Consider the following 72,089-nt stretch of genomic DNA (forward strand, 5'->3'; position numbering starts at 1 on the left):
TAGAAGAAGAAGAGGAAAAAGAAGAGGAAGAAGAAAAAGAAGGAGAAGGAGAAGAAGTTCAAAGCTAGTTTAAGTTTCCTCCAGAAGAAAGTCTTCCTGCAGAAGAAAGTCAAAGCTAGTTCAAATTTCTTCAGTTAGGATCCTGAGCATAGTGGTAAGACAGCAGAGTAGGAAGCTCCCAGAATCAATCTCTCCATCAGAACAACACTTAAACATGCATAGACCATGTGAATCAACTATTTTGAAGCTCCAGAGTCCAGTAGAAGACTATGCATCATCCATGGAAGAGCAAGAGGAAGAAGCTGGTAAATTGCAGTAAATACCAGTGATTTGCACTCTCCATATAGCAACAATGATTGCCTATCTCCCAACCTTGAGGCAAGCAGTACTAAAGTACTGTTGTGATTGCTGGTGCCAGAGTGGGACATAAAGACTCAGTCTCCCAAGATTAAGCTCAAGGATATGAAGAATTTCATATCTGACAAGACTTTCTTTGAAAAACGAGGGAGGGATTATGACATTCCAGATAAGGAAAAGCTGAGGGAGTTCATTACCCCTAGATCTGCCCTACAAGCTCTGCTAAAGAGAGTTCTTCAGACTGAAAGGAAAGGATTCTAGACCATGGTCCAAAGTGGCATAGAGAAATAAAGATGTCAGTGGTAACCACAGAGGTAATAATGAATGCCAGTACTGTAGTATTTTTTTTTTTTGGTGTGTAACACCACTTCTTAAAGGTGCTAAAAATGCAAATGCAGAAAAAATAATGAGGAATCTATGGTTTTGGATGTACAATGTACAAATATATAATGTGTAACAAGTAATGAAAATGTGGTGTCACAGAAGTTTTAGGAAGGGTATGTGTATGCTATTGAAGTCAAGTTGGTTTCTAATCAAATATGATTGGTATAGGTTTAGGATGTTAAATTTTAATCCCAAAGTTAACACAAAGTAAAATATTAAAAATATATCCAGAAAAAATGAGAAAGGACTCAATACGGTGCAATAAAAAAGTTTTGGATCATAGAGAGCTTCAACTATGGCAGGGGAGAAGCACTGATGTGGGGTGTCATTAATGGGGATGCATGGATGGAGGGAGTTCTCCAGGGCATGCATATATGGGTAAATAGTTTTGTTTGGATGTTCATTGGGTATTGACTTAGGGAGTAGAGTTTCACATGACAACTGAGGGAGTGCTGAGTTCCCATTCCAGGAAATTCTGTCGCACTCTCCAATGGAGCAGCAGCAATCCCCCACGTACAAGGACAAAGACCAGTGAAGAAGGATGATCAAATTATGTGTCCTTGATACTGGTACTGAGGCTTATGAGACTGTGTGCTTGATATTTCAACTAGGCCTAGAGCTGCAGGGTGCCTAAGAATTACCTCCTGAGAGCCTCCATGTTGCTCAAATATGGCCTCTCTCTAAGCCAAACTCAGCATGTAAATGTCTTACCTTCCTTCCAGCATGGGACATGACTCCCAGGGATAAGTGTCACTGGTGCTGAGGGATTATTACCAAGCACCAGGTGGTGATGCAACTAGCAAAAGACCTTGAATAAAAGGGGGAAATGGTAAAGACAAATGAGTTTATATAAAGAGCCTTCAAAATGAGTTGGAAGGTCATCAGAAGTTTCATGATTATGCACATCTCAACAGGGTCTCAGAGACAGCCAAAGTAGATGCAACCCCAGGTATTGGTGCTCCTGAGGACTAAAGAGACACCCAGGACTTATGGTCATGACAGATGGCTCTGGAGCTCAGTGTCTTGCTGGTGGGCCCTACTTTGGAACTTGTGCTCCTGAGTGGGATGGAGTTGGACTCAGATGTGACCTCTCTATACATGCCTCATCTGTCACTTTTACTGAAGCTGTGGTTGGTGCTGGGGTTTGTGTATGCTCAGGAGACTTGAATCTCTGGACTGTCCATGTGCCAGCTGGGTCCTGAGCCTCAGCAGAGTTGCAATACTTGCTTTCTGGTTCATTGGACTTACCCAGGTCAGCTAAAAGGGAAGTGAGTTTGGTTAACCACCACACCAGGGGACTGAGAGAGTCTACAGCTGCAAGCAGAATTCCATCCACCAGCCATGTGAGATTTAAGCCCCCACTGAATTTACAGGTGGAGTGGACATTGCCATCCCATAGTATGTTGAAGGTAAAAGGATGAAAATAAATATATGCCATGCAGTTAGTAACCAAAAAAGAATTAATATCAGGAAAAATGGATTTAAAGTAAAAACCTGTTAGGAGTTATAAAGTATATAACTTTGTTGTTCATTTGAACAAGAAGGCAAATAAATATATATACACCTAACAGCAGAGTCCCAAAATAAATGACACAGATACTGAAAGATTTTAAGAGAGAAATAGACAGCACTATATTAAGTAGAACCCTCTAATATACCACTTTCAATAAGGATAGACCATCTAGATAGAATATTAATAAGGAAATAGAAGATTTGAACAATACTCTAAAACTACTAGGCCTGACAGACGTATACAGAACACTTCACCTAATGGTAGCAGAATACATATTCTTCTTTTGTGGATATGATTGATTCTCTGGAAGAGATCATATCTTAGGTCATAAAAGATACAAGTATAAGTAAATTTAAAATTTTTGAAATCAAATAATGCTATTCTCTGAACACAATAGAATGTAGCTTGAAATCAATAACAGAAGGAGAAATGCAAAATTCACAAATATGTAGAAATTAAGGAAATTAAACAACCAATGGGTTAAGGTGGAAATCATAAGGAAAATTGGGAATTATCTTGATGTAAGTAAAATGAAACACAACATGCCAAAACTTATGGGGTGCAGTAGAGGCAGTGTTGAGAGGGTAATTTACCCTCTATAGGCTTGCATAAAAAAAGAAGAATGATTTCAAATGAGAAGCCTATCCTCAAAACTGGGGGAACTAGAGAAAGAAGAGCAAGCTAAACCCAAAGTGAGCAGAAGGAAGGGAATAGCAAAGATTAAATGGAGGTAAATGAAATAGAGATTAGAAATAAAACAGAGAAAATCAACAAAACCTAAAGTTGGTCTTTGAAAATGTAAAAGAAATTGACAAACCTTTAGCTAGAATGATGGAGAAAAAAGAGAAAGGATAAAAATAACTAAAATGAGAAGTGAAAAGGGGGCAATTCTACTGATTCTGCTGAAATAAAATGACTATTAGAGAATACTATGAAAAACAGTACACCAACAAATTATATAGCCTAGATGAAATGGAAAAATTCCTAGAAACACACAAAAAAAATACACTGACTCTAGAAGAAATGGAAGAGCTCAACAAACTAATTACTAATAAAGAGATTGAATTAGTAATAAAAAACTTCCCAACAAAGAATATCACGGGACCAGTTGACTTCAGAGGTGAATTTTACCATACTCTTCAAGAAGAATTAACACCACTCCTGTTCAAACTCTTCCAAAAAATTGAAGAAGAGGAAACACTCCCTAATTAATTACATGAGGCCAAAATAACCCAAAGTAAGTCCAAAGCATGGTAAAAATACCACGTGAAAGGAATATTACAGACCAAATCTCTTATGAATATAGATGCAAAGATCCTTAATGTAATACTAGAAAACCAAATCCAACTGCACATTAAACAAATTATACACCATGATCAAGTATCTCAGGTACAGAAGGGTGGTTCAACATAAGAAAATCAACCAATAAAATACATGATTTACTGAAATGAAGGAAAGTCATTTCCCAATTGACAAATTTCAGCATGGTTTTTTGATCCTTAGAACACTAGGAATAGAAGAAATTGCCTCACCATTATAAGAGGCATTTATGAAAAACCCACAGCCAACATCCTATTTAATGGTGACAGACTGAAAAATTTTTCTCTAATATCAAGGATGCCAACTGTCACCACTCTTATTCAATATTGTACTGGAAGTTCTAGACAGAGAAATTAAGCAAGAAAAAGAAATAAAAGAAATGCAAATTGCAAAGGAAGAAACAAAACTTTCCCTATTTGTGGATGACATGATCCTATATAAAAAAAATCCTGAAAAATCCACAACTTAGTTACTAGAGGTAATAATGAATTCAATGAAGTATCAGGGTACAAGATCAACTAGTAATGAAAAACCAGAAAACTAAATCAAAGAACCCCTAAATAAATAGAAGGACTTTCCATGGGCATGAATTGGAAGTCTAAATCATTTGTAGATATCAATTTTTACCCAATGTGATTTACAGATTATACACAATCACAATCAAAATCACAACAGCCTTATTTTCAGAAATGGAAAAGCCAATTGTCAAATTTATATGGAAGCAGAAGGGGCCCAGAACCAAAGCCATCCTGAAAAAAAAGAATGAAGCTGGAGGACTCAAACTTCCTGATCTTAAAACTGAAGATCAGTAATCAAACCAAGCATTGTGCTGGCATAAGGGCAGATATCTAGACCAATGGAATCAAACTGAGAGCTCAGAAGTCGATGTTCACATTTATGGCCAACTGATTTTTGACAAGAGGGCAAAAAGTAGTCTCTGCAAGAAATGGTTTTGGTAAAATGAAATGTCTACTTGCAAAAAAAAAAAAAAAAAGGAGGGTGACTAATCTTACACTTATACAAAAATCAACTCAAAATAGATGAAAGAAAGGTCTAAATATAACAGTCAGAACTATAAAACAAGGGTAGCATCTTAGAACCCTGTGTTAAGCAATGATCTCTCAGACTTTACACAGAAAGCACAAGAAACAGAAGAAAAAAATAGATAAATGGTACCTCATCAAAACTAAAAACATTTGTACAACAAAGGATTTTATCATTGTGGGAAAATAGCTTGAATTTGAATGTGGGAACCTGGTTTGAAGTTGAACAGTTTCCATAATGCAGATAAAAAGTGTGGGTTTAGAACACTAGCCTTGACTAGATGGAACACTCTCTGGTCAGCAAAAAAATTGTTTGCATGAAGAGGAACTTGAACTTTGTATGGTCTGTTCCCTAGTATTGCAGGTGTTGCAGCTTTAATAATAAGCAGCCTTGAAAATAAACATAGATAACTACTGCTTTGTAATTTCTAATAAATATGATGTGGGGTCGAGTATCTCAGCTCCAGAAGCTGTTGAGTCCCCTGGTCCTATCTTTAATTCTCTTTTGTCTTTCTTTTTGTCCTTTTATTTCTTCAGTTCTGTGTTGCCTTCTCTTCGTGAAAACCTATTGCTGAGCTGGTCTCAGCATATCATGAAAGGAAATGGAAACCTACACATTGAGAAAATATTTGGAAACCACATACCTAATGAAGGCTTAATACCTAGAATATATAAAGAAATCCTTCAACAAAACAACAAAAAGACAAACAACACAGTTAAAAAACGGGCAGCTAAAGTTAACCAACAGCATAAAAGAACTCAAGGAAGAATACAGTTTCCCTTCAACTTTGGGAGGATGCAGTCTCTGAAGGTATCTGGCCTTTCTCAATTTTGTGGTCTACATGTCATGGCTGGCCCCCTTTTTGGGCCTGCCTACCACCATCTTCTTTATCCTTTTAATGGGACTAAGTATGTAAGGCCACCTCCTTCTAACCAGAAGGAAGTAGCTACAGAAGAATGACCATCACCCTTCAGCAATCCCTTAAGAATAAGGGTATAAACTCTCTAAGGAGGAATTTGAGGAGGGTTAGTATAGTGAAAGGAGGAAGGCAGCTGACCCAACAGACAACATGGCTTACAGACACATGGCTGACAGACCACATGGCATGAATCTCCACCAGGAAACCTCCTAAGAAGGCTGCCACAAAGACACTGCAAGATTCTGGTCATGAGGACCTCATTTGGAATGAGAGGGAAAGCCCCAGATATCCTCAAATGGTCTCACCATTGGCCCCCTGGGGAACTGGTTGCTGGGGCAACCAATCAGAACAGCAAACAGACTTTATAAAGCCCTAACGTGGGGTCCTGTGCAAGTGACATATCCTGCAGTATACCTGTAGTCCATATCTTGTCATGGACCATGTACTTTCCTTGTTTTCTTGTTTCCTAATAAACTCTTACTTTCTTTGCCTTAAAAAAATGAGCAAAAGACTTGAATAGACATTTCTCCAAGGAAGATATACAAATGGCCAGAAAGCACATGAAAAGATGCTCAACAACATTATTGATTAGCAAAACACACACAAAAAACTTGAGATACTATTTGATACCTGCAAGAATAACAAATTTTCTATTTAATTTTCTATTAAAAAATGGAAAATTTTAAGTGTTTGAGAGGATGTGGAAAAATAGGAATGCTCGCTCATTGCCTGTGACAATGAAAATTGGTGCAGCTGCTTTAGAAGATAGTTTGGCAATCCCTTGCAAGTTAAAAATAGAATTACTAAGACAACCAGCAAATGACAGAAGAGTAAGGAGCTCTAGAGTCAGCTCCTGCTACAGGGTAGTTAGTAAACAACCAGAGCTCTCTGGAGCTAGCTGAAGCACCTGTTCGGAGGCTCCAGGAGACCAGAAGAACATCCCGCAATATATTTGAAGGAATGGATGGTGACTCTCCATCTGGAAAGAACATTTGTAAGTAGTGTGCTCCATACCTCAGAGGCTGGTGCCCATCCTCCACTGGAGGCACAAGCTGCCTTAGGAGCTATTCTGTGGCTGGAATTGAAAGCTTTACTTCCCAAAACTGGGGGAGGAAGAGATGATTGAGCACCAACTTCAGCTACTGATGAGTAAATTCAGTGGGCTAAAGTATAATCCAAATAAAAGCTAAAGTTTGAGCCTGTCCAAGTCAGAAAGAGGCCAGTCACTGCCATTTTAACTCCACACCTGCCACAAGGGGAAGCGGGTTAGACTGAAAATCACAGTGCTGGTGGGGACTGGCATCTTTCCATCCAGATCAGATCATAGCTCTGGCCTAGACCCCAGTCCCACCTCTGGCAGGGAGCAGACTAGGGGGATCTGTGCCAGCCTCTCCAGGAAAATACTGGCCAAGCCACAGAGGCCAGTGATTATCCTACTCTGGTGGCACAAGCTGCTCCAGGAGCTATTCTCTGGCTGGAATTGGAAGCACCATTTCCCAAAAACGGGGAAGGAGGAGATGGTTGGCCACTGATTTTGGCTACTGATTGGTGGACTTGGCTGGCTGAGCTGAGGTTTGAATCTGTCTGAGTCAGAAAGAGGCCAGTGGCTGACATTTTGACTCTGCCCCCAGCATGAAGGGATGCCAGTTGACCAAAAATCACAGTGATGGTAGGAACTGGTTTATTTCACCCAGATTGGCCTGCAGCCCTAGTCTAGGCTTCAGCCCCAACTCTGGCAAAGAGGAGGCTGGTGGGCCCCTCACTAGCCTATCCAAGTAACTGCAGGTACTTTAGACTGGCACAGACTAAATAAATGGAAATCAACCAGGACAACTGCAGTCATCTTGGTCCCATGCTGCATAGATTGTTGCCCACACCTACAGCTCCTTCCCCACCCTAGGAAGGGGAGAAAGGGGCATGAAGCTTCATTAGTCTCTCTGGGCAACTACAGTCTAGACTGGCAAGATTTGGATTATTTCACACAGCTGTGATGCTGTCCCTACCCTGGCAAAGGAGAAGTTGGAAGAAGTTTCATTTGTTTGGGGCAACGTGGGCAGCTCGAGTCTCCACAGCTTATAGCATCAACTATATACTTGGCTCCTACTGCACAACCAGCAAAGGAGAAAGCACAGGGAGCCCTAAATTAAAGAGAAAAACTGTATCTGGAATAAATACATCTAATAAGCCAGATATCAAGACACCAACAAAAAATTACAATCCATGCCAAGGAAAAGGAAGACATGGCCCAGTTAAAGGAACAAGATAAGCCACCAGATAACATAAAGGAGTTCAGACAACTAATTATAGATGTTCAAACAAATCTCCTTAATAAATTCAATGAATGGCTAAAGAGATTAAGGATATTAAGAAGACATTGAATGAGCACTAAAAAGAATTATTTTTTAAAGATTTATGTATTTATTTATTTCTCTCCCCTTCCCCCCACCACCCAGTTGTCAGTTCTCTGTATCTATTTGCTGCGTCTTCTTCTTTGTCCACTTCTGTTGTTGTAAGTGGCATGGGAATCTGTGTTTCTTTTTGACAGTTCTTTGTGTGGGTGGTGCCATTCTTAGGCAAGCTGCACTGTCTTTCATGCTGGGTGGCTCTGCTTACAGGGTGCACTCCTTGTACTTGGTGTTCCCCTACACAGGGAACACCCCTGCGTGGCAGGGCACTCCTTGCACGCATCAGCACTGCACATGGGCCAGCTCCACATGGGTCAAGGAGGCCCAGGTTTTGAACTGTGGACCTCCCATGTGATAGGCGGATGCCCCAACCACTGGGCCAAATCTGCTTCCCAACAAAGAAGAATTTGAAAGCATGCATATGTGGGATGTTATTGACAGGGACATATGGTTGGCAGGGAGTTCTCCAGGGCATATATCCAGGGTACATAAAAATGTTTGGATATTTTCATAGTGATTACTGTTAAAAACAACAACTTAGGGAGTGCTGAGTTCCTAGCCAGGGGAGCTCTATCACATTCCCTAATGGAACAGCAACAATCCCCCAAGTGCAATGGCAAAGACCAAAAAAGAAGGATGGTCCAACAATGAGCCCTTGATACTTGATACTAATGACTATGCTTGTGAGCCTATGTGCCTGAAATAAGAACAAGGCCTAGAGCCATATGGTGTCTAAGAATTACCTCCTGAGAGCCTCTATGTTGCTCAAATGTGGCCAGCCTCAAAGCCAAACTCAGCATTTAAATGCATTGCCTTCCCCCCAGCATGGGACATGACTCCCAGGGATGAGCCTCCCTGGCACCGAGGGATTACTACCAAGAACCAGCTGATGATGTAACTAGAAAGTGACCTTGAATGAAAGGGTCAACTCAGACCAGCAGAATATCTCAGCCTACATATAATATCAGGAGTTAAATATGCTTTTTGACCTGAATAAAAAGGGGGAAATGGAAAGGACAAATGAGGTTATATGGCTATGAGTCTCCAAAAAAGAGCCAGGAGGTTATCAGAGGGGTCACGCTTACACACACCTCAGCAGAGTCCCAGAGACAGATAAAGTAGATGCAACCCCAGGTATTGCTTCTTCTGAGGTCTACAGAGACTCACAGGTTCTATGGTCATGGCAGATGGAGTTCAGTGCCATGTCAGTTGGCCCTACTTTGGAGTTTGTGTTTCTGTGTGATGGAGCTGGACTCAGATGTGATCTTTGTTCGCAAGCTTCTCCTGTTACTTTTACTGGACCTGTGGTTAGTGCTGAGGTTTAGTGTATACTCAGGGGACCTGAATCTCTGGACTGTCCATGTGATAGCCAGGCCCTGAGCCTTAACAGACTAGCAATTCCTACACTCTGGTTTATTGGACTTACCCCACTCAGCTAACATGGAGGTGAAGAAGGTCAACCACCACACCATGGAGCCAAGAGTGCCTTCAACTGAAAGCAGGAAAATTGCATCCAGCATCCATGTGGAATCTAAGCCCCCTCTTGATATAGATGCAGAGTGGACACAACCATTCCAGGGTCCACAGGATGGAGGAATAGAGTATGGCTTAGAGTGGACTTACTGATATTCTATTCATGGACTATTGTGATCAGTAATTGAAGAAAAATGTAGCATTGATTTGGAGAGAGTGGCCATGGTAGCTGCTGAGGGTAGGGAGTGGGAAGAAGAGACATGATGTAGGGGCATTTTCAGGACTTGAAGTTGTCCTGGGTGGTACTGCAGGGATGGTTACCAGATATTGTATGTCCTCCCATGGCCCAATGGGTGGACTGGGGGAGAGTGTAAATTATAATGTGGACCATTGACCATGTGATGCAGCAGTGCTCAGAGAGGTATTCACGAAGTGCAATGAATGTCCCATGATGATGGAGGAGGTTGTTGTTATGGGAGGACTGGGGTGAAGGGGGTGGGGGTATATGGGAACCTAATATTTTTTTAATGTAACTTTACAAAAATAAAGACAAAAAAATAAAATAACTTTGAAATGGAAAAAAAGAGAATACATAGAAAAATAGCAGTTCTTCTGAGAATGAAAGGTGCAATAAATGAAATTAAAGAAACATTGGAAACATATAATAGCAGATTTGAGGAGGCAGAAGACAGGATTGGTGAGCTTGAAGAAATGGCCTCTGAAATTGAATATACAAAAAAAGAGAGGAAGAAAAGAATGGAAAAAATTTGAATAAGGTCTCAGGAAACTAAATGACAGCAAAAGGCATGCAAACATACATGTCATGGGTGTCCCAGAAGGAGAAAAGAAGGGAAAGGGGCAGAAGGAATATGTAAAGAAATAATGGTAGAAAATTTCCCAGCCCTATTGTTGGACATAGATATCCATGTCCAAGAAGCACAATATAATCCCATCTGAAAAAAATCCATACAGTCCATACTACTAAGAAAATGTCAAATGTCAAAGACAAAGAGAGAATTCTGAGAACAGCAAGAGAAAAGCAATGCCTAAAATATAAGGAATACCCAATAAGATTAAGTGCTGATTTCTCACCAGAAACCATGGAGGCAAGAAGACGGTGATATGATATATTTAAGATACTACAAGAGAAAAATTTACAGCCAAGATTTTTATGTGCAGCAAGACTGTCTTTCAAAAATGAGGGTGAGGTCAGAATATTGACAGATAAACAGAGAATTTCTAAGCAAGAGACCAGATTTTCCAGAAATACTAAAGGGTGTGCTAAATCCTAAAAAGAAAAGACAGGAGAGAGAGGCCTGGAAGAGAAATGAAGATTTTATCATAAAAATAACTAAAAATGTCAAAAGAATGGTGAAAATAAAATATGACAGGCAAAGCTGAAATACTCAGGAATAAATAAAACCAACGATGTTAAGCACTTGTATTCAGAAAACTGCAACTCAGTGTTAAAAGAAATTTAAAAAGACCTAAATAATTGGAAGAACAGTCCGTGCTCGTGGATTGGAACACTAAATATCATTAAGATGTCAATTCTACTCAAGTTGATATACATTTTCAATGCAATCCCAATAAAAATTCTACCAGCATTTAAAAAAAAATTGAAAACACAATTATCAAATTTATTTGGAAGCGTAAGAGGTCCTGAATAGCCAGAAACATCTTAAAAAGGAAAAGTGAACCCTCATCCCAGACTTTAAATCATATTACCTAGCTATAGTATAGTGGTAAAAACAGCACGGTACTGACATAAAGACAGACTATAGACCAATGGAACCAAATTGATGGTTCAGAAACAGGCATTCATATGTATGGTCAAGTGATTTTTGACTAGCCTGTCAAATCCACACTACTCAGGCAGAACAGTTTATTCAACAAATAGTACTGAAAGAACTGGATATCCATAGTTGAAAGAGGGAAAGAGGACTCCTATCTCATACTTTATCCAAAAATTAACTCAAAATGGATCAAAAACCTAAAAATAAAATCAAGAACCATAAAACTTCTAGAAGAAATTGTGGAAAAATATCTTCAAGACCTGGTGGTAGGTGGTGGATTCTTAAAGGAGAGAAGAAGAGGACTGAGATGGACTACTGATGTTTAATGTATGTAGAAGTTTTAATTAGCTTCATTGTAAAAGTGTGGAAATAATAGAGTGGTTGGTAACACATAGTAAGTAACAGCTAGTTTATAAATGAGATGTGGCTGAGCATGGTAGTCTAGGTATGGAAAAGCCAATTGATAGAATGCTAGAGAAGAATCTAGGAAATGAATAGCACAGTAAACCAAGAGGTGGATAAGAATTGTGGTTGATGCAAGAGTGTCCTTTATGAGGTTGAGCAAACGTACACCACTACTGCAAGGTGGTGTGAAAGTGGTGGTGAAGCATGGGAAAAATACAACTGGAATGACCTATGGACTGTGGTTAGCAATACTATAATATTCTTGCATCTATGCCAAAGATGTACTGTGTTGATACTGAGGCAATATGGAAAATGTGAGCCAAATGTACACTATGGATGTGGTAACAATCAGATGATATTGCATTATTTGTAAAAAATGGTTCACCACAATGTGATGTGTTGACAGAAGGGTATTGTTTGGGAATTCTGCACATGTGCATGATTGTTTTATAAGTTTACAACTTCTGCCATAAAAAAATATATTTAAAAAATAATAGGGTGGGTTGGGGGAAAAAGACACCAAATATCAGATAAGGACTATAATTAGTAGTAGGATTTTGACAATATTCTTTCATAATCTGTAACAAACGTCTCATGACAATGCAAGGTGTTGGTGGAGAGTTGATGTTTGGGACCTTTGTATGATGTTATGCATGTTTGCTTTGTAAGTTCACAACTTTTACTGTATACTAATTGTTTATGTATATTCATATATAAATGATATAAAGATAATAATAATAATAGGGAAGACTGGGGAAAAACACTTTGGTTAGAGCGATATTTTAAAAATGTTCTTTAATCATTAGTTAAAAAAGTTTAACAAAAATGCAAGGAATTGGTGGTAGAATGAGTTACGAGAGTGCTTTATGATGTTATACATGCTTTATGATGTTATACATGTTTGTTTTATAAGTTCACAGCTATTAGTATACACTTATTGTTTATGTATGTTTATGTATGAGTGATGTATTTCAATAAATTTAAAAAATATTTTAAAAAAATAGAATTACTATAGGACTCAGCAATCCTACTTCCAGTTATACACCCAAAAGAATTGAAACCAGGGACTTGAACATACATTTTCACACCAATGTACATAGTGGCATTACTCACAATTGCCAAAAGATGAAAGCAATCCAAGTGTCCATGAACTTATGAAAAGAAAAACAAAACGTGGTATATATACACAATGGAATATTAATCAGCTGTAAAAAGGAATAAAGTTCTGATGAACATGTCCACAGGGATTAACTTGAAAAAAATCATGTTGAATGAAAAAAGCAAGTCACAAAATGACAAATATTGTATGATTTTACTGATATGAAATATTTAGACCAAGAAAATTCTTGGTGAGAATAGAGGTTACCAGGTGATGGGTAGTCAGTGGGCAATGGGGAGTTAATTCTTAAGTACAGAGTATCTATTTGAAATGATGGAGAAGTTTTGGTAATGGATAGTGGTGATGATAGCATAATAGTTTAAACATAATTAACAAATATATTTGGATTTGGTTAAAATGGAAAATTTTATGTTGTATTTTGCTACTAGAATGAAAACTCAAAAGCAAAATCCATGGACTGTATAGCACAAACAGTGAACCCTAAGGTAAACCATGGAGTATATTAATTTTTTTTAAAGATTTTTATTTTTTATTTATTTCTTTTCCCTCCCCCCCCCATCTGCTCTCTGTGTCCATTTGCTGTGTGTTCTTCTGTGTCCACTTGCATTCTTATCAGTGGCAATGGGAATCTGTGTCTCTTTTTGTTGTGTCATCTTGCTGTGTCAGCTCACCGTGTGTGCAGCGCCCCTCCTGGGAAGGCTGGACTTTTTTCGCATGGGGTAGCTCTCCTTGAGGGGTGCCCTCCTTGTGCGTGGGGCTCCCCTATGTGGGGGAGACACCCCGTGTGGTATGGCACTCCTTGTGTGCATTAGCACTGCATGTGGGCCAGCTCACCACATGGGTAAGGAGGCCCCGGGTGTGAACCCTGGACCTCCCATATGATAGGCAGATGCTTTATCAGTTTAGCCAAGTCCACTTCCCAAGTATATTAATTTTTAATACTGCAATTGTGAAAAATATGCTTTCATTATTATAAAAAATATACCACACTAATTCAAGGTGTTAATAATAGGGAGGTATTTGGGAACCCTGTGTTTTATGCATGATTTTTCTGTAGACTCAAAACTTCTCTAATACTACAATAATAAATAAATAAAACGCAATTCAGCAAATTATTAAAATTCCTTTAGTCATAGTCTTTCCTTTATAGTTATTCCTTTGGAAGTGAAATAACAACAAAATAAAATAAAAACAAATGATTAAAAGAAAAAAATAATTCTAAACTAAGAGTATTCTTAATGAATTTTTTCAGTTAAAAAGCTGAAGTGAATCATGTAGTTCACTATAGACTGCCAAAGCTGCATACCAGAAATGGGCTGGCTTTTACAATGGGGATTTTTAAAAATTGTAAGTTTATACTTCCTTGTCTGATAAAATGTGCAAATCAAGGCATCAGATGAAGCTCTCTCCCTGAAGACACTGCTACTGGTGATCCAGGACTCCTGTCACATGGCAAGGCAAAATAGTGGCATCTTCCAGTCTCTTCCTTCACCTCCAGACTCCATTGCTTCCAGCTGCTGCCTGCTCATTCTGTGGATTTCTCTCTCCCAGGTTCCATTGATTTCAGCCTCTTGATCTTGGGGTTTTCTCTCTCAGCTTCTGTGGGTTCCTCCCTAAGCTTCTGGTATTTCCTTCTGTGCCTGTAGCTCCCTTTGTCTGTAACCACCTATTTATTAAGGACTCCGGTGTGAGGATGAAGACCCACCTGCTCATGCCTTTCTGAAGGAATCTAATTCCTGTTCATACCCACAAGAATGGGTTAATTAAGAACATAATTTTCTGGGGTCCACAAAAACCTGAAACTAACACAGTGAAGAAACTTGCAATTCTTGTGGAGGGCTTTAGAACATGGTTCCAAGTCCCAGTGTGTGGCACAGTGGTATGTTAGAATCAGTTGTGATAAAGGAGGAGTGCTCAGAGAGCAGATAAGGAACTCTGCTTAACACTAAACCTTTTATCCATATTGCAGTTCAACCATCAAAATCTGGGGTATTTCTATCACATTTGTGCTCATATAAACATAGACCTCATTGGCTGAAGAAAAATGAAGAACTTTTCATCTATAACTTTTCACATATATATATGAATTTTGATTACCATGGTTTAGTTAAATAACACCAGTCCTCCAATAATATGGTCCAAATTTCAGTCACCATGGCTTATATTTACTATAATTGCATAAAGTACAAATTTTCTGTGCTAACTCCTCAGTCCACAAACCACACATTAATAACAGATGTGAGATGTGCTTCATGATCAGTGACTAATCATGTCACTTCTTTCAAAGTCAATTTGTGATTGGACACTGCACATTTGTTAATTTGTTCATTCACAAACAGCAAACTGAAGTTGTGCTGTCTCCACGAGATTTTAAAAAATGGATCATAAAAAGAGGGAAAAGTGCAGCTAAGCAATGAAAAGTAATAATGCTTAAAGTGGAATAGGATGTGATTAGATGATAGCTGACGATAGGAATGATGTCGCTGCTCTAGTGATTAAGCCAGATGAACTTGCCAGAGGAAACCTTAGCAACATATATGAGGAAAATGGTTGTTATGGAAAGAGTGAAGATATTTCAGAGAAAGCAATGCCAGCAAAAATTTCACATTATTTGGGGGTTCTTAAACTTTCTTGATCCACAGACTCCTTTGCCAGTCAGGTGAAAACCACAGACCCCTTACTAAGTTTATACTATACTGTATATTATTTAATAAATATACCACACCTGCACTTACATATATCGCCATAAGAATAGTGTTGTTTTCTTTAAATTTCAGTTCAAGCTCACAGACCCCTGGTTAAGAAACCTTGCATTATAGAAACTCTGGAGATATCTTAAGCCATTGAAAGAGCAAAGAAGCTGAGACCTAGAAAGGAGTATGACAATTTGCCCACATGCTTTCTCTGTATCTTTAGTTACACAATAAGGTCAACACTGTTCAAACCACTCTTGATAAGTTTTTCTTTTTTACAATAATATTAATATTGATTTTTGGTGTGTATGGTCATGTTTATGGTCCCGCAATACCATGAAAAGAGAGGACTGCCTATATCTTACTTTTCAGTTGCATAGTAATTTCACAGGCGGTCTTGTTTATTCTTTGGGGTAACAGTGAAGAGAGCATTAACACTCCCAATTAACAGAATAATGATACTCAGAGAAATGAAGAAATTTGCTTACATTTATACTTAATATTGGATGAGCTGAAGTTCTACAATTGCCCAGTGTTCTCTTTCTTGTATGGTGCAGAGAACAGCACTTTCAGGCAGAGAGAGTATTCTTAACAAAGGCACAAAAGTATGAGATAAACCATTACATTTATTGCACATAGCTAATTAAGGAGTGAAAGAAGGTATAAAGCGAGGCAAAAAGTTAGGGACACAGGAAAGAACCTATGTAAAGGGGCTTAGAGCGGGCTCTGTCTCTGGGTACATCGGATCCTAGGTTCCCACCTGGAAATGTACAATTGGATTACATGGAGGTGAAACCAGGACATCTGTATTTTTAAAATATATATACATTTTATTTTATTTTCAACTAGTTTGAGAATCACTGCTGTAGATGTGCAAGGTCTCCAAAATCTGTAATGAATGCTCTCCCAAGCACAGCAGATAGATTCATTGTTCCTCTTTCCTCTTAATAAAGGTGAATCCTTTTGTATTCTTATTCACTTTTTTTTATTAGAGAATGTGTGGGTTTACAGACAATCATGCATAAAACATAGGATTTGTGTGTACCACCCTATTATGAACACCTTGCATTGGTGTAGAATATTTGTTACAACTGATGAGAGTGCATTTGAAAATTTTGCTAATAACTATAGTAAATGGTTTAACTTGAGTTCACTATTTATGTAGTGCAGTTCCATGGATTTAAATGTTTTTTAATTCTGTTGTCATATACATGACCTAGCATTTCCCCTTTTAACCACACTCAGTTCTAGATTTCAGTGCTGTTAATTATATTCACACTGTTTTGCAACTATCATTCACTACCAGAATGTTTCCATTGTTCCAAATAGGAACCCTGTACATCTTAAGCTTTAACTTCCCTTTCCTATCTGTCTTAGTTTGCCAAAGGGCTGTTGATGCAAAATACCATATATGTGTTGTCTTTTATAATGGGAATTTTTTTAGGGTAGAAGCTTACAGTTCTGAGGCCATGAAATACCCAATAGAGGCACCACAAGAGATGCTTTCTCACCAAAGTCAGCTACTGTTGATACTGGTGTGTTGCCACATGGTAAGGTAAGAGGGCAGATGAGCTCTGCCAAGGTCTTTGCCTTCCCCTTCAGTATCTACCATCTCCTGGAGCTCATCTTTGGGCAACCAGGCCACATAGTGCTTGTCTCTTCCTGGGCCTCCACTCAGTCTCTCAGGGCTTCTCTGCCTTTCTGCGCCTTTAGGCAGAGTCCTCTCTCTCTTATGTCCAGATCAAAATGGCAGAGCTCCCTTTTTGTGCATCTCTTTCTGTGTCTTTGTTAATATCAGATCCAGCAAGAAGACAGAGACTCAACCTGAGTTACGACTTATTGACATAGTCCAATCAAAAGGATCTCTCATGCACAGGAATGGAGTAGTTGTTTAACCATTCATTGGTTGATGACATTTGGGTGGCTTCCATCTTTTGGCACTTGTGAATAATGCTGCTATGAACAGCAGTGAGAAAATGTCTGTTTGAGTCATTCTTTTGGGTATATACCTATAATTAGGATTGCTGGACCATATGGAATTTCTATACTTAACTTTCTGAGGAAATGCTGAACTGTTTTCCATAGCTGCTACACCACTTTACATTGTCACAGGCAATGAGTGAGTGCTCCTACTTTCCCCCATTGTCTCAAACATTTATACTTTTCCATTTTTTGATAATATTTATTCTAGTGGATATCAAATTGTATCTCATGTTTTCGATCTGCATTTCTCTGATCAATAATGATGTTGAGCATCTTTTCTTGCCATTTGTATATCTTCCTTGGAGAAATGTCTATTTATTTCTCAAGTCTTTTGCCCTTTTTTTTTTTGGGATGTACTGGGTATTGAACCCAGGACCTCATACATGGGAAGCAGGTGCTCAACCAATGAGCTATATCCACTTCCCTGGCCCATTTTTAAGTTGGGTTGCTTGTCTTTTTGTTGTTTTGTTGAAGGATTTCTTTATATATTACAGATATTAAACCGATATATGGTTTCCAAATGTTTTTTCAATGTGCAGTTTGTTATTTTCCTTTTATGAAAAAATCCTTTGATGTACAATTGTTCTTAATTTTGATGAGGTGCTATTTATTTTTTTCCTTTTGTTCCTTGTATCTAAGAAACAATTGTCTAACACAAGATCGTGAAGATTTTACCCAACTTTATTTTTTTTCAGTTTTATAGTTGTGGCTCTTTTATTTAGGCCCTTAAACTATTTAGAGTTGATTTTTGTATATGGTTTGAGGCAAAGGCCCTCTATTTTTTGTTTGTTTGTTTGTCTGTTTCTTGCAAATAAAGATCCCATTTTACCATAATCATTTGTTGAGGAGACTATTGTCCACCTTTGAGTGATCTTTGATCTCTTGTCAAAAATCTGATGGCCATAAATATGAAAGTTGATTCCTGAGCTCTCAATTTGATTCTGTTAGTCTGTAGGTCTCTCTTGTGGCATTACCATGTTGTTTTGATTACTGTGACTTTGTAATGAATTTTAAGTCTAGGAAGTGTGAGTCCTACTTCATTTTTCTTTTTCAAGATGCCTTTGGCTATTCGAAGCCCCTTCCATATAAATTTGATGATTGACTTTTCCATTTTTGAAAAGAAAGTTGTTGGAATTTTAAATGGGATTGCATTGAATCTATGTATCACTTTCGGTAGGACTGACATTCTAATACTACTTCATTTTCCAATCTATGAACAGTGAATGTCTGTCCATTAATTTAGGTCTTTATGTTAGTCAGCCAAAGGGGTGCTGATGCAAAATACCAGATATTGGTTGGTTTTCATAAAGGGTATTTATTTGGGGTAGGAGCTTACAGATACCAGGCCATAAGGCATAAGTTACTTCCCTCACCAAAGTTTATTTTCATGTGTCAGAGCAAGATGGCTGCCAACATCTGCCACGGTTCTGGCCTTCTATGTTTCTCACTTCCAGGATCTTGCTTTTCTCTAGGTTCAAGATTCCTTCCTTCCCAGGGCTTGCTTCTTCCTGGGCTCAGGGTTCCTCTCTTCCTGGAGCTGGCTTCTCTTTCCTCCATGAGTTTATTTCCTGGGGCTCTAGCTTAAGGCTTCAGCATCAAATTTCAACATCAAAACTCCAACTCAAAAACCTCAACCCTGTCCTTTGCCATGTCTTCTATCTGTTGAGTCCCCACCCCTGGGAACTCAATGCCCTAATGATATGGCCCAATCAAAGACCTAATCGCAACTTAATCTTGCCCAGGTACGGACCAGATTACAAACATAATCCAATATCTATTTTTGGAATTCATAACCCTATCAAACTACTACAGTCTTCTATGATTTATTTTAGAAATGTTTTATAGTTTTCTTTGTACAAGTCCTTTACATCCTTGTTTAGTTTTATTTCTTGGTATTTGATTCTTTTAATTGCTTTTGTAAAGGGATTTTTTTTCTTGATTTCTTCTGCCAATTGTTCATGTCTTGTATATGGAAACACTACTGATTTTTGGATGATGATCTTGTACTCTGTCAGTTTGCTGAATTCATCTATTACTTCTAGGGACTTTGATGTGGGTTTTTCAAGATTTTTTTGCATAAAGGATAATGTTACCTGGAAATAGGGAAAGTTTTACATCTTTCTAATATGATGCTTTTTATTTCTTTTTCTTGCCTAATAGCTCTATCTAGAACTTTCAGTACAGTTTTGAATAACAGGGGTGACGGGGCATCTTTATCTTCTTCCTGATGTTAGAGGAAAAGCTTTCAGTCATTCACCACTAACCATGATGTTAGTTGGGGGGTTTTATGTACCTTTGAGGAAATTTCCTTCTATTACTAGTTTTCTAAGTATTTATCAGGGCAGGTTGCTGGATTTTATCAAATTGCTGTTATGCATCAATTGAGATGATCGTGTGTTTTCTTCTGTAATTCTGTTAATGTGGTATATTACATTAATTTTCTTATATTGAACCACCCTTGCATACCAGGAATAAATATCACTTAATCATGTGTAATTGTTTTAATAGACTGCTGGATTTGGGTTGCTACTATTTTGTTGAGGATTTTTGCATATATAGTCATAATAGATACTGGTCAGTGTGACAGTTTGAAGTTCTTTTATAATCCCAATAAAAGAAGGATTATGTTTTTGAACTAATCCATTCCTGCGGGTCTGAGATTCTTTTGATTGGACCACATCAGTGAGGCAAGACTCAGGTTGAATGTCCACTCTCTTGCTAGGTCTGATATAAACAGAGGCAGAGAAAGACAGACACAGATGAAAGGAAGCTGCCATATTGATCCTGTCATATGAAAGAGAGGACTGAAAACAGAAGCCCTGAGAGTCTGAGAGAGGTCCTGGAGTCTAGAACCAGCAGAGCAAAGAGGTACAGAAAGAGGACCCTTAGGGGCTGGGCCCACAGAGCAGCTGAGCTCTGGGAGATAGCAGATTCTGGAGGGAAAGGCAGAGACCTAGGCAAAAATTGGCAGACATCTTGCTTTGCCGCGTGACCAGAGCCTGAGACGGCATCCCTGCTGATGCCTTGATTTGGACATTTCATGATCTCAGAGCTGTAAGATTTTACCCTAAATAAAATCCGCATCATAAAAGCCAACCCATTTCTGGAACTTTGCATAGGCAGCCCTTTGGCAAACTAAAACAGTCAATATAACTTGTGACTTGTGGTATCTTTATTGGACTTTGGTATGAGGGTGATTTTGCCTCTTAGAATGAATTAAGGAGTATTCCTTCCTCTTCAATTTATTGGAAGAATTTGAGCAGAATTATAATTGTCTTCCTGGAATGTTTGGTAAAATTTCCCTTTGAATCCATCTGGTCTTGGGCTTTTCTTGTTGGGAGGATTTGATTACCAATATATACTCTTAACTAGTTAATGGTTTATTGCAATTTTTTATTTCTTTTAGAATAAGTATAGGTACTTTGTGTGCTTCTAGTAACTTGTCCATTTCATCAAGATTATCTAATTTATTGGTGTACAGTTGTTGCTAGTATTTTATTTATCTCTGCTCTAATCTATTTTAACCATTTCCTTCTAATCTAGTAATTCCCTTCCTTCTTCTGACTCTGGTTGTAGTTTGCTTTTCTTTTTCCATTTCTTCCAGTTTTGTGGTTAGGTCTCTTATTTGAAGTCTTTCTTCTGTTTAGCATAAGCATTTATAGCTATACATTTTCCTTTCAGTATGGCCTTTGTTGCATCCCATATGTTTGGGTCTCTTGTATTTTCATTTTCATTCACCTCAATGTACTTTCTAATTTCCCTGTGATATTCCCTTTGACCCACTGGTTGTTGAATATTATGTTTTTAAAATTTCTATATATTTGTGAATTTTCCACTTCTCCCTCTATTATTGATTCCTAGCTTCATTCCATTATGGTCTGAGAAAATACATTTTATGGTTTCAGTATTTTTAATTTATTGAGACTTGTTTTTTTTACCTAACATATGGTCTATCCTGGAGAATGATCCATTTGTACTCCAAAAGAATGTGAATCCTGTTGTTGGGTGAGATGCTATATATATGTTTGTTAGGTCTATTTGGTATTTCCTTATTGATCTTCTGACTGGACATTCTATTATATATTGAAAATGGTGTGTTAAATTCTTCTATTAATTTCTCTCTTCAAATCTTTCAGTACTTCCTTCATATATTTTGAGGATCTGCTGTTAGGTCCATATATATTTATAAGTTACATCTTCTTATTGAATTGACCCCTTTATCAGTGTATAATGACCATCTTTGTTGCTCCTGTTTTTTGCTTAAAGTCTATTTTATCTGATTTTAGTATAGGTATCCCATCTTTCATTTGGGTACTACTTGCATGGTATATATATTTTTTCATCCTTTCACTTCCAACCTATTTCTATGTTTGCACTTAAGACATGTCTTTTGCAGACTTCATATAGTTCTTTCATATATTTTTATCCATTTTAAGAATCTCTGACTTTTGATTAGAGAGTTTAATCCAATTACATTTAAAGTAACTACTGATAAACCAGTACATTCTTCTGCCATTTGCTGTTTAGCTTATATAAATATTGTGCTTTTTTTGCCTCTCAATTCTTCTATTAATGCTTATATTTAAATTTATTTGGATTTTGGTTTTGTACTATATTGAGTGATTTCTCTTTTCTATCAGGATTTATTTTTCATATATTTTCCTTTTGGTTACTATGGAGTTTTAATGTAATATCCTAAATATATAGCAATCATATTTGTTTTGATACTAATTTAACTTCAATAGCATACACAAATAATTATCTTATACACCTCTGTCCTCCCACCTTTTATTGTACTTGTTACCACTTACATCTTTGTATATTTTATGTCCAAAACCATAGATTTATCATTACATTTTATGCATGTGGATTTTAGCACCTGTAGAAAGCAAGAAATAGATTTGCATACCAAACAATACACTGTAATAATACTGGCATTTGTATTTACTCAAAAGGTTACCTTTACCACAGGTCTTTATTTCTTTACGCCACTTTGAAACACTGTCTGGTGCCTGTTTAGTAGTTGTTCTGGTGGAACAACTGAATCCTGGAGCACCCTACTCTGCAATCTCCCACAATCCCATCATTCTTATTCATTTTTCCATTGCAGAAACTGGATACAGTTGTGTGGCTCCACATTGGATTCCTTTATGAGAGGAGTCTCTTGATTCAGTTCTACTAATTTCACTGTGTCAGGCACTATGAATTTATCATAATGATGAAGAAAAAAGTGACTTGCCTTTTAGAAGCTCATCATCTAGTAATCTAAAATTTTTCTTTCTATATCTCATCATAATAGTATTCCGTGGTTTATATAAATGACCTTAAATAATGTGTGGATATTAAAGCTGGGTAACACTTTTAACATTACTCAGTAAAAACCCTAACCTACCACTATGGATGGGGAATTAGGGGCACTACTACATACTGGCCAGGTCAGGTCTTCTGACTACTGGCTTAGGGTGATTTTCTGCTACCATATGTTTCTTTTCACCCAAAGTAAGTTCTACAAGGTCCTGCTTTGATGTACAATTCTTCTTGACTGTAGGCATTCTCTTTTCTGTTTCCTGGAATCCTTTCTCCCTCGTTTACACATGTGAATTTCTACTAACCCTCTAGGTCTAAATTTAGAGACATTTTCTCTGCTAAATCCTTCCTGACTAGCAAAAGTGTGGATAGATGTACATCTTATCTTCCCCCTCAAATATGTATACTTCATCTATCATAACATTAACAATTTAGTTATTAAAGCTCCCAGGAGGTTGGTAGCATGCCTATTTTGTTCTCTTTGTATTTCTAGTGTCTAACACAGTGCCTGGGCATGTAATATGTACCTGAATTATATTTGGGTGACTTAGGAATAAATAAAAGAATGGATGGTATATTCTCTATATTTCCTTGTATAAGATGTTCATTAATTTATATTTACTCCAATACAACAACAATGGTCTTGAATTTAGAGACACGTATCAGTTCCAAGTTACTGCATCAATAAAATAATCTCTGGTGATTTTATGATAATATTTGACATTGAAAATTACATTAAAATTGATGTTGGTGTTTGTACAGATATTTTTCAACATTAATCATATATATGACGGGAAATATTGCTACAAGTTATAAAATTAAGTAGTTGAGGTGTAATACAACCAAAGTTAGCAATAGTTTACTTTCATTTTTGTTTGGGGGAGAAGATGTAAACACTGGGTAGCTGAATCTATCTCCAACTTACCAATTACCTTCTAGAATCATGAAATACCAATTTGCAAGTGACCTTTAAAAATTGTCTATACAACTTCCAAACTGTGTAAGAATTTCTGTACTTATATCTATGGAAAGTGGTTCTCTAGCTTTTATTTTAATCTTCAGAACTAACTCATCACCTCAAAATCATTAGAAAACTCCAAGTATTAATAATATTGACATTAATAACTCCCTTTCCTGAGGTTCTACTCTGTGTTGAGCACTGTGATTCATGATGATTGTACATCATTTTATTTAGCTCTTCACAGCAAATGCATGAAGTAGGTGTTGCTCGTTTTTTACTGAAGAGTAATACTCAATGCCCAGAGAAAGAAAAAGAAAGAAGTTCAAGGTGCACAGCTGGCAGTCAAGAGTGATGAGATTTACATTCTTGTCTCAATGACTGCAAAATACAAAGCATTTCTCATAGGATATTATATAGTCTCTGAAAGATGTTATTTCCTTTATTTAACTGAAATTTTTACTTCCCTAAATTCATTTTGGTTTTGTCTTTTTTGGGCATCCTAGAAAATTCTCTTCCCTCTTTCTTAACTCAATCTTTCGTAAATTTGAAACAGTCATTATAGACCCTTCAATTTCTCTTACTAAGCTTGGACAGCCATAGATTCTTCAATTATCCTTTACAAACCTTTGCTGTTTTTCTGGCCTTTGAGCACAGGCATTCTAATGTATCAATATCCCACTTGAAATTTGATGCCATAGTTTGTTCAGATATAGTCTAACAAGTGAAGAGCAGACAGGGATGGTTAGTTTGACTCTCTTTTTTTCTAGTTACCATTCCTCAATGAATACAATCTAAATTGCATTGGGTTTTAACAGCTAAGACTATGACTCAAAGTGAGTCTCTACTTTTCATATTTACAAATGACTCTTGGAACCCTTCTGGAAAGGAATCCTTTTCCACAATGTCAGCAGCTAAATTTACTCTGGATGCAAAGTTTGAAACAAAAGGAACTTCCTACTTTTTGTCTTCATCTCTCTTTTATGACACAGAGAAATATGTCTTTTGTAAAGTATCTTATCTACGATCACTAAACTGAGAAAAATCTAAATAGTCTTGTGTTTGCAAATAACAAGTGTACAACATTTCAGAATAAAGCAAGAAGTTTTAAAAAATGAAAGAGCAGTTGCTAATGAGTCAAACTGTCCTATGAGAACTATAACAGGGCTCTCTCAGTAAACATTAGAAGTAGCATTTTCCAATTAAATATTTATTCAACAACATTAGAATGACAGTTGTGTGGTTATTGTGATGTGTTATCTTTCAAAGCAAATGATTACTGTTGAGAAGGAATATATACATTATTAAAATTGATCCTCTCTTTGTAGGTACTTTGATTTTTTATACAGGTGACGATAAATTTTTCTTCCAATCTATCCATCCTCTCTCTCTCTCTAAATATATATATAAAGACCAATCCTGGGATAAAATAACACTTTAACAACAATTTTTCTCTTGAAAAACTAGGTAACCTGTATGATATCAAATGACTGAGTTAACACTGTGGTGCAAATGAGCAAATTGATTAGATTTTATTTTTTTAATTTATTTTTTATTTTTTGTCTTTATTTTTTTATGTTACATTAAAAAAATATGAGATCCCCATATAGCTCCCACCCTCCTCACCCCACTCCTCTCACATCAACAACCTCTTTCATCATTGTGGTACATTCATTGCATTTGGTGAATACATTTTGGAGCACTGCTGCACCACATGGATAGAGGTTTACATAGTAGTTTACACTTCCACCCATTCCACCCAGTGGGTCATGGCAGGACATACAATATCCAGAAACTGTCTCTGCAGTACCACCCAGGACAACTCCAAGTCCTGAAAATGCCCCCACATCATATCTCTTCTTCCCTCTCCCTACCCTCAGCAGCTACCATGGCCACTTTCTCCACATCAATGCTACATTTTCTTCTATTACTAACCACAATAGTTCCAGAATAGAATATCAGTAAGTCCACTCTAATCTATACTCTATTCCTCCATCCTGTGGACCCTGGGATGGTTATGTCCACTCTACCTCTATATCGAGAGGGGGTTTAGATTCCACATGGATGATGGATGCAATTCTGCTTGCAGTTCCTAGGCACTCTTGGCTCCTTGGTGCAGCAGTTGACCTTCTTCACCTCCCTGTTCGTTGGCTGGAGTAAGTCCAATAAACCAGATGGTAGGAGTTGCAGGTCTTTTGAGGCTCAGGATCTGGCCATCACATGGACAGTCCAGAGATTCAGGTCCCCTGAGCAAACATCGAAACCCAGTAAAAGTAACAGGAGAGGCTTGTGAACAAAGATCAAATCTGAGTTCAACTCCATCACACTCAGGAACACAAACTCCAAAGTAGGGCCAATGACATGGCACTGAACTCCATCTGCCATGACTATAGAACCTGTGGGTCTCTGTAGCCCTCGGAAGAACCAATACCTGGGCTTGTATCTACTTTGGCTGTCTCTGGGACCCTGTTGAGATGTGCATAAAAGCGACCCCTCTGATGAACCCTGGCACTTTTTTGGAGACTCATAGCCATATAAACTCACTTGTCCTTTTCATTTTCCCCTTTTATTCAAGGTCAAAAAGCCTTTTCGACACCTGATACTACAGGTAGGCTGAGATATTCTGCTGGTCTGAGTTGACCCTTTTATTCAAGGTCGTTTTCTAGTTACATCATCAGCTGGTACTTGGTAGTAATCCCTTAGCACCAGGGAGGCTCATCCCTGGGAGTCATGTCCCACACTGGGGGGAAGGTAATGCATTTACATGCTGAGTTTGGCTTTGAGACTGGCCACATTTGAGCAACATGGAGGCTCTCAGGAGTAATTCTTAGGCACCCTGCAGTTCTAGGCCTAGTTCTTATTTCAGGGGCACAGGCTTGCAAGCATAGTCATTAGTATCAAGGGCTCATTGTTGGACCATCCTTCTTTATTGGTCTTAGCCATTGCACTTGGGGGATTGTCCCCATTGGAGAATGTGATAGAGCTCCCCTGGCTAGGAACTTAGCACTCCCTCAGTTGTTGTTTTTAACTGTAACCACTGTGAAAATACCCAAACATTTTTATGTACTCTGTATACATACCCTGGAGAACTCACTTCCAATCATGTGCCCCCTATCAATAACATCCCACACCAGTATTCCTCCCCTGCCATAGTTGGACCTGTCTGTGATCCAAAACTTCTTTGAAAATGAAACCTAATATATTGCCAGGTTCCATTAATAGTAAAATAGAATATAGTGATGGATTTAAAGGTTAGATATAGAATACATACTAACTTAGCAAAATTAAAGTAAAAATAAATTGGGGTATCAAAAAATTGAAAAATTAAAAAGTTTTGTTTTTGATGTTTTGCCTTTTCTCACTGCTGTAAGTGTTGGCCTGTATGTACAGTGGCAAGGCAATTTCTTCCAATTCTTCTTCAGTGTCTACATCCTTTCTTTTTCTTTTTTTTCTTTTTTCTTATTATTAAGTTTGTCTTCACAAAAGTTTTAGATCACAGTAATTCATCTATATAATATACTGTACTCCCACATATTCAGCATCAAACACTTTGTCCCTTCCCCAGCAATGATCTTTTTACATACTCATATTACAGTTGCTGCAACTGATGTACAGATATTGAGACAATAGTTTTCAAACATGGTTACACTTGGGTTTACATTATGGTTAGGGCAGTTGAGCATGTCAAGCCCTCAACATTGTTGCAAGTATCTCTGAATATGGTCCTTCAAGTAAGGAAGATTGATTGTCACTGTGGGCCCTGAGGGGAAGGGAAAAGAGGTATTGAACAGATGAAATCAGTGTAACTGTGGGACAATGGAAGTGTTCCACAAGATAATGCAAAGATGGATAATGGACATGTTAAATTTTAACAGATTTTAAAATACAGTTCTTATCCTTAAATGTATAATCACTTATTCACAGATTCAGTATGGTCGTATTTTATACAAATTTGAAATAATGTGACATAACATAGTCTGAATTCCTTTTGAAACTTGCATCAACCCTTTCAGGCCATCTGGATGCCAGACAGAATCTTGTTACCTTGAGTTGAAAGGTTACTAGATCTGCAAGGAATGAGATGTTTCATTCTGCCTGTCTTTAAGAACACTCTCACAAATGTTTAATTCATATACTAGCCTTCTAAGGTCAGGATTATTTTCCCTATTTAGAGGATCTGGAAACCAAGGCAAAATAGTTCAGTAATTTATCCTAGGCCACAGGAGGGATCAGTATCTGAGCTAGGATTACAGTTCAGAAAACCTCAGATTCTAAGACCTATGCTCAGACTGCACTTATTTCAAGCCGACTTGACCTACTTAAAATAAGTCCTCCCTCTCTCACTGCTACTCCCAGAGCCCTTGATTGAGTATTTGAACTGCTGGTAGCAAATGTGAGAGTAGTCTCTAAACACAGAGAAAATAAACCAGACATTGACTAGTCACAGTTTATGATTTATAACAGTTTAACAGGCAGTTTCTCCTCAAAAATTGTTTTTAATATAGGCATTTTGAAAAAGTAGTTTATTTTTCATGCAGGAATACTAAAACAATTTAGTTAGCCTTCATTATCATTATCATTATCTGACTCTGTATCAAAACTTTAAAGTTAGGAATAGGAAGCATCCACAAAAGAAGCTGTCTAATAATGGCAGATGTTATCATAGAGGAACGCAAAGGAATATTCTTCAGCAATACATTTGGGCAGTGGGGGGTGCCTGGCATTCCATTCAGGATCCTTCCCAACAAAGGTTACTGCCTTTGGCTTCCAGAGTTGTTTCGGACATACATTTCACAAATGACACAAAGAAAATCAATATATCAATATATGTTTGTTATTGTTATTTACATTATTAAAATTATAACTTAATTTTATTAAATTAATAATACCTACCTGAGTAGGTATTAAAGACAAAGGGAATTTCAGGAAAAAAAGGTAGAGGACTGGACTTGGAGGCAGAATATCTGGGTTTTCCTCTGCTTTCACCAGCTTTGTGATCATGAGGAAATCACTCAACATCTCTGAAGGTACAAGGACAGACCACACAGATCTTGTTCATTAAAGAGATCAGTGTGGTGGGCTAGATTTATCATTAGCTTGATACAATGTAATTCTTGTTTTTGTTATGAACCAATTTCTCAGAGAGCATAAAGGATGGAACATTTGAATTGAGTCTTGATTTTCACTGAATGCAATGTGGAAAGAGTGTCAGTAAGATAAACCATTGTAGGCTTGTGGTGCAGAACTTGTCAGCCTCTGTGAGAAAGGGTAAGTCCTGATAACTGGACAAAACAATTTGGGGTGAACAGACAACTGGCAGAAAGTTATAGGAGACAAAGATGCAAAGAAAGAAGGGGTCAGGCTAAAAAGTCTGGACCATCTTGTGAGATGAAGGGAGATGTTCATGAATACAGCCATTCATTCACTCATCTCATTCATTCATTCTTTCAAATTTATATTTCAGGTACCATGATGGTTATTTAGCTGGGATGCAGAGGTCGGACATACAGTACTGCTTAGATGGACTCCGTAGTGTGGTGACAAAAATGTTTGAAAGACAGACAAGCAAACTCACAATTACAGAGTAGTGGTGACTACCATGAGATCTTACTGAGCAGGAACACAGGAGCGGAGTAAGTTTCTCATCTTGTCTTGGAGGGTTACCAAAGACTTCCTTGAAGAGGGGGTGCCTCAATTGATTCCTGGTGGAGGAGAAAGGAAAAGAAGACTAGGGAAGGAATTTTCAGGCATAAAGAGCAGCATGTACAGAGATAGGAGGCACGGAAACAAGATTCTCTCATTAGTGTGTTCATAAGCTTTGTGGAAATGCCACTTATTTTTCCAACTTACCACAGGGTCATGGAAAATGTAAGACATCACAGTAATATGATGCATGGCAATGGGTGTAAGTAAAAACACATTCAAATAGAGCAATAAATAGCAAAGAGTACTGTGTGTTATAGAAAGCCACTGTCAGAATTCAGAAAGCATGTTATTTTGTCTAGGACATTTTGTTGCTCAGGTTGGGACAGTTGAACATTAATTTATTAAATTAAGTTCTAATGGTGTTTGCCTCTTTTGATTGCTTTATTGGTCAGGAAATAATTTATTATTCTCACCAAATTAGTTGTAAATTAAGAAACTAAAAGATAAGGGGTTGAAGAAAGGGTTTAAGGGTGCAGATATTGAAGCGTAGGGGAGATTATTAGGAAGGGAGTAGGGTTTGGGCTGGCTACTGAATGATAAGCAGGCACATGCTTCCTATAAAAATGCACAGTCCATATTAACATGACTCCATTAAAAAAATAAAGACACTCCAAAAAGCAGTCGGTCATGTTTCTAAAACTGACAATTAATTCTGAAATATGTATTTTGATTTTAAATACCTATTCTTTGTAATATTATCTTCTACTCTTCAATATTCTCTATTTCCCTCCAAATTTGTTTTTCTAAATAACTTCACACTTTTCCCTTATAGCTCTATAATTGCTTTGAAGAAAACATATATTATTTACAAAGCAAGTGACATTACATTGGAGAGCTTTTACGTCCGTAAATCACTTGTATTGATAGTGAAAAAAAAGCATTGTTTTAACTAATAAAGTGATAGAAAATGGTGTCTGTTTATCATCAGGTCTTAATTTAAGAAATTAAATGTTCAAATGTCTAGAGCCATTATCTGAGAAAAACATATAAGAATATAAATATGAAATATAAATATATGTAATACAAATTCCGTATTGAAATATTAACGTTAAAAAAGCTATTTCAATGCCAGATGATGGAATTCATACATGCACATTTATGCACACCCAATTTTTTTTATTTCTTTGCTTTATAAATCAACATAAAAATTATTTTGGCTAATATATTTCTTTTAGAAACCTCTTAAGATGAAACAAACAAAACAAAACCTTCAGTTATTACCTCAATTGTAGTAATATTTTAGGAAGTTTAGAATAATTTATGCTTTTCTCAATAAGTACATTGTTAATTTAATAATAAAAACATACTTACTATAGTAGTATATTTCTGAATTTGTAAAATGGAAGACAACAGAAGCTTATCTAAAGTAAGTGTCCTGACTGTGATTCTGTGATTCAGTGACAGGGTTACTTCTCTAGACAAGACTTTCAGAACCTACAAGCACAAATAAATAGAGTGAGTATACACAAGAAGCAGAAAGGAAATGCTGTTGTAATTCATTGGTGAATGCCTTTATTAGGGTCTTCACAACATAATTAAATCCATCTAAATGTTCTGGCAATAATAGGAAAATCCCCCCAAATCTAGGATTGTGTTACTTGATTTGAGAAAAGGGAAATGTGGTCAAATGGTCAATTATGAATGTTAGGACAAATGGGAACAAGAAGTGAAAAAAAAAAACCAAACCTTTAAAATTCCCAGGAATTAGGAGCCTTTTAGAAACACTTTTTCTTTTGGAAATCCAAGAGACATATCTAGCACATATTAAGCAGTTAGAACTGTTAAGTAAATCCCTGTATGGCTATGTTGTAACGTAAAAACAATATAATCACTCTGGAGATAAAACATATGATAGTTCAGCAAATTAAGGATAGAGGAGACCCACAAAATGTGGCAGTGCATACCAATCAGAAACCAATAACAAATATTTCCTTAGGATTAATGCGTTTATTTATGTGGAGGATATAGAGAACACAGAAGGCACATCCCCTGCCCTTAGGGAGCTTATTACATACTTTGGGAGATAAAATGTACAATAGTAAACTCAACAAAATAATGTGAGTCAGTAGAGGAGGAAGAGCATGATATCATCATTTAAATTACAACTGCTGAAGAAAGGACTCTACCTGTTGTAGCAGAGAAAAGTTGGGTGATCACAGTATTGAAGGCCAGGAAGTGAGAATCTGAGAAGGAAGATTTATTAACAGCTGGCTGGGCTGAATGGACTTCTGTCCTAATAAAAATCGAGCCCTGAATAGGATTTCTGGGTCCCTTTTATACAGAGGATGTAGGAGTGGGGAGTCAAATGGTGCTTTCATGCAAAAGGACTTTCTTTGTTAGTTTTTTCTAGCGTTTTAAGTGTTTGTTGGAGTATCAGATAGGTCTTGAATTATCATGTATCCTCCACATTCCAGGTGAGCTTGAATTAACATATTTAATCTGCATCCTCCCTGAATATCCAAAGCCTATAGAGCCAATATCACTTAATTGGCTTTCTGGGAACTAGGCATACTTGGATATAGAATAAATTTGAATTCATGCATAGGCCATATTATACCTACAGTGGCATCAGAGGAAACTTCCTAGAAGAGGCAGTGTGTAAGGGATTGATCAAGAGGACAGGGAAGAAGATTTGTGTATCAGGGTCAGAAAAGAAATTGTAAATAAATTCAAAAGGAAAAAAAGAATTTCCAAGAAAATAATGAAAGATGAAACTTTCCAAGAGTGGAACATTACATAGAAGAACAAAGAACCATTTAGCATCCACCCATTGGTGCATCTATGAGCATTTAATGAGGGCAATATGTGTCCAGCTCATTGCAAGCTATAATGGAGAAATATAAGAGAAACTTCTATATTCAGGAGGCTCACTTTCTAGTTTGAGATAAGGGTGACATGAAAAAAAATGGTACTATCTTACAATGTAATATAAACACAATGTTAACTTTAGTGGCACAGTATTTAGAAAATGAAGAAAGGCACAGAGAAAGAACGAATGGCTTCAAAAAGAAAACATGATGACGTGAGCTTTGCAAGATAGCTAGGATTCAAATAGATAATAGAGCAAGGAAGACATTTTCAGAAATTAGCTGAATGAGTTTGTTAAGCCCTTGAAGTTATTCTAATGAGAGACTACATAGGTAGAGGATCCAAATTTAGTTCATTTTTAATAGATGACTTTTTTTGACAAGTTTATGCCCAATTCATATTTCCTATGGTAATTTTGCTTTATCTTTAATTTTCCTTCTGATCACAGTAGATGCTGCTAACTACCTGACACTTGAGGCAGAAACAGTTCTGAATTCTGTTTCCCTGTATTGTTCAAACTCAGCTAGAGAGAAATCATTGACTATAACATATATTGTGTGATTTCTCTAATGTTTAAATATTAAAACTTGTTAAGTAATAACATTTGTTTGACAGAACATTTTATTATTATATTATTACATTAAAATATATTTTCAGTAAAAACTGGATATAAGATTTTGGTAAAGTAAATATAATCTGATGAATGGATATTTTGAACAGAATCTGAATGCCACACATACAAACATTTATTCAATTTAAAATGTGCAGAATCTGCCCTGTGCTCATAATATAGCCTGTGCATAAATTCAAACTTATTTTATATCCAAATATGCCAAGAAAGCCAATAGAGAAGTATATAGGCTTTGGATATTCAGGGAGGATGCAAGCCAAATGTGTTGGCTTACCTGGAATTTGGGGGCTTCATGCTAAAAGCTTCCCTGGAATGTAGGGGATATTTGTTAACTCAAGCTTACCTGGAATGTGGGGGATATGTGTTAAATCAAGTTTACCTGGAGGAAATAACTTATCTAATACTCAGATAAAATACTTGAAGGAACTAACAAAAAGTCCTTTTGTATACGAGCACCATTTGACTCCCCACTCTTATATCCACTGTATAAAAGGGACCCAAAAATTCTATTCAGAGCTCAGTATTTATCAGGACAAGAGTCCACCAAGTCTGGTCGGTTGAAGTAAATCCTGAAGGAATTCTGTGTCCTGGCCTTCGATACCGCATACACCTAACTTCTCTCTGCTATTACGCTCACAGTACCCTGGAAGAGGTTTTGTGGTAGAGACATTGGCTCACTGAAATGATAGATGATCAAGTTGTGGGTTCATGAATAAACTAACATTTCATTCTTAAGAAAATCTCACTTCAAATTAAGTGATTTGTCCCCTGACACAATAAGGTGAAAAACCAGGCACATTGTATACCTATGCAGCATATCTTGAGGTACCTCTGGTTTAATTCTAGCTTAAAGTGAACATATTTCATGATAAGGGCTAGAATCACTCATATTGGGCTAAACAATGGAAAGAAATGCAACCCTGACCTAAAACCTTGAGGTAGACTGAGTGGCTGGTACAGTGGGGACAGGCTGGTAAAAAGGGCAAATCATGAGTTATTGTGAAAACCTGTTTTCCTCCCTTCATCACAGACTTGACTGGTCAGTAATGAAAGACTGGATACACTTCTGAATCAGTGACTTGGAAATTGTTAGTTCTTTGATCTCCCAACAGTTTATAAATTTCTAAATATTACAGGGAATTGATAAAAGTATTATGTAAACAACCATAGAATTGCTTATAGATAACATTTGGAAGGCAACAGATAGACATTCATATTCTATTTACAGATATAGTTAAGACCCAGAATTGAAAAATTACAGGTTTAGGGAAACAGACTTGGCCCAGTGGTTAGGGCGTCCATCTACCACATGGGAGGTCTGAGGTTCAAACCCCAGGCCTCCTTGACCCGTGTGGAGCTGGCCCATGCATAGCGCTAATGGGCGCAAGGAGTGCCCTGCCATGCAGGGGTGTCCCCCGCGTACGGGAGCCCCACGTGCAAGGAGTGAGCCCGTAAGGAGAGCTGCCCAGAGCAAAAGAAAGTGCAGCCTGCCCAGGAATGGCACTGCCCACACTTCCCGTGCCACTGACGACAACAGAAGCGGACAAAGGAACAAGACGCAGCAAACAGACACAGAGAACAGACACCCGGGGAGGGGGGTGGGGTGGGGGAATTAAATAAATAAATAAATCTTTAAAAAAAAGAAAAGAAAAATTACAGGTTTAGGAATCAGAAAGATAAGACCAGGATCAAAATTCCCAATCCAATATCTTTTGACCTGGAATAACTGCCTTAGCTTCTCTAAGCCCCAATTCTCCAGACCATGAATTAGGATTAATAAGCACTCCCCTCCCCACAGACTTATTTAGAGAATTATGTGAGATAACAAATGCAGTAATCCATCTAACTTGGTGGATGCTCCATAAATATCAGTTCCTGTCTCTCACTTAACAAAGTACAGGTCATCAAAAGTGGGGATTGCCAGCAGAAACCTGAAGTTACTGAGAACAAATTCCAGCCTTCTTAGGAATAAGAATGGCAGAAGGAAGGGGCTATATTTCTATTGTTACCATGCCTTTGTGTTAATCACACACATTTACCAAAACCTTCTGACAGTTCAATGAAAGGTGAAAAGTTGTAATTAGGTGGGAGGAGTTGTAGTGTTAGAATGGAGCACGATTGGCAAAGCTTGCAAAGAGCACAGGTGGGCGAGTGTTAAGGATCCTCTTTGCTACGTGGCTCACTATGTATGTAAGCTTTGGGATAAATGGTTCTTTCAGAACTTCAAAGGTCTGTGATTTCACCTTCAAGGGGAACTGAATGTAACCTCTGTTTAATTCTACTCAGTCTTTCATTTCTCTTTTGTTTGCAAGGTATTAATTATTAAATGTAGTTGATATGGATAATTATACTGCATCTTATTTATTAATGACTCACCATTTAGGCTTAAATTTAATATCTCTGGAGGTTCTCAGGTCTCTGTTTGTGTAGGTCACACTCTTTTTCCCCTGGCAGGACCAAGATTTAAAGCTTGGGGCTTAAGGTGGACGGTCATGGTGGCGTGATTACCCAAGATGCAGTTCACTACACTAATGGAGTCACCCATGCAGCTAAAGAAAGAAAAGTGAGCCTATGAGATAATGAACTAATAGGCAATAAATTATTACATCAGGGAAAGCAATCACATTTAAGAGCAGTAACAAGCCAGAGTCTGACAGAAACATACTTAGTTTTTATTTTGCCCAAAATAAAAAAAAAGGAGATCTCCTTTTGGTTCCCTTTCAGGTAGTTCTCATTGTCAAATCACTCTCACCCCGAACACTTTTCACTTATTCTTTTAGTCAGGGTAGTTATGACAAGAGACAGAAAATAATCAAGGACAAATTTGAACTTATTCTCGATGATGTTGCTTCTCATAGCCCTTATTTCCTTGTTTAAGCTTCTCTGAAATTGAGAGGAATACATGAATCCTTATGTTCAAGATTTCAGTGGCATAGATTGCAGACTACATTGAGAGCATAAAAATTCATTTGGCTTGTCCCACAGGGGAAATAGATATGTATACCAATTTGCAAACATTGTTAGTGTGGGTTTTAGTAAGAGATGTAATGAACAATAATAAAACACAGTAAACACAAGGTGTACCATGCCCATTCGTGCGCCTGTGAGACTACAGTGCCTTGGGTGCTTTGGTCTCCCTTAACTAGGAATCACTCCCAGAGATCACTCAGGGGCCCATTCCACTGAGCAGACAGGCTTTTCTATCCCTGGACCCAAAAGGGCTGTCTGGCAATTGTCTTTCTCTTGTTTACTGTTCCCAGAGCTGTTCTCTTTTGGAGGCTACTCCCAACATCCCCAAAGTAACCCCAATGGATTTTCACCTCCAGGAACAGAGATTTTTAATGAGCCTTTCCTCATGCATAAGAAGGAAATTTTCCCTGTTGCTCCAGTGCCCAGCTGAGATTTTGAAGCTCCTATCCATCCCTGAAATTAGAAAATTTAAAATCTTTCATCCAGGTAATTAAGCTCTCCAGCCTCTTTCTTACCCTTTGCCACTAGAGTCATTCCCATTCAGCCAAATAAACAGTTATCCTTCATGATGGCTCCAATTCTATTGTTTTGGTGATCAGTTTTCATCTTTTTTTTGTTGTTGTTGTTAAGGGGATAAATATGGATGGTCAGGAGTGGGGTTATGTCATTTTGCATATTGGTCATAGAGGTTGAATATATGCACATACACATCTATATATCTATATCTAGAAATATGCATAAACTGCATATGTACTTATATTTTTAATTCAACTTTTTAATTTTGGGTGGTTTTAGATTTACAGAAAGTTGCAAAAGTACCTTCTTTCTACCTGTCGCCCAGGTTCTCCTATTAACACCTTACATTTTTATGGCATATTGGTCACAACCTGGAACCAACACTGATTCATTATTATTCATTCAACTCCACACTATATTTGGATTTCTGTAAGTTTTCCCCAAATGTCTTTTTTCCGTTCCAGGATCCTACCCAGGATGCCACATTAGATTTAGTTGTCACGACTCCTGAGCTCTATCTGTTAAGAGTTCTTCTAACTTCCTTTGGTGGTGATGACCTTGACAGTTTTAAGGGATACTGGTCAGATATTTTGTACAATCCTCCTCAACACAGGTTTGTCTGAAGTTCTTTTCATGATTAGACCAAGGTTAAAGGATTTTTGAGGAAGACCACAAGGTGAAGTGCCATTCTTGTATTAGTTCAAGGGTGCATACCATCACCTTGACTTGCCTCTGATGATGTTAACCTTGACCAGCTGGTAGGTTAGTGATGCCAGATTTATCCACTGTAAATTCAGTGTCATCCCCCTCCTGCATTTTCAGCCTTTAGTTTTTGGAAGGAAGTCAATAAATGTAGCCCGCACACAAGGGATAGGGAGTTAAACTCTACCCTACTGAGAAGCGGGGAGGAGTTTCTGCACAAATTATTTGGAATTTTTCCGTAAGGGAGATTCATCATTTCTTCCCCATTTTTTATTTATTCAATCATTTATTTATATCAAGATCATTATCTCTTTTATTCACTGTTATATCTTAAGCACCTAAAGCAATGCTCTGCATGTAGTGAAAGCTCAATTAACAATTGTTATTGAATGAATGTAACACAGGTCAGTAGGAACCCAAATGTTCTCTGATGGCTTCAGCATTACTTCAGTGCAAAAATCCTTTTCTCTGAATTTTCTTAATCTATAAAAATGGAAAAATAATACCTAGTCTGCAGGATTGTTGTGGGATATGGGCTAATACAAGTTCCTGGAAACTTGAAAATGGTCTGGCAATAATAGTTATTTTTATCTTCTAGAGGTGTTTGTATCCACTTTAGAATTTTAAGTCTGTGAGAAAGAAAATTTCTCAGCTATCCTTGTGGGTTCCATATATGATTCAGATGATTTGCCTTTTAAATAACTGAGAATTAGACTATAGATTGTTGTACCATTTCTACTGTAAACTAATTTTTTCCTTAGTGCAAAAATAAATTCATTATTTATACTACTTTCTTGATTTTTCATTTATTTTCCCCACCTGTGTAAAGTTTTGGCCCATAGAGCTTTTTTCCTTCTGTAGTTTGCAAGCTAGAGGGAGCAAAATTGTAAATAACTTTCATTTGGTGAAATAAAAAGCTTTTCAATTTTTACATTAGAATGACAAAATTGTAAAGGTTCATCAACAGGATTTTGCAGAAATAGTGTTCACGGTTTAAAAGCAAAGAATTTTTCTTGGCAGTATTTAGGTTGTTGTTTTATACTGAATTAATGCTGAAGCCATCAGAGAACATTTGGGTTCCTTTGACCCTGAGGTTACACTCATTCACTTAAGATTTATTAATTGAGGAATGCTACATGTAGACATTATCTTAGATGTGCAGATATAGCCATGAATAAAACAGATAGTGGTCCTGCACTTGTGACAATAAATAGGCAAAAATATTTAAAAATGTATATCTCCTGTATTATTAGGTGGTAATAAATGCTGTGGGAAAGGGTAAGAAAGATATGAAATGCTAGCTGAAGGAAGGGTGCAATTTGTCTTTTCTGTTGAAAAGACTTGCTGACAGGGGTTAAATTTAGGCCAAGTCCTGAAGGAAGTGAGTGAGTGAGCCATACTGGTATCAGAGAGAACATCCATAGAGTGGAAATAACGAATACAAAGGCCCTGAGGTGGAGAATAGTGACATATTTGAGGAACTACTAGGAACCTAGTATAAATTAGAATTGGCCTTTGGATATGAATATTCAGTATTCATGACCAAAAAAAAATTGGGTAAATTAAATTAACTCCCTATTTAAAAATAAGACATAATTTAAAAAGACAAATGAAGTAATGATATACTGTCTTCCACCATTATTTTCATCTTTAAGACCTTCACTTGTGTCTGTAAGGTTACCTTTGTAAGAAAGGATTAAGATTAATTTTCACACAAAGGGGAAGTCAGAGCCCGCTCTGCCTTGGAGGAGGGAGAGAAAGAGGTTCTAGCATCTCTGTGCACTAAGCATTTGAAAAGTGGCGCCAAAATAAGGGGAGTCAATGATGAGAACCGAGGGTGCATCCAACAGTGAAAGTGATGTCAAATTTGAAAAGTAGTCCCAGGAGTGAAAGTGCAGGGAGCCGGCCCAGCCACCTAGAATGTAGGGAATGCAGGAACAGGCAGTTGGAGCACGAACACTCTTAGTTAGAATTCTCAGATAGGTTGTAACTCCTGAAGTACCCAACCAATGGGGAAGAGAGGGGGACCTTCGTGTTAAGTTTAGGGTACGAATATCACTGTTTCTTGTTGTTTGGAACTCTGGCTATTTTATCCAGGTATAAGCCTGTTCTTGCAAGATCATTAATAAAATTCTTTTGTCCTCCACAATTGAGTGAGATTTTGTTCTCTTACACATACAAACATTTATCTCTCACACATACAAACACCTATTAAATTTAAAATGTGCAGAACACACCCTGTACTCACAGTACCCTGGAAGAGGTTTTGTGGAAGAAAGCGAGATTAGAGTCACTGAAGCCATAGATGATCAAGTTGTGGGTTCATGACTAAACTAACATTCTATTCTTAAGAAAATCTCACTTTCATTTAAGTGCTTTGTCCCCAGCACAAGAGAGTGAAAAAAACCAGGCACACTACATACCTCTACAACATATCTTGAGGTACCCTTGGTTTCATTCTAGCTTAAAGTGAGCATATTCATTGTTAAGGGTTAGAATTGCACATACTAGGCTAAATGGTAGAAAGAAATGCAACCCTGCCCTACAATCTCTAGATAGAGTCTAGTGGCTGGTGCAGTGGGGACAGGCTGGTAAAAAGGGCAAATCATGAGTTATTGTGAAAACCTGTTTTCCTTCCTTCATCACAGACTTGACTGGTCAGTAATGAAAGACAATGACTGGATACACTTCTGAATCAGTGACTTGGAAATTGCTAGTACTTTGATCTCCCAACAGTTTATAAATTTCTAAATATTACAGGGAATTGATAAAAGTATTATGTAAACAACCATAGAATTGCTTATAGATAATATTTGGAAGGCAACAGATAGACATTCATATTCTATTTACAGATATAGTTAAGACCCAGAATTGAAAAATTACAGGTTTAGGGATCAGAAAGATAAGATCAGGATCAAAATTCCCAATCCAACATCTTTTGACCTTGAATAACTGCCTTAGCTTCTCTAAGCCCCAATTCTCCGGACCATGAGTTAGGGTTAATAAGCACTCCCCCCCCCCATAGCCTTATTTAGAGAATTACATGAGATAACAAACGCAGTAATCCATCTAACTTGGTGGATGCTCCATAAATATCAGCTCCTGTCTCTCACTTAACAAAGTACAAGGTCATCAAAAATGAGGATTGCCAGCAGAAACCTGAAGTTACTGAGAACAAATTCCAGCCTTCTTAGGAATAAGAATGGCAGAAGGAAGGGGCTATATTTCTATTGTTACCATGCCTTTGTGTTAATCACACACATTTACCAAAATCTTCTGACAGTTCAATGAAAGGTGAAAAGTTGTAATTAGGTGGGAGGAGTTGTAGTGTTAGAATGGAGCACGATTGGCAAAGCTTGCAAGAGCACAGGTGGGCGAGTGTTAAGGATCCTCTTTGCTACGTGGCTCACTATGTATGTAAGCTTTGGGATAAATGGTTCTTTCCTAACTTTAAAGGTCTGTGATTTCCCCTACAAGGGGAACTGAATGTAACCTCTGTTTAATTCTACTCAGTCTTTCATTTCTCTTTTGTTAGCAAGGTATTAATTATTAAATATGGTTGATATGGATAATTATACTGCATCTTATTTACTAATGACTCACCACTTAGGCTTAAATTTAATATCTCCGGAGGTTCTCAGGTCTCTGTTTGCGTAGGTCACACTCTTTTTCCCCTGGCAGGACCAAGATTTAAAGCTTGGGGCTTAAGGTGGATGGTCGTGATGGTGTGATTACCCAAGACACAGTTCAGCACCACTAATGGAGTCACCCATGCAACTAAAGAAAGAAAAGTGAGCCTATGAGATAGTGAACTAATAGGCAATAAATTATTACACCAGGCAATAAATTATTACTGGCCATTGCCTGACAGAGACATATCTAGTTTTTTATTTTGCCAAAACTGTGTGTCTCCCTTTGGTTCCCTTTCAGGTAGTTCTCATTATCAAATCACTCTCACCCCTAACATTTTTCACTTCTTCTTTTAGTCAGGGTAGTTATGACAAGAGACAGAAAATAATCAAGGACAAATTTGAACTTATTCTCGATGATGTTGCTTCTCATAGCCCTTATTTCCTTGTTTAAGCTTCTCTGAAATTGAGTGGAATACATGAATCCTTATGTTCAAGATTTCAGTGGCATAGATTGCAGACTACATTGAGAGCATAAAAATTCATTTGGCTTGTCCCACAGGGGAAATAGATATGTATACCAATTTGCAAACATTGTTAGTGTGGGTTTTAGTAAGAGATGTAATGAACAATAATAAAACACAGTAAACACAAGGTGTACCATGCCCATTCGTGCGCCTGTGAGACTACAGTGCCTTGGGTGCTTTGGTCTCCCTCAACCAGGAATCACTCCCAGAGATCACTCAGGGGCCCATTCCAAGGAGCAGACAGGCTTTCCTACCCCTGGACCCAAAAGGGCTGTCTGGCAATTGTCTTTCTCTTGTTTACTGTTCCCAGAGCTGTTCTCTTTTGGAGGCTACTCCCAACATCTCCAAAGTAACCACAATGGATTTTCACTTCCAGGAACAGAGATTTTTAATGAGCCTTTCTCATGCATAAGAAGGAAATTTTCCCTGTTGCTCCAGTGCCCAGCTGAGATTTTGAAGCTCCTATCCATCCCTGAAATTAGAAAATTTAAAATCTTTCATCCAGGTAATTAAGCTCTCCAGCCTCTTTCTTACCCTTTGTCACTAGAGTCATTCCCATTCAGCCAAATAAACAGTTATCCTTTATGATGGCTCCAATTCTATTGTTTTGGTGATTAGTTTTCATCTTTTTTTTTTGTTTTTTTTTTGTTAAGGGGATAAATATGGATGGTCAGTAGTGGGGTTATGTCATTTTGCATATTGGTCTTAGAGGTTGAATATATGTACATACACATCTATATATCTATATCTAGAAATATGCATAAACTGCATATGTACTTATATTTTTAATTAAACTTTTTAATTTTGGGTGGTTTTAGATTTACAGAAAGTTGCAAAAGTACCTTCTTTCTACCTGTCGCCCAGTTTCTCCTATTAACACCTTACATTTCTATGGCATATTGGTCACAACCTCGAACCAACACTGATTCATTATTATTCATCCAACTCCACACTATATTTGGATTTCTGTAATTTTTCCCCAAATGTTTTTTTTCCATTCCAGGATCCTACCCAGGATGCCACATTAGATTTAGTTGTCACGACTCCTGAGCTCCATCTGTTAGAGTTTTTCTAACTTCCTTTGGTGGTGATGACCTTGACAGTTTTGAGGGATACTGGTCAGATATTTTGTACAATCCTCCTCAACACAGGTTTTTCTGAAGTTCTTTTCATGATTAGACCAAGGTTAAAGGATTTTTGAGGAAGACCACAAGGTGAAGTGCCATTTTTGTATTAGTTCAAGGGTGCATACCATCACCTTGACTTGCCTCTGATGATGTTAACCTTGACCAGCTGGTAGGTTAGTGATGCCAGATTTATCCACTGTAAATTCAGTGTCATCCCCCTCCTGTATTTTCATCCTTTAGTCTTTAGAAGGAAGTCAATAAATGTAGCCCACACACAAGGGATAGGGAGTTAAACTCTACCCTACTGAGAAGCGGGGAGGAGTTTCTGCACAAATTATTTGGAATTCTTCTGTAAGGGAGACTTGTCATTTCTCCGCCATTTATTTATTTATTCAATCATTTATTTATTTTTCATTTCAAAAACAATTTATTGAAGTATATTATTCACACATGAATGTATATTAACAATAAGTGTATTGTAAAAGTTATCAACTTATAAAAAACATGCATAATATCATGCAGGGATTCCATACATCACTCCAGCACAAAAGCCTTGCATTGTTGTGAAACACTCGTAACAAATTATGAAAGAGCATCATCAAGTTATAACTTCCACATATTATTAATCTTTTTTTCAGAGATTATGTTTTATTGTCTCTTTTTAAAATATTATTAGATCACAAAGAACATTACATTAAAAAACATAAGACATTCCCATATACCCCACTTCCCCCCCATTCCCCATCCTCCCACATCAACGTCCCCTTTCATCAGTTAGGCACATTCATTGCACTTGTTGAATACACCCTGGCACATGCCCACACCACATGGACCTTCATTTACTTTGTAGTTCACACTCTCCCCCAGTCCATCCAGTGGGGTATGGCAGGATATACAATGTCCTGCATCTGTCCCTGCAATATCATTCAGGACAACTCCAAATCTCCAAAATGCCCCATGTCACACCTCTTCTTCCTTCTCCCTGCCTTCAGCAACTCTGGTGGCCACCATATCCACATGAATGATAAAATTTCTTCCATTGCTAGTATCTACATTTCTATAGTAGAATACCAACAAGTCCACTCTAATCCATATTATATTTCTCCATCCTGTGGACCTTGGGATGGGGATGTCCACTCCACCTCTAAATCAAGTGGGAGCTTAGATCCCACATAGCTGATGGATGTGATTCTCCTGCTTGCAGTTGTAGACACTCTTGGTCCTCTGGTGTAGTGGTTGATCATTTTCAACTCCCTGTCAGCTGACCTGGGTAAATCCAACAAACAGGCAAGTAGGTGTTGCAAGTCTGCTGAGGCTCAGGGCCCACTTGGCATATGGACACTCCAGAGATTCAAGTCTCCTGAGCACACACAAACTCCAGTGCCAATCATGGGTTCAGGAAAAGTGACAGAAGAGGAATATGTAGAGAGGTCACAGCTGAGTCCAACTCTCTCACAATCAGGAGCTTGAATTCCAAAGTAGGGAACACTGGCAAGGCAAAGAACTCCAGAGCCATCTGTCATGACCATAGAAACTGTGTGTCTCTGTAGTTCTCAGGAGCACCAGTACCTGGGGTTGTATCTACTTTGGCTTTCTCTGGGATCTTGCTGGGATGTGCATAAGCATGACCCCTCTGATGACCTCCTGACTCATTTTGAAGTCTCTTAGCCATATAAACTTATTTGCTTTACCATTTCCCCCTTTTTTTCAAGGTCTTTTTCTAGTTGCATCTCCACCTGGTGATGATAGTAATCTCTTGGTGCCAAAGAGGCTCATTCCCAAGAGTCATGTCCCATGCTGGGGGGAAAGTAACGCATTTATATGCTGAGTTTGGTATAGAAAAGGCCACATTTGAGCAACACGGAGGCTCTCAGGAGGTAACTCTTACACACCCTGCAGCTCTAGGCCTAGTTGAAATTTCAAGCACACAGGCTGATAAGCATAATCATGGTATCAAGGCCCATCATTGAACTATCCTTTTTCACTGGTCTTTGTCCTTGCGCTTGGGGGACTATTGCTGTTCCATGGGGGATTGCAACAGATCTCCCCAGGTTGGGATCTCAGTACTCCCTCAGATGTCATGTATAACTCTTTCTACTATGACAATACCCAATGAACATCCAAATATATCTAAATACCCTATACGCATGCCCTGGAGAACTCCTTTCCATCCATGCATCCCCCATCAATGACACCCCTGTATCATACCAGTACTCCTCCTGTGACATAGTTGAACCCCTCTGTTATCCAAAACTTCTTAAAAAATGAAGTCTAATATATTGCCAAATTCAATTAGGAAAATGAAATAGTATTGACAGGTTTAAAGATTAGAAATAGAATACATAATAAGTTAGAAAAACTAAAATAAAGTTAAAAAGTAAATTGGGGTATTAAAAAATGAAAAATATAAAACTTTGTTTTAATGTTTTGCATTTCATCACAGTAATAGGTGTTGCCCTGCATGTACAGTGGCAAGGTAATCTCCTCCATTCCTTCTTCAGTGCCTACAACCTTTTTTAAAAAATTTTTAATTTTGTCTTCTAAAAGTTTTAGTCCACAATAAAGTCACATATACAATATAGGGGACTCCTATATACTCAGCATCAAACCCTTTTTCCACTTCCCCAGCAATGATCATTTTACATGTGGATGCTGTATTTGCTATGGCTGATATACAGATATTGAAACATAGCTACAACCATGGCTTCATTATGGCTTACATTATGGTTTATATTTTAGAATGTACACTTTTGTAAATTTTTGGTTATGTTATGGTTTACATTATGGTTAACATTTTATACTATACTCTTTTATAAAGTTTTGGTGAAATTTTCATGACTTATGATCTTGCATGATCTTCTTGAACACTTCCATTGTCCCCAGTTTCCCCCACTTCCATCTATTCTATTCCTCTCTCCCCTCCCCTCTGGGCTCACAGTGACAATCGAGCTTCACTGCTTGAAGGACAAGATTCATAGATACTTACAATGATGCTGAGGGCTTGACACTCTCGTTTGTCCTCCCCCATTGGGAGTCACCTATGCTCTTGAGAGACACCCTCTCCTCTGTTTGAGAACAGTCTGCCCCAGGATGGGGAAACAATATTTCCCACTCACTGTATACCAACACTGTGTATACCAACCACTGATATAAAACAATATGACAAAATAAGCACTCACACACTCTCTAGAAGCCTGCTCCAGGTGCACCCTGTGCCAGATGTCCCCTGTCAATCACCTTAAACAAATAACCCTTCCTTATTGTATTTTCTAAAGAGTTTCTCAGCATTACCATTTCAACCACATACCTGAAAATTTCCATGTTCACCCATTCACCCCAAACCCTATCCCCAATTCCATGGACCATCTGACCCATCCTCCCAACCCTAGCCCCCCTCAAGCCTGCAAAGCCCCACTCAGAAGTATCCCTATGCCCCCATCTAATCCCATCACTGCACAACTACTTACCACCACTTTGTCATAGATTTTGCCCATGTAGGCATCAGCTTACAAACTTCCTCTCCCCCCTTATTTCCTGTAAGTCTATTGTCCAGTCTCTAGCACTCTGAGACAGTTTGTTTTGCTTAATTCATATCAGAGAGGTGTAGTATTTTTCCTTCAATGCCTGGCTTGCTTTATTCAACATGAGGTCCTCAAGATTCATTCATGTTATTCCATGTGTTAGTACTGTATTCCTTCTTACAGCTGAGTATTATTCTGTTGTGTGTATATACCACATTTTGTTTATCCATTCATCTGTTGATGGGCATTTGGGTTGATTCCAACTTTTGGCAATAGTGAATAATGCCGCCATGAACATTGGTATACATATATTGGTTTGTGTACTTGTTTTCAGTTCTTCTGGGTATGTATTCAGCAGTAGAATTGCTGGTCATATGGCAAATTTATAACTAGTTTTTTAGGAACTGCCAAACTGTCCTCCAGAATGGCTGGATCCTTCTACATTCCCACCAGCAGCGGGTGAGGGTTCCCATTGCTCTTCATCTCTCCAACACTTGTAATCCTCTGTTCTTAATAGCTGCCTGTCTAATGGGTGTAAGATGGTATCTCATTGTAGTTTTGATTCGCGTTTCCTTAATAGCTAGTGAGTTTGAGCATTTTTTCATGTGCTTTTTAGCCATTTGTATTTCTTCCATGGAGAAGCACTGTTTATATTTCTTTTTTTTTTTAAGATTTATTTTTATTTATTTCTCTCCCTCCCCCCTCCCCCCTCCCCCGTCCAGTTGTCTCTTCTCTGTGTCCATTTGCTGCATGTTCTTCTTTGTCTGCTTCTGTTGTCAGTGGCACGGGAATCTGTGTTTCTTTTTGTTGTGTCATCTTTCTGTGTCAGCTCTCCATGTGTGCAGTGCCATTCTTGGGCAGGCTGCACTTTCTTTCGTGCTGGGTGGCTCTCCTTATGGGGTGTATTCCTTGCATGTGAGGCTTTCCTATGTGGAGGACACCCCTGCATGGCAGGGCACTCCTTGCGCACATCAGCACTGCACGTGGGCCAGTTCCACATGGGCAAAGGAGGCCCAGGGTTTGAACCGCAGACCTCCCCTGTGGTAGATGGATGCCATATCCATTGGGCCAAGTCCGCTTCCCTGTTCATATTTCTTGCCCATTTTTTGAATGGGTTGTCTTTTTATTTTTGAGATATAGAATTTCTTTATATATATTGGATATTAGGCTCCTATCAGATATGGTTACCAAATATTTTCTCCCATTGAGTAGGCTATCTTTTCACTTTCTTGATAAACTCCTTTGAGGTGCAAAAGGCTTTAATTTTGAGGAAGTCCCATTTATCTGTTTTTTTCTTTTGCTGTTCATGCTTTGGGCTTTGGGTGTGAAGTTCATGAAGCTGTTTCCTATTACATGGTCCTGTATATACTTTCCTACATTGTCTTCCATGGTCTTTATAGTCTTGCTCTTATATTTAGATCTTTGATCCATCTTGAGTTGATTTTAGTATAAAGTGTGATGTTAATCCTCTCTCATTCTTTTGCGTATGGATATCCAGTTCTCAAAGCACCATTTGTGGAAGAGGCCATTCTCTCCTAGTTGAGTGGGCTTTCTAGCCTTGTTGAATATCAGATGACAGTATCAGAATATCAGAATATCAGATGCAAGTATCTATATCTAAACTCTCAATTTGGTTCTATTGGTCAGTGTGTCTATCCTTGTGCCAATACCATGCCATTTTGACCACTATAGCTTTGAAGTATGTTTTAAAATTAGGTAGTGTGATTCCTCCAATTTCATTTTTCTTTTTCAATGTGTCTTTGGCTATTTGGGACAGCTTTCTTTTGCAAATAAATTTCATAGTTAGTTTTTCCAGTTCATTAAAAAATGCTGTATTGACATTTTTTGGAATTGCATTAAATTTGTAGATCAGTTTGAGTATGATAGACGTCTTAATGATATTTAGTCTTCCCACCCATGAACAGGGAATATTCTTCCATTTATTTAAGTCTTCTTTGACTTCCTTTAACAGTTTTGTGTACTTTTCTGTGTATAAGTCTTTTACATTTTTAGTTAAATTTATTCCTAGGTATTTGATTTTTTTATTTACTATTGTAAATGCTATTTTTTTCCTTGACTTCCTCCTTGGATTGCTCATTATTGGTGTATAGAAATTCTCCTGATTTTTGTGCATTAATTTTATAACCTGCAACTTTACTGAACTCATTTATAAGTTCTAGAAGCTTTGTTGTAGATTTCTCATGGCTTTTCTGTACAGGATCATGTTATATGCAAATAGTGAAATTTTGACTACTTCCTTTTCAATTTGGATGTCTTATATGTCTGTTTTTTGCCTCAGTACTTGAGCAAGTACTTTTAACACAATGTTAAATAGGAGCAGTGATAGCGGGCATCCTTGTCTCATTCCTGATCTTAGAGGGAAGGATTTTTGGATTTCACTATTGTTAATGATGTTAGCTGTGGGTTTTTCATATATACCCTTTATGACGTTCAGAAAGTTTCTTTCTATTCCTATCTTTTGCAGTGTTTTTATCAAGAAAGGTGTTATATTTTGTCAAATGCTTTTTCTGCACCTAATGGTATGATTATGTGCTTTTTTTTCTTTCAATCTGTTTATGTGGCATATTACATTGATTGATTTTCTTGTTTTGAACCATCCTTGCATACCAGGGATGAAACCCATTTGGTCATGCTGTATAATTCATGATGTATTGTTGAAAAAGATTAACAAGTATTTTGTTGATGATTTTAGTGTCTACTTTCATTAGAGAGAATGGTCTGTAATTTTCCTTTCTTCTGCTGTCTTTGTTTGACTTTGGTATTAGGGTAACGTTGCCATCATAGAATGAGTTAGGCAATGTTCCTTCTGTTTTAATTTATTGGAAGAGTTTAAGCAAAATTGGAGTTAGTTCTTTCCAGAATGTTTGGTGGAATTCACCTGTGAAGCCATCTGGCTCAGGGCTCTTTTCAGTTGGGAGTTTTTAATGGCTGCTTTTGTCTCTTTACTTGTGATAGGTTTGTTGAGATCATCAATTTCTTCTTTTGTCATTGTAGATTGCTTATGTGTTTCTAGGAATTTGTCCATTTTCTCTAAATTGTCCTTCTTGTTGTGATACAGTTTTTCAAATTATCCTCTTATAATAGTCTATTTCTGTGGAGTCAGTGGTGATACCTCCTTTCTCATTTCTTATTTTGCGTATTTGCATCTTCTCTCTTTTTTTGTTAGTCTAGCTAAGAGTTTGTCAACTTTATTGATCTTCTCAAAGAATCAGCCCCTTGTTTTTTTATTTTCTAGTGCTTTCTCATTTTTTTGTTTCATTTAATTCTGCTCTGATCTTTGTTATTTATTGCTTTCTTTTTTCTTTGGGGTTTGTTTTTTTTCACTAATTCCTCCATGTGTGCAGTTAGGTCTTCGATTTTAGCTCTTTTTTCTTTTTTGATGAATGAATTTATGACTATGAATATCTCTCTCATATCTGAATATCTGCAGTTTTTGCTGCAGTCCATAAGCTTTGATATGTTGTGTTGTCATTTTCATTAGTTTCAAGGTAGTACTGATTTCTTTTGAGATTTCCTCCTTGACCCACTGTTCATCTAAGAGTGTGTTCCTTAAGTTTCATATCTTGGTGCCTAATCTGGGTCAATGTCCCTTGCAGATTTCCAACTTCATTCCACTGTGGTCAGAGAAATTATTTGGTATGATTTAAATCTTCCTGAATTCACTGAGACTTTCTCTGTGGCCTCGCATGTGATCTATCTTGGAGAATGCTCCATGTGCTCTTGAGAAGAATGTATATCCTGCTGTATTTGGGTGTAGTGTTCTGTATATGTTTATTAGGTCCAGATCCTCTAATATATTACTCAAAGTCTTTATTTCTTTATTGATTCTCTGTTGAGATGTTCTGTTTAATGGTGATAATGGAGTATTAAAATCACCTACTATAATTGTAGGTGCATATATTCCTCCATTTAATTTTTTCTGCCTCATGTATTTTGAGGTGCCCTGATTAGTGCATAAATGTTTATGACTCTTCTTTCTTCTTGAAAGATTACCCCTTCTATTTGTGATAGTTAATTTCATGTGTTAGCTTAGCCAGGTTAAGGTGCTCCGCTGTTTGAGCAAAGCAAGCATTGGCCAGATTGTTACTGTAAGGGTATTTTTTTAATGTAAATCATTGGTCAGATGATTGCATCTATGGCTGAATCAACAAAGGCAATTGCCTTCAGCAATGAGAGGGATCTCCTCATCCAATCAGTTGGAGTCCTCTAGGATTCCCACAGTTAGAAAGAAGAATTTCAGTCTCTGCTTCAGCCAACCAGCTTCTCCTGGGGAATTCGTTGTCACTATCAATTTCCTAACTTGCACCTTCCCTTTGGAATTTGGAATTGCCAACCCCCATGGATGTGAGAGCCAATTCCTACAATAAGTACATTAATGTGTGTGTGTGTGTGTGTGTGTGTGTGTTGACAATTAGTTGTCTCTGGAGAACCCTTCCTAATTCTCTTATTAGAATATTTGAGATCCTGGTGAGTCAGCATTCTTGTTGCGTTTGCTTAGGTTAATCAGCACTAAATTTTGTTTAAAGTTTCTACTAAAATATGATTTAAGAAGCTTAAGCTTTATAAAGGCTTTTTTTCGTATAAAACATATAGCAAATGTATATTCTATTATGCTGTATTGTTAGACATAGCCTTCCTCTACTAACATGGTATACAAATTGCCATCGGATAGCCAAATTAACTGATACTGAGTCCATTTTTAATATGAGAAACAATTATATGAATATTTTCATGCTCCATAGAAATGCATTCTTCAATTTTATGAAAGCTGTAAAAGATAGACTGTGATATTTATGACATGTTTACTCTGATGTTTGGACTGAATTCAATCCTTTAAATATTTTGGATTTAAAAATATTTTCCTGTCATTTAATTGGCTCTTTAAAAGTGTTCTCAAAGTATTAATGTAAGAAAAGTATAAGAATCTTAGATAAAGTCAGACATTTTATTCTTTAACCCCAATTCAGGGTTCACAGAGGCTTGTGTTCATTGCATAGACAGTCAGATTTCAATAGTGAGGAAATGTTATTTTGTACCCTGTGATATCTACAGGGAGATAACCTCAAATGGGTTATGCATACTGGGAGCGCTACTGTCTTCTATGAAGACATTCAGCAGGTAAGAAACCTCTGGGGAAAACACAATGGGGTATATTTTTTGTGGATGCACTATGTTTGGATTGCAACAGGATGGACCACATCCGGGTGTGTGTTTGTGATTTAATTTTAAATTTATGTCAATAGATCTTTCTTGATTTAGGGTGAGAACATCCAAAGTGTCTTTGGAAAGGTTGGTAATCAAAATTTGAAATGACATTTGGTTGATGAGGCTAGATCTGAATTAAGTCAACTTGATTACTGATCTAAAATATTACTTTTAAAGATAATTAATTCTCGCCTACCAATTATAAATTTCCACGTGTTTTCCAAAGAATGTCTAAAAATAGAAACATTAAAAGGTTTCTAAATTTTGAAAAAGAGAGTTACCTCAAACGAAATATTTTTCAATGAAAGAGGTATTACTTTATCAAAAAAGAATTATTATTTTCCTCTTTCTACGATGCAATAGTCTAGTATAACATGTTTTTGTATGTGGTGTGCAGATAAACTGGTTGTCTTGTGAAACCTGATTTGTTGCATTTGCTGATTTCCCTATCATAAATACTTGCACAATGGCCAATTTTAAGCTACCAACAATTTAACAAACGACTCACAAAATTCCTAAAAATGTACAATTGGTTCTAACAACTGTGTAAGCATGAATTCCAGCACCTAGAAACTACTTGTATTCTTTCTCTGGAAAAATGTAAATATGGGATCAGCCTTCGTTACTTTTAGAACTGTTTGAATTTTCTCCTTTTGAGTTAATTTTATTACTTTTCTTGCCTTGGTCAGATTTCATTAGTCAAGCAAGGACAGGGCCTTTTCCTTCTGAATGTATGGGAAATAAATGAAGTAAAGGAATGGCTGTGACCTTTGGTTTGTCCAACAAGTTAAATTAATGGCACCTGATGTAAATGCAACAGTGGTTACCATTCTGATTTCACCCTTTCCCCTCTTGACTTCCATGGAATTTCCTCTCTCTCTAGAATCAGGTTTAGAGCACTGAAGTGTACCACAGTTTCTATTAATCAGAGAAACCAAACATTAACTGAAATTTGGGATTTGAATGGGGTGTTTTCTCAATCCCTAACACCCATCAGTTACAAAATATACCTTTAATTTAATAATAGTTTTCAGGGGAAACAAATTACATTGAACATACCCATAAACAGTAAAATAGATCACTTTCCAGAAATGGGAGTCTGTGTGTGTGTATATATATGTTAGAATTAAGGAAACAGGAATCACATATGGATAATTTTGAAAATTTTGGTTTGGTGTGTCTAGACAGGACTGTACTCTTTCTTTTTTTTTTTAAAGATTTATTTTTATTTATTTAATTCCCCTCCCCTCCCCCGATTGTCTGTTTTCTGTGTCTTTTTGCTGTGTCTTGTTTCTTTGTCCGCTTCTGTTGTCATCAGCGGCACAGGAAGTGTGGGCGGCGCCATTCCTTGGCAGGCTGCTCCCTCCTTCGCGCTGGGCGGCTCTCCTTATGGGTGCACTCCTTGCGCGTGGGGCTCCCCTACGCGGGGGACACCCCTGTGCGGCACGGCACTCCTTGTGCGCATCAGCACTGCGCATGGGCCAGCTCCACGCGGGTCAAGGAGGCCCGGGGTTTGAACCGCGGGCCTCCCATGTGGTAGATGGATGCCCTAACCACTGGGCCAAAGTCCGTTTCCCGGTACTGTACTCTTTCAATTGGGAGAAATAGATTGGTTTTTAGTCATTGGAATCCTCAGGTCACATTTGTGTGTAATGTGTGGACTCCAAACTTTTCTGTTATCTCCTGTGAGAAAATGAGCATTGAAACTATTGTTCTATCCTCTTAGCTTTCTTTCAAAAAGCCTTGTATCAGAGAGCACAAATGATAAACCTCCACTCAGATGTTCAGAAAATGGGTTGATTAACAGATGGACAAACAGGCAAATAGATTGTTGGATATATAGAATGGTACTTCAAAAATATTAAAATTGGTATCCTGGGTATTTAGGGGTGTTGGTGGTAGATAAGGGTACGTTGAGTTCTCTGTATGGGGTTCGTATTGTTTTTGTAATTGTCCTATACTTTTGAAAGTACTTCAAAATAGAGGTTAAAAAAACCTTTTATCCCTCTCTCTTAAAACTACTAAAAAAAATCTCATACTCTATCTTCATATCTCATAAACAGATAATGAATGAAAGTCTGAAGCCACCCCTTGAACTATTTCCTCACACTGGACCAGACCATAGGATTCTCTGCCAGAAATTGATATTGTGATGTTTAACGTGAGACAACAAATAGCGGATTTACTTCCTTTCCTTTTTGTAATTGAATTTTTTGTGTGGCATGATTTAAATTCCAAGGTTCCTTACTCTCTATCATCTCTTTCACTGTCCCTCCTTCCTTCCCTTCTTCTCTCATCCCCCTCTTTGTTTCTCTCTATTCTATCTCTATCTTTATCTTCTCTCTATATATTTGGTATTTAGGTGAATATAAGAGCAGAGCTACAGGTTTGGATATCTGAAGCAATGAAAACAAAATTGTCTCTGTTTATATGTGCAGATAATAATATCATTTTGACCATTGATAACATAATAAAGTTATTTATTCAGTACTCTTTTATCTTTATTTTGCTACATATATTTTTACCTAGTTGTGAGCCTCATTTAGACATACCTTAAATTTTCTACTTAGAGGAGGCAATGAGGAATTGCCAGGTATGTAAGATACTGGTACTGTGAGAATTCAATTAAAAGAAAATGCATGAGAATTAGATTATATTAAAATCTATTTTTGTTGATAAATTTCTAATTTATGAAAGCAAGGAATAGAGATTGTGAACGCATTATTAATTTATTCTGTAAACATGCCAGATCTTAGGTTTAAAAGACATATAGGAGTAGAAACTTCCTATAGGATCTTGATGAGTTGTGAGAAATATAATAAAAATATAGTTTTCAGAGCTCCCCCAGGCTGAAAATATTGGACTCTTCAAAGTTTGAATGTGAGAAAATGGTTTTAATCAACTCAAGTCTCTGTTTGTAGTGTTTGGGAATCTCTGGTTCATATTGCATATGAGCTACAGAATAAGTCAAACTGGCATTAAGGGCATCTATTTTCTTTTTACCCAATAGATGCATACATTCCTCCCCTCCCTTTAAAATATATGTATTTATATGTACCATTTCTTAGCTGGAGGTTTTGCTACAGTAAAAGTTCTTTCTATCTTCAATCTCTCCCCAATTCTTCTGAGCATCTCCTCTCCAACATACTTCCCATCCTTCCCCAAACCCAGCTGTAGAGAAACTATTTTTAGTTGGACATGTCCAACTAGACAAAAGTAATTTATTTAGTTCCTGGCCAATTCTATATTGCTTCTTATGGTAAAGCAAGGAGCATTATTTTTATGCAGTCATCCTGCTGCTTCTAAAGTCCTTTTTCTCCTTTTTCGTCAATTTAATGAGTCCCCTACTCTACAATATATTAAACTTGATATGGTAGGAATATAAAGATAAATATGACATGTGATTCCATTCCACTGAGAGACGTCAATATGATCTAAATAAGTGTAACACGAGGCAAAACCAGATTTGTAATAATAAAGCTGGAAGTTTCCAAGTCCCCAAGGCTTCTCTGGAACTTTTTCTTCTATATCCAAATAAAACAACTCAACCCCTCACCCCCACACCGCATTCCTCATACTGTGAAGAGTTCTGTTATTTCTGGAGTTTCTGAGGGTGCCTGGCTAGATGCTTATGATCTACTGGGTGCCTGTTTGTTGTCTCTCATTCCATACTCAATTCTGGATTATTTTGGTGTCTTTTCATCATTCCTGCCTGTTTCTTCCTCTTTGTGTGGATACCTCTCCATTTTCCAAAAGAATTGTTAATGTAAGGCTCTTTTGTTTGGTAATTGAAGCTTTAAAGACAATTGAAGTTTTCATTACAGTACAGAGCAATAAACAAACTAAAGTTTAAAAACAAGTATGATTCTGAAACTCCTCACTTCGGTCAGACATTCTTGGCATATGGAAATCACTGGCTCAAAATGCATTTCTTTGGGCTCCAGTCTACCAACGTGTTGCTCGAGCTCATCCTCGCACTAAGCCAAATTCATCCTTTATCTCCATTTTCCAAATTTTATAGAAAGCTTTACAAGTCGTCAGGTGGAATCAAAAGTTCATGCTACTTAACTATGCAGAATAAATTTCCTCATTTAAATATCAACCCCTCTCATCCATACCATCCTGTGAGCAAGGCTGGGTACAACCTGTTGGCCCAGACTAAAATTTCACAAACCAAGAAATCTTTCTGTTGCAATTGTATCCATAGGAATTTTCTTTCTTTGCTCATCCTATTATCGAGATATGAACTGAATGCCATAGGAATGTACAGTTTTGGGAATAAGTTCTGAAAAACATTAGAGAGGTCAGGGACCATTTCTCCTCACTTATTTTAAATGCTAACATAGTGTCTGGCACAAATTGTGATCTATTATATGTTTGTAGAATGAATAGCTAATTGAGTGATAAAAATATGTGTCTGGATATTTTAACCATCAAATCTGAACACCAAATCATTTAAGAAATCTAGGAGAAATGGAACACCTGCATGGGATGAGAAAGGCTATGTGGTGGGGTGTGGTCATCTACTTAAGCAGACAGTTAATTTTTCAACATAATTAGTTATTTAATTGACCAGTCACATAATGTTAATGCATTTGAATTCATAATTAATCTCCATTTTACTTTAAAGTATTTTTTATCTCTACCCTCAATCCTAATTTAACAGTAAGTGATTATGGCTTTCAAGTGGATTTATAACTAAACACATATACACATACGCATTCACACAAATGACTAGGGAAATTAGGGAAGTAAAGTAAGACACACAGGCTTTCAGAAAACATTTTTTTAAGAATTGGATAGACCTTAATTTTATAGAATTTTATTAAAAGCATCATGGATTATTCAAAACTGTAACTTTTTTTTCCTAGATCAGTGGCTGAAAAACTTTGTAACAGGCAAGATAATAAATATTTTAAGTTTTGTAGGCCAGTCTGTTTCAAAATACTCAATATTTAAATGAATGAGCATTTCTGTGTCCTAATGAAATTTCATTTGCAAAAGCTAGCAGTGGGATGGATTTGCCCTGCAAAACGTAGGTTGCCAAGCCCTGTTTTAAACCCCTCTATGTAATTTAGATTAATTTCTTACCAAATCATGAGGAATATGGCTTTTAGTTTTGTCCTCTGTTCACAAGTTCTTTTCTCTTCTCTTCTCTTCTCTTCTCTAAGTATATATGGTCTTTAAGTATATATGGTCATTTCATCTACAAGAGTTTCTTGCTTAACTCATTCATTGCTGGTGGGAATGTAGACTGGTACAGCCACTGTGGAGGACAGATTGGTGGTTCCTCAGGAACCTAAGTATAGAACTGCCATATGATCTGGCAATCCCAGTACTAGGAATATGCTCAGAAGAACTGAAAGCAGGGACATGAACAGATATATGCACACCAGTGTTCACTGCAACATTATTCACAATTGCCAAAAGTTGAAAGGGACCCAAGTGTCCATCAACAGACGAATATATGAACAAAATGCGATATACACATACAATGGAATATTATTCAGTTGTAAGAAGGAATGAAATATTGACACAGGCAAGAACATGGATGAATCTTGAAGTCCTTATGTTGCGTGAAGTAAGCCTGTCAATAATGGTCAAATATTGTATGATCTCCCTGATATGATCTAGGGATTTTGAGCAGACTCATGGAGGTAGACTCTGGAAGATAAGTTATCAGGAGATAGAAAGGGAGGAGAAATTGGTGAGACAATGTTCATTCTGTGAGAATCTATGTTAGGTGGGTGGTGATTTGGCAGTGGAAGGGGTGATGGTGGTGCGGTGATATAAGTGGATTGACAGTTCTGGAGGGTGAGTGTGAGTGGGGTGGGGCTTGCATTGAACTATCCATGGAACTTGGGGGAGGGTTGGAGGAAGGAACATGTGAACTCTGGGGGAGGTTGAGGACTCTGGTTGAGAATACAGTTGTGGGAAATTTCTTTTGGTCTTATAAAAGGAGAGGGTCACTGGTGCAGGGTGTCAGTGGTGGGGGGATGTGTGGGGAAGGGTGCACCTGGGGCATGCCTCTGTGGAATATGATGGTGTTCATGTTGTCATAGGGTGTTATTTCGGTGTGTGGAGACCCACGCAAAAACCAATAACGTATTAAACTCCTGTTCTGGGCATCCTGCTACATTCTCAAATAGAAGGACAAGACTCTCTGGAGTACATACGCAGTGCCTAATAAAAAGAAAACAGACCAATATGCCAAGATTTTGATATTAGTGCTGGTACATATTAACCTTATTCTTACCAAATTGAAACTTTTCTTGAAGGCCTGCTCCTGTGCCACTCCATTTTTGGTCTCTTTCTTGTCTGATCAATATCTATCCATGCCCAACTCTAAGATATTTCCTTATTTTCAGTTCCCCTTTACTTTTTAATTTTTTTCCCCCCAAAAGCTTTATAATGGTTTCACTTGCCAGGTTCTAGCCTAAATCTGGACCATGTAAATGTTCTTTTCTAAACCTGTCCCATTAGCCACTCCTTTGTCATTTTACATTTCTTGAATCTGCACATTAAGCAGAAGCACTTACCAGAAGACATTGCCTTGGCCTTGGTCGTCTTTTTCAGCCTAGTGAAATGAAAATTAAGGCAAGGGGCTTGCTTATAGAAAAAATGAAAGAAAAGGAAAAAAAAATCTGTCACTGAGGAAATAGGATTGAAAGAAGTCTTTAGGGGTCTGAGAGACCCCATTATGCCAATTGTCATCATCCCCAAGTTATTTCTTGGTCCCTAGACAAAGCAGCATGGGTCTCCTAAATCATGGGCCCATGTTCTAGGAATGCTTTAGTAAGAAAATACTGATACAATTTCAGGCACATATAAGTTGTTTATGGGAGAGAGATTTCCAGAAGTATACATGGCATCAGTGTGGATTGTGTGTGAGATGGATGCAATGGGTTTGGTTTACTGTTATCTTAACTCACTCAATTTATACTATGTAAGTAAACATTTGATCCACTTACTGAATATTATGGTGGCAAGAGGTCCATGGAAGCATGCATCCAGCAATATATTTATATCATGTGCTGTTTTCCTTCTTCAGTATAATATGCCTTATGTTGTTGGGATTTACTTTAGCTAATATAACAGAAAAACAAACAAACCAAATGACCTTAAACAAGGTAAAGATTTAATTTTCTCTTATAAAGAGAATTCCAAAGGTATTTTTCCCAGGCCTTGTGTAGTGGCTCTATAATAGCATCTGGGACATGAACTCCCATCTTTCTGCTAGACAAGCTTCAGCATGTGGTTTCTACCATGACCAACATGGATGCTAGAGTCTGGCCATTTTTCCTGCATTTCAGGATAGTAGCAAGAGAAAGGCAAGGAGGGCCAAAACCATTTGTCCATTTTTTCCCCTTCCTCTGAAGGAACTTATTCCCAGAATGTAATAATACGGCAATCCCAAACTGCAAGGCAGGCAGGAAAATGTAGTCTTTTGGATGCCAAGTGCATAACTAAAAACTGTAGTACTATTACTAAGGAAAAAAGAGAGATCGGATTTTGGGGAAGTAAATAAAAGTATCTGTAGCAGTTTGGCAATGTTTATGAATTCCAAAAACAGGTATTGGATTGTGTTTGTAAACTGACCTGTTCCTCATATTAGAGTTATTAAATTCAGAGGTTTCACTTTTACTTGATTAAATTATGACTAGAGCTTTAATTTGGCCATGTTAGAAGGATGTTGAGTCCCTGTCCCCTTGGTATCCAGGGACTCACAGAGAAAATGACACAGCAGAGGAGTAAGTTTTAGTTTTTTGATGCTGGTACCCCAGGAAGTAAATACACAGAGGAGAACACAGAGAAGCAGATATGCGAGGAAAGAGAGAAGGCTCCATTAGACATGGCAGAGGCCCTGGGAAGAGAGATGAGCCTGATCTACAGCTGACCTTGTGAAGAGAGCAGAGCAGCTGAGTCCAGAAAAAAACAAGCCTGGCATAAAAGACAAACCTTATGGCAGCCTACAGCTGAGATCAGAGGAAGCTGGTACCATGGAGGAAGCAGGAAGCCTGAACCCTTGCAGTCATTGCTGCCATCTTGCATCCACATGTGGCAACAGATTTTGGGTGAAAGAGTACCCCTTATTGTATCTTGAATTGAACTTTTTAGGACCTGGTAAGTGTAAGCTTCTACCCCAAATAAATACCCTTTATAAAAGCCAACAGAGTTCTGATACTTTGCATCAGCACCCCTTTGGCTGACTAATACAATATTTGACACAGATTTTATTCCACTGTTCTTCATTTTACACAAGTTTGGAATTAGTATTAAGTAATTAAATAAATAAGTTACTTATTTTCTTATTATTTAGGGGTGTTATAAGAGCAAGATTCCTTTTAAAACTCAGTTTAATTCAACAAATGTTTATTGAGCACCATATTATGTAAGGTCCTGAGAATACAAATAAGGCAACTTACAGTGTGTGGAAGAATAAAGAAATAAACAGATATTTTTGGGATACTGAGATAAAACCAATGATAAAGAGATAAGTGGGTATCTATGTACCTGCTGATTCATAGCTATATTTATATGAAAAAATCTTAGTGATATACATTTAAATTTGGTTTTTCATTAACAAATTGCCCTCCATCAAAATAATAAAGCTACATGAAAGAGTGGAAGTGGATGTGGCTAAAGCAATTGGGCACCTGCTACCATATTGGAGATCCCAGGTTCAGTGTCCAGTGCCTCATAAAGAAGATGAGCAAGACAGGTAGCTGATGCAATGGGCTCACATGGTGAGCTGATGCAACAAGATGATGAAGAGACATAATGAGGAAACACAATGAAAGACACAACAAGCAGGGAGTGGAGGTGGCTCAAGTGATTGGATGCCTGTCTCCCACATGGGAGGTCCAGGATTTGGTTCCCAATGGCTTCTAAAAATAAAAGAAGACAAGCATACAATGAACAGATACAGAGAGCAGACAGTTAGTACAAACAACAAAGCAGGGGGAAGAAATAAATAAATTTTTTAAAAAAATTTAAAAACAACATAAAAGAAAATCTTTTAAAGCATGCAGAGATACACTGTTGATTTCTTATAATGACTCTCTTGGCATTTTCAATACTCAATCACTATTAAAGTTAATAGGTATTGTTTTTCTAACACTTGATTGAAGAAATATCTTTTCAGACTGCTCCTATAATTTTCACAGTAATTCATGTCTTAGATTATAAACTTGGATTTTATGGTTTCAATTGTAAATGATTACTTTTTCCATCCCAAGAGTTTTTCGAACAATGAAATGACCTCTCAATTTTAGCATTCACACTTAATATGAGAAGATCGTTTCACACATTTACTTTATGTCTGGCATGCTGATGTTTTCTTGGTTAAATCATTAAATAGCTTCAATTATTTCTGATTACATATACTTCAAAATCCCAATAAAATATGATTTAAGGTCACCAAACTCACCACAAAGTTTATTGTACCACAGTTATTTCAGGTCAAACAAGCAATCAAAATTTGCTTTTGTAAAGTCACCTACTGTTACTTGCTGCTTTAAATCCAAATGAGAATGAATAAGTTGCTAGCAACTTTCTTTTACATTTCCTAGTTAATACTTAGAAAAAGATTGTGCTTCTGATAAAGTAAAGAAATTCACATGCAACTTTCAGTACTGATATATTCTAACTGAACATTTTGGAAATGAGAAAAATGGAAATATGGGCAATGTTTCATAAGTACCTTCACAAAGGTCCTTTTGTGTAAAATAATGTGTATTAGACATTTTTTTCCCTCATGAGAATCTCATATTAAAGGATATCTAAAAAGGGCAGAAGGTTGGAAAGATCTATAGTTTTACTAATAGTTGCATATTTAAAATGTAAATCTTAAAATGCAATTCTTCAACTAAAACCTGTATTCAAATAATAAATTTCTCCTTATTTCTGGAAATAAATATTTTTCCTCTCATAAACACATTATAATGATTGTTCTACATTGTTTTAAAACTTTTGTGTGAAGTGTAACAAATATATAGAAATGCAAATAAACCATGTGAACTATGACAAAGTGAGTATGCCTGGAAAACCAGCACCAAGGTCAAGAAAAAGGAAACAACCAACACTCAAAAGCCTCCCTGCAACCCTCTCCATCAGTATCTTCCCCCTCATTCCCAAAGAAAACCACTTTTCTGACTTCTCACCTTATAATTTTTTCTATCCTTGAAATTTATAATAATGGAATCATATAATATATACACTTTCATATTTGACTTCCTTGCCTCAATATGATGTATATGAAATTAACCTAAGCTGTTTGGTATGACTGGAGATCATTCATTTTTATTGCTGTATAGTATCCTAATGTATGACTATAACAATTTGAGAAAATCCTACAAATTTGAAATTTGAAAATCCCTTCAAATTCCCATTATCTCTTTCCTTTCCAATAACTTATTTAACAGACATTTTCACCTTTTTATTGTATCTTTTGTGTCTTCTATACTCTGTGTATTCCATTCATTTTTCTCTATGTGTTTCAGATTGCTTATTTTCTCCTCACCTATCTTCCAGGTTAATAATTCTTTCTATAGCTCCATCTAATTTGTGTTTAATCTATCCATTGAGTTTAACATTTTCGTTATTGTACCTTTCAGTTAGAATTTCCATTGGCTATTTTTAATAATAGAAAGTGCAGCTTTCTTTCTAACAATCTTGGGTGCTTGTTTGGGATCCAAAACTTTGGAGGGGTACCCCCAGGATAGATGAGGGGAAGGTATGCTCCATTGATTGAGCGGTCTTGGACACTGCCTTTGGGGACCCACCTTTGACAGCTGGAAGGACCTGAGTCCAGATGCTTGGTTCTGCTTATTGTGGATGAGAAAAGGGGAAGGGAAACCTGCCTCTCATTGACCAGGCAACCCTCTGCATGAGCCAAGGTAAGAAAAGGAGACTATTAAGTATTGCCTTGGTGGTAGGGAAATTATGATGAGACTGGGATTGATTGTGTGTGCATGAGATGTGCGACATACTGCACAAAGTGAGTGCGGAGTCCCAATTTGCATTTCTCTTCTCCTGTGAGGGAAAAGGCTGGAGACAGACAAAACAAAAAGATTTGAGAGAGAGAAACCCAGACAAGACTCAGAATGGGGAATAGAGGCAGTCAGTAGACCGGGGAGGGGGTATCTGTAAGATCATCTGGGGACATTCCTCCAGATAGTCCATTAGGGAGAATGTGGAAACATTGGACTGATAATGATTGGACCAAGAGAAAGGAAATAACCACCCAGTGTATTCTGGCCAAAATACAGGGCAGATAAGGATTGGCTTTATGTGAACCTTGCTTTCATAATTCTTTTTCTGTTTTTCTGTTTGTTCAGTGTATGTTTTAATACCTCTGGGTGGTAATATTAAATTGACAATGAAAATTCTTAAAAGAGCTCTATTCAAATGGCTAAAAATCAAAAAAGCACTTATTTTAATAAATAAAGTATGGAAATCTTTGAAATGCCTAAATTGAGATGAATAGTTTATTCTTTTTCCACAGAACAGAATATGGGACATGAGACTTAAGTAGATATAGAAAGGTATAAAAGGTTTTTGGGAGAGCTGACTAAAATTTGATGTTTGTTTAAAAGGATGTGTTTTTTCCTAAGATAAGATAGCTGGTTTTCATAAAAGCAGGATGGAAATGTGTAGGACAAAACTTGAATGTATATGGCAAGTTGTAGAAGGTATTGTAGAAGTAGCATTGAGTAAGGGAATGTGTTACGTGACAGCAGAATTTGTCTTGAAATGAAGCAACCATTGTCTATGTGGTTATGGATAGTTATAAGAAGTTTGAAGAAGGAATGTTTAAACCAAAATATTTGAATGGCTAATTCCAGTTAAGTCATTATTAAAAAGAAACCAAATTGATTTTAATAACAAAAAGTAGTTTTATAAGTTTCACCCAGGGTGCCATAGTTATCTTCTTCCAACCATGATAGAATAATAGGAGGGTTTTACACCTTGTCAGGTAAGGCCTACTGCTCCTAACCAGTGGGAAGCAGTTACAAGAGTGACCATCATCCTTCAGCACCCCTTTAAGAATGAAGGTATAAGCTCTTAGGGGGAGAAAGAGGCTTTAAAGGGACTCAAACAGGCACTGGTGCAGGCCCCTCTTCTAGCCCTCCCTTCCTTTGAGAAACATTTCCACCTGTTACAGCAGATAAAGGGACAGACAGCCTTGGGGGTTCTGACACAAATCTGGGGAGGTCAAAGGAGACCTGTAGCCTTCCTTTCCAAGGTTTTAAGTCCTTTCTCCAGGGTATAGCCCAGATGCGTTCAAGCTGTGTTAGTAACAGCTCTCGTGGTAGAAGAGAGCAGGAAGCTAACTTTTGGGGGAGACTTGGTCATTAGCACTCCTCATCAGGTCAGAACTATTCTATCTCAGAAAGCAGAAAAGTGGTTGACTGATTCCTGAATTCTGAAATATGAGGCTATCCTAATGGAAAAAAATGACTTGGTATTGACAACAGACCATAGCCTAAACTCAGCCTCCTTCCTTTGGAAGTGATCTGACCAAGTGAAGGCCCCTGAGCACGATTGTTAATGGAAAGAAAAGTTCTTGAAGCAAATTTAAAATGCTACTCCAGTGAAAACACAAATGAGAAGAAAATGAAACAGCCTACTTGCTGATATGGAGAAAGTTTTAGTGGTCTGGATAGAAGATCAAACCAGCCACAATATTTCTTTTAGCCAATGTCTAATCCAGAGCAAGGTCCTAATTCTCTCCAATTCTATGAAGAGTGAAAGAGGTGAGGAAGCCACAGAAGAAATTTGAAGTCAGCAGAGGTTGGTTCATGAGGTGTAAGGAAATAAGCTGTATCCATAACATGAGAGTGAAAGGTAAAGCGGCAAGTGATGATATAGAATCTACTGCAAGTTATCCAGAAGATCTAGCTAAGATCATTGATGAAGGTGGGTCCACTAAATAACAGATTTGCAATAATGATGAAACAGCCTTATCCTAGAAGAAAATGCTGTCTTGGACTTTCATAGCTAGAGAGAAGTCTATGTCTGGCTTAAAAGATTCAAAGACAGGCTGACTCTGTTCTTCAGGGTAATGCAGCTGGTGATTTGAAGATGAATCCAATGCTCATTTACACTCCAAAAATCCTAGGACCCTTAAGAATTAGGCTAAATCTGTACTGTTTGTGCCTTATAAATGGAACAAAAAGTTTGGATGACAGCTGTTCACAATATAGTTTACAGAATATTTTAAGCCCACTTTTGGGAACTACTTCTCAAAAGATTACTTTCAAAAGATTACTGCTCATTGACAATGCAGCTGGTCATCCAAGAGCTCTGATGGAGATTTCTGTTAGAAAGAAAGCTGCACCTGTAAAATAACAAAAGCTCACCCGATTGTGGAGGAGAAAAGAATTTTAGTAAGATCACGCAAGAATGGGTGCATGACCTGGATAAAATGGCTGGTGTGCCAAACAACAAGAAACAGTGATATTTATAATCTAAACCTAACATGCAGGTCCCTCGCCTGTTCCCCATTGATTGGGTACTTTAGAGGCTACATCCTATCTGACATGTCTAACTAAATTACGTGTTTCCTCCTCTCAGTTGCCACTCCTGTCCTCTCTACACTATGGCAGGGCTGGATGGACTCAGCTCCACTTTCATTCCTGACTGGCTTTTCAAATTTGGCACTGCTTTCACTATTGGCCCTGTCCCCACTTCTCACCATTGGCCCTTCCCACCTTGGCCCTGACCCCACTGCTCACCATTGGCCCTTCTCGCTTTGGCCCTGCCCCACTTCTCACCATTGGCCCTTCTCACTTTAGCCCTGCTCCCACTTCTCACCATTGGTCCATCTCACTTTGGCCCCGCCTCCACTTCTCACCATTGGCACTTCTCGCTTCAGCACCACTCTTCAAATTCTTGGTGTGCCACTAGAACCCCTTTCCCTCCCTCTTTTGGAGGTGGCTCTGGCTTCCCCATTGTGAAAAGTAAACTCAACCCTTTCCTACAAATTCCCCCTCTTTCTTTTAGACTTTTAGTTTTCAAAATTTAGTTTCTCAGATTTGCTAAGAGCCTCCTCACAGTCTTCATCATAGAGATCTTCCCCTTTAAGGGGGTACAAGTTGTTTTGCTTGTACTGTATGGGCATCTGTTTGGTTTGGGCTGTTTCAATGAGTTTTTGAGCTAACCCTCAGGCACATGGGATGATGCAACATCCAACTGCTGTGTGTACCCCAGCCACAATGATAAGGAAGGCCAGGACAGACAATGCCACTTTCCATTTCCCTAACCAGCTCTCTAACCACCGTGAGTGGGTTGTCAATGACAGAATTTTCTGCTGACTCTTCAAATAAGGCTGTTAAGCCTTGTAAGTCCTTGGTGAAAGACCCATCTGAGGCCGTATTATTGGGGATGAATATATAGCAACTACCTCCAATCATAATACAGATGCCTCCTTTTTTTGCTAGCATCATATCTAGGGCTATCCTATTTTCCCATGCCATTTGGCTAGTAGCATCCACCTATTCTGCTATTCCCTTAACTGCATCCTAGTGTAATTGATAAATCTTTGTTGATTATAACATATATAGCTAATCCAATCCACATTTTTGTGACCCTCCAGAACAAGAATGACTCAAACCCTGCAGCTTCCTGATCTAGCTTTAAATTTGTTAGTGACTTCCCAGGGAGCTATTGTGAATAATGCAACTATAAACATTAGTATACAAATATCTGTTTGAGATGCTGTTTTCCCACACTTTAGCATATATGAAGAGGAATTGCCAGGTCATGAGTAATCCTATATTTATTTTTTGAGGAACTGTCATAACGCTTCCCACAGTGTCTGTACCATTTTACATTCTTACCAACAATGCACTAGAGTTCCAATTTCTCTGTAGTCTCTCCACTACTTATTATTTTCTTTTTTAATTTTCTTTTTAGACATTGTTTGGACTTTTTATTTTTTTAAAAAGATGAAATGAATGACCTTTTAATGAAACAGATAAAGGGTGATAAGGAATCCTTACAACAATGGACTAAGTTTAAATCCAGTTAAGATGCTAATAGCAGGACCAATGTAGGCATTGAAATTACAGGTTTAAGTGCCAGCTGCCCCACAGCCCAAATGGGGAAGTAATAATAATTTATTGTTGTCCATGCCTCAAACTGTTCAATATGGGGGAAAATGAGGTCATTTTGATCATGTATTGGCCTATATAGCCTCGCTGGTCGGGAATCTTAAGCCTATGGGAAATAAGAGTCATTCAAAACTGTTATAATGTCACTCAAGCTCTCTGACACATGACACAACAAATCCAACGCATCCATAATTTAGCTACTGAACCTTTATCTGATTGGTTTGCTCAACTGTCTTGGCCTTGAAAGAGTTAATTCATTGGATTTTCCATTTTTAAAATAATATCCATCTTTATGGGAGTGAAGTGGTATCTCATTGTGGTTTTAATTTGCATTTCCCTAATGGTTAATGATGTAAAACATCTTTTCATTATTTATTGGCCATTTGATTATTTTCATCAGAGAAATGTCCTTTCAAGTCTTTGGCCATTTTCCATTTAGTTGTCTTTTTGTTGTTACTCTACAAATATTCTTTCCGTATTCTGGATATCAATCCCTTATCTGACGTATGGTTTGAAACTATTTTCTCCCATTCTGTAGGTTGTCTTTTCACTTTCTTGATGATTTCCTTCAATGCACAAGTTTTTAGTTACGATAAAATAAAATTTATCTTTTTTGTTGTTGCTTGTACTTTTGGTGTCATATCTAGAATCTATTGCTTAACTCCAGGACATGAAGATTTTCTTTTATATTTTCTTCTAAGAGTTTTATAATTTTAGCTCTTACATTTAGGCATTTGATTCATTTTGAGTTGATTTTTGTATATGGTATGAGGTAGAGGTCTAAAATCATTCTTCTGCATGTGGACATCCAGTTTTCCCAACACCACTTGGTCAAGAGACTTTTGTTTCCCCACTGCATTGTAGTTAGCCCTCTTGTGAAAAATTGGCCATAGATGTGTGCATCTATTTCTATACTTTAAATTATATTCCACTCATCTATTTATCTATCTTTGTGTCAGTACCACAACATTTTGATTACTGTAGCTTTGCAATAAAATTTGAAATCAGAAAGTGAGTTTTTTTTAAAGGTTTATTTTATTTATTTTCTCTCCCCTTCCCTCCTGTTGTCTGCTCTCTGTGTCCATTCACTGTGTGTTCTTCTGCATCTGCCTGCATTCTTGTCAGGCTGCATCAGGTATCTTTGTCTCTTTTTGTTGCATCATTTTGCTGTGTCAGGCTCTCTGTGTGTGCGATGTCACTCCTGGGTGGGCTGCAATTTTTTAGCATGGGGCAGCTCTCCTTGCTGGGCATATTCCTTGCATGGCATCCTTACAAAGATACAGGGGTATCCTTACATGGGGGACACCCCTGCATGGCACGGCACTCCTTGCGTGCAGCAGCACTGTGCATGGGCCAGCTCACTACATGATATGCCTACCTCCGTATGGTAGGCAGACACTATCAGTTGAGCCACAACTGCTTCCTGTGAAAGAAAGTATGAATTCTTTAACCCTGTTCTTTTTTTTTTCTTTTTTTCCAAGACTGTTTTGGCTTTACAGGGCATCTTCTTGTTCATATAAATTTAAGAATCATTTTCTCCATTTTCTGAAAAAAGGCTGCTGGAATTTTAATAGGAATTGCATTGTATTTGTATATTTTGGATTATAATGGCATATTAACAATGTTAATTCCTCCCATCTATGAACAAGGGATGTCTTGTTATTTATTTAGGTCTTCTTTAACTTCTTTCAGCAGTGTTTTGTAGTTTTTGTTATCAAATTTTTTGCACTCTTAAATTTATTTCTAGATATTTTATTCTTTCAGATGCTGTTGAAAATGGATTTTTACTTAATTTCCTCTTTAGATTGTTCATTGATAAGTGTATAAGAACACAATTTCATGTGTTGATCTTGCATGCTGACACTTTGATGAATTAATTTATTAACTCTAATAGTTTTCTTGTGGATTCCTTTGGTTTTCTCTATATAAAACCATGTTGTTTGTAAATAGGGATACTTTTACTCCTACCTTTTCAATTTGGACATATTTTATTTCTTTGTCTTGCCTAATTGCTCTCACAAGAATTTCTAGCACGATATTTTATTTTATTTTATTTTATTTCATTTATTTTTAAAGAAGCTTTAGATTACATAAATGTTACTTCAAAAAATATAGGGGATTCCTGTATACCCTACTTTCTCTCCCTCTCACCTTTCCCACATTAACATCTTTCATTACTGTGGTGCATTTGTTACTAACCATGGACTATAGGTTACATTATAGTTTACCCTTTGCCCTGCACAATTGCATAGGTTTTGACAATATATATAATGGCCTATATCTGTCATTGCAATGTCATTCAAAAAATTCCAATGTCCCAGAAATGCCCCCATGTTATACTTATTCTTCCCTTTCCCTCAGCTCAGAGGGAGGCCACTGCCTTCATATCAGTGACGTATGCTCTTCCATTGCTATAATAACAATGTCTACTTTAGATCTTAGTTGTATTCTAGGATCTAGAATTCTAGATATAATAATAATGTCTACTTTAGATCCTAGTTGCGTTCTAGAATCCTCAAGATTTTGGAATGGTGATGGCCACTTTGTTTCTGATTGAGAGGGGGCTTAGATCCCATGGGGAGATGGATAGAACTGTCTTGTTTGTAGATACTCTCTGCTTCCTGGGATGGGTATTGTCCATCATCAGCCTTTTCGTAGTTGTCCAGGGTGAGTCCATTGAACTGGTGAATAGGTGTTGCAACTATGCCGAGATTCAGGGCTCAATCAATATATGAACAGACTGAAGATTTATGTCTTGGCCATAACTCTTCTGAGATTCAGGGGTCAACCAGCATGTGAAGAGCTGGGAGATTTAAGACTCTGGGACATATATTTAATGGGTATGATGCTAAGTATAGATTCAAGTAAAAGGGACAGAAGAACCATGCGTAGGAAAATTATAAGTCAGTCTAAATCTCTTATATTGGGGAGCATAAATTCCAAGGCGCACTGACAGGGTGTTCTGTTCCTAAGATTGTCTGCCCTGCTTGTGGTATCTAAATGTTTCCAGAGGCCTCAGGAGCCCTGCCCTTTGAGGCACTGTTTACTGTGGGCAGTCAATGAGATCCTGCTGAGACAGGTTTAAGTGTAACCTAGCACAATATTGAATGACAGTGTTGATAAAGTGCCCTTTTATTCCTACATTTTTTTAGGATTTTTTTTTTAATATAGACAAAGCACATTGCTGAATTTTGTCAAATGCTTTTGCTGCATCTCTTAAGATAATCATTAGTTTTTTCCCCCTTCCTTTTATTTATGTAGTATATTATATCCACTGATTTTTATATGTTGAACTACCCTAGACTACCTGCTGGGTCATGGTGTATAATCTTTTTAATATACTGCTGGATTCAATTTGCTGGTAGGTAGGTATTCTTATAAGGGTGAGAATATTAAAATTGTAAGCATATTTATTTAATAATAAGCTAGCATTCATTATTATATAATACACAATAAAATAAAATAATTTTGCTAATAAATAGTCACTTATATTTTTATTATATGCCCAACAGTGCTGGTTTTATTTCTAATTTTTTGAGGCTATTTTTCATCTTGTTTCTCAAAGTCTCCAATAAAAACATAATTTTATTTACTTTCCTTGAATATTTATTAGAATCTTTTCAAATACTCCATCTGATTTATTTGTAGAGTTCCTTTTTATAGAGTTATTTGTAGAGTTATTATACCACTCTTTTTAATGTTTAAAAATGAAATTGTCCTAAAATTTTTGAGATTATGAATGTACAACATTATGATTATATAAAAGCCATTGATTATACACTTTGGATACATCATATGGTGTATGAATATATCTCAACAAAACTGCTTAATAAACAAATAAATAATTGTGCAAGAATAGCCAGAAATAGCAGCTAGGTACAGCAGGTAAACAGAGATATTGAGAAGTGAGTAATTTCCTTGTTTGTTTGTCTGATTTTTGCTTTTTATTATTATTATTGAAATAATGAAAATGTTTTAATAATGATTGAAGTAATGAACACACAACTATGTAATTATACAAAATACCATTGATTGTACATTTTGAATAAATTATTTGCTTTATTAATATGTATTAATAAAATCAAGTTTAAAAAACTACAATAAAATGTGACATAAAAAACATTAAACTCTAAAAAAATTTAAAAAAATAGTCTCTTAACATGGACTTTAAGTTCTATGAGTAGGGCTGGTTTCAGAGAACTCCAGATATATTGAGTGAATGATTTGAAAATGTAAATGACTATACTGGTACAGATTAAATTTCTTTTTAAAGGATTTACAATAGGTAATATGGACATGTAAAAGAAATGATGACTTTGCAGAATAGAGTTGCTGGCTAGATAAAAGTAACAATAAAGAAGTACCTTCTGTGATATAATTCTGCTTCTCTCATGCTCTTTTAGGAGTTGAATTTGTTAAATGATTTTCTTTGGGAAAGTGGATGTAGAATTGTTGAGAAGTTAATTTTCAAAATTGATTATTTTTAAACTCCATTTTATATTATGTTCCAAAGCTTGTGATTTTATGTTCTCTTGCTATGTGTATTAATTTTCTACAGCAACTATAAAAAATTACCACAAACCTGGTATCTTAAAACAACACAAACTTATTTTTTTACAGTTAGAGATGTCAGAGGTACAAAATAGGTCTCACTGGTCTAAAATCAAGATGTCAGCAGGACAGTGTCCCTTTTGGGAGTCTTTAAGGATGAATCTGTCTTTTTTTGCCTTTTCTAGTTTCTACGAGCTGCCTGCATTCCTTGGCTAGTGGTGCCCTTCCATCTTCAAAGCTAGGAATGGCCAGTCAACTCTTTCTCACATCATATCATTCTGACACTGACTCTTTTACTTCCCTCTCCTAATTATTTTAATAACTCTGGGTTTGTCTGGTTAATGTCCCTATTTTAAGGTCAGCTGATTAGCAACCTTCAAAGGGGAACCTTGATTCCTCTTTTCTATGTAACTTTACATGTTCACATGTTCTGGGAATTAGGACATAGCCATCTTTAGGGAGTGGGGTATTATTCTGCCTACTACACTATGTTGCTGCAAAAGGAACTATAGATTGAAATATATTAGGAATTATTAGAAATGATAAATCTTTCAGAAAAACACAATCTCTAAATCAGCAGTTCATATTTTTTGTTTTAATTTCACTTTCAAGAAAGAAAATGCATTTCTAATGGTGAAATAAAAATATTATTGAAAATACAAAAGCTGATTATTTACAAATATGTTAAATATACTTTGAAATTATTTGATTTAAAAAATTTTCATAGAGATTTTCACATCCAAAATTCTCATATGCTCAAACTCTAGAGTTATTCATCTTAGCAATGGGAGGGATATAGATTACCATTTGCCCCCATTTTTATCTTCACAAATATTTTATCAACTTCCTCATTATTGCACCTTTAAGTAGTTACATTGAAAAAGATATATACCCTTTCTTTTACTGTTTGTACTTAAAAAGTGAATACGTTTGTCCCTGCCATAACAGGATTTCTATAAAAAATTACTAACTATACTCTATCAAGTATATTTTGTTGGCAAAGAATTGTTATAGACCTCCTTCCCTGAGCTCACTCGTTACTTCTGCAGCAAGTTCATGGATGCTTCCTCAGGCAGCATAACAAGCATGGTTTAGAAGTCAATACCTCTACAATTGCCATAAACTCATAAAGAAGGTGATACCAAGACCCCCAAATTTCTGACTTTCAGTAAATAAATAAAATGAAAACTCTCTATTTTATGCCTTTCTATTTATTTCATGAATGGAAAGGCTGTGCTTGGACAGTATTTATATTTGCAATGTTCTTAGGGGTCTTATTTTTATACTAAACTTGAGAAAGAAAGAACAAGAGTGGGAAGTACAATAGACTGATAGTTATTGAGCCTGTTAGAGCTGTCCTTCAATCACTTTACTTTTGTTTC

Source organism: Dasypus novemcinctus, chromosome 1, assembly GCF_030445035.2.
Source record: "Dasypus novemcinctus isolate mDasNov1 chromosome 1, mDasNov1.1.hap2, whole genome shotgun sequence".
NCBI classification, from domain to species: Eukaryota; Metazoa; Chordata; class Mammalia; order Cingulata; family Dasypodidae; genus Dasypus; species Dasypus novemcinctus.